This window comes from Alosa alosa, chromosome 15, assembly GCF_017589495.1.
Source record: "Alosa alosa isolate M-15738 ecotype Scorff River chromosome 15, AALO_Geno_1.1, whole genome shotgun sequence".
NCBI classification, from domain to species: Eukaryota; Metazoa; Chordata; class Actinopteri; order Clupeiformes; family Clupeidae; genus Alosa; species Alosa alosa.
The window spans coordinates 18178171-18242128 of NC_063203.1; the positions used below are offsets into that span (position 1 = coordinate 18178171).

Consider the following 63958-nt stretch of genomic DNA (forward strand, 5'->3'; position numbering starts at 1 on the left):
CCCACATGGATAGCATGGAACCTCCTGTTTTCGTTTTGATCTGTAGCCCCCCCGCTGGACTGGACCCCCCGAAAGGAGGGTAGGGCAGACACAGTTTTCTTTGAATATCTTGAGAACCGTAGGGCATAGGATGACCAATTTTTTCCGTATGTTTGCCTCCAGGGGTCATGTAAACCCATTGCATATGCACACATGTGCATAAACAGATACACACGCACACACATACATTCACAGTAATCCTACGTATGATACATACTCACACAGTAGACATATATACGCATGTATGCACATGCACACACACAGGCACATAAACAGGCAAACACACAAGCACATGCACATGCACGCACACACACCCACCCACACACACATAAACATAAACATGTACACACACACATGCACACAATTCAAGAATTTCTCAGAATTATGAACAGGCAAGATGGGGGTGGGGTTGTATAAAATGTATATTACATGTGAAATCTATGAACTAATCATGTTTTGGTACTTGTTGTCTAGCAGATACCAGATGCCTTTCAGCGTGACTTATTTTTGTGGAAAACATGTGCTGGACTGGGCGGCGGTCATATTTTACCGCTCTGCGGTACATCTAGTTCTAAATGTACAAAAGTTGAAGGGAGGTTTTTATTCTAATTTTTACATGTGCAAAAGTATGCAAAGCTGAGCTTGATAAACTAGAACGTCTAAAGAACCAGAACTTGAGTGTAGTTTTTTGCTGGGTCCCAGGCCATGTTGGTCTGAGGGGAAATGAGAAAGCGGACAGTGCTGCTAAGCAAGCCCTCAATGAATGTCAAATCCCTGCCCCAGACCTTAAACCTATACTAAACTCTTATATCATAGATAAATGGCAATCTGAATGGGATTAATGTACCAACAACAAGCAAGGAATGTGAATTTTGGCACATTTTCATGATCCACTGGGTCGTTATGGGCCACTCAAAATACGATGTTGCTAAAATTACTCCCATTGTGGCTATTAGAGACATATACATACATATACATATATGCGTTCATGAGTATTCAGCTACATTTAAGTAAAATGAGTGAGAAAAGAAAAAAAAAAAAAAAACATCACTTGATGTTGTGGACATTCCTTTATTCTGAGATACATCAATAGGCATAACAGACATAAGGGGCTCTATTTTGCACTCTAGCGCAATTGACTTTGTATACTCGCGCTTTTGTCTTTCCTATTTTGCAGTCAGCGCATATTGGAATTTTCCCCACGGGGGCGTTTCAGCGAAAAGTGGGGGCGTGTTCCGGCGCAAACGGTCCCACTTGATATTTTGCAGTTTCAGAAAACAATTCCGCCACAGACCAGGAACCTCCTGGTCTAAAGTCAGTGGCGCAAATTCAGATGCTATTTTAAGGGTGCATGCATGGCCACAGGCCTGCAGTAATGAATGCTATGCACACCGATCTACAGACACCCTGTGCACAGAAGGAAACATTCAAAGCCTTGATAATATTTGTCCGTTTCCCGGGTTTGTTCGTGCATTGGTCAACTAAAAATGTATTAGCCTATATAGTACATCTACATGCAATATCTTTACAACAACAACGCCTAATTACGACCTATTAATTTGGACAACTTTATACAGCCCTATAAAGGCTAAAGTCACCTTTAGTTTTGTTCCAATTTACCGTTGTGTATGGCTTTAAACATCGTGTGCGCTTTAACATCAGCCTAAGCATTATTCCAGCTGCGCTAAGGTTTTGACAAGCACCACAATTTTGCCTACCTTGTTGTAGCCCATCTGAAATAACTCCCAAGCTTTGCTATGTTCCCTCCATCCTTTCTTGTTTTCAAAAAACGTTTTATATCCATGATGGCCTTGAAGTCTGTTAACCAGCAACCATAGACAGTAAAAGAAAGCAGCAAGTAGCCTTGGCAACAATTTCTGTAGTTGCTGCGTCCATTCATTGTTATTCTCTCTCCTGCTCAAACAAAAGTTGTGCGTGCATTAAGTTGATGATGACGTGTTTACAAACTCTACTTTACATAAAATATTGTAAATAGCCTATTGTCATGCAGTTAATGGGATACTGTGCAGAGTTGGAAAGGTCAACTTGAAAACTGTTTCTGTTGCCTGATGGTTACACCTGCAGGAGCGCTTGCTTGGGCGCCTGTGTTGCGCAATGCACTTTGCTCCTCTCATCTATACGACGCAGTTCCCGTTTCTCCAAGCCATACATAATTACAAGGACAAATATTGCTACACGAGGGAAATCAGTGTGGTGTCCAATGTGAAAAAATAGGTATAAATCTAGCGTACACATTTTCACGAATCACGGATGTGTTGATGACATAAATTAGGAAATATTAGAGGACTTAATGAGACGTGATGTTGAACTGCATGCCAATGCCATTTAACCCAAATGCCCCAGCAGCAGCATGGGAGAGGAGAGCTTATCTGACAGATCTGCATTGTCTATACTCTATAGTGAGGTAAATTACATTGCAAAAATATCACCATGCATTCATAACCTTGTGATTCAGTGAGAGTGATCCCAAAACATCGGAAAGTGACATTTCTGTATTACATTTTGTCAAGAGGAAAAATCAATAGCAAACTGTTCCCAACTGACTATAGCGCTGTGAACCGTTCCTGGCTGCGCCTGGCAAATCCGCCATCATAATAGCAATCCGCTATGGAACAAGCGTGCCTGTTGTTAAAGGGAATGTGAGATGATGCTCTGATTGGTTTATTGCACGTTAGGCCCAAACCACACCCATGATTTATGTAGCTACTTCAGACCACCCCATTTTAGATTTGCGTCAGGCACAACAGTCATGATCCCGCCGGTAAAATAGAAACAGCGCCCAAGATCCGCCCACAAAGCGATTTGCGCGAAGTCAATTGCGCTAAAGTGCAAGATATAGCCCATGGTCTTTATAGAGCAAATCCATATAGATTATTTGTCAAATAAACCAGTAAAACAGAATTAGGGGATGGAATATATAACATTCACACTCATAGCTCATATTTTTTAAATAAATCAGTGAAAAAGTATCCTGACAAACAAGCAGCATTTTAATGCCTTGGTCATATTTCATAATTTCAATTCTTCTGTAGGTTACCTGATAGCCCAGTTTGAGAGGCGAAAGACACGTGACATTATTTATTTTTGCAGCCAACCACTGCTGTCGTTTTATTTTATTGATTTGATCTTCATAGAAGCTAAATTCGAAGGCAGGCCACAGGTAAAATCCAACGAACCACATTCACCCTGCAAGCTAATAGTTGAATAGCCCTCTCCTAGAGATTTTGAGATATTGCCACTGCTCCAACACTGAAAGGCACTGTTACAATGCTTGGATCTAGCCAGGTTCAGCATAGCGTATGCCACTGTCTGCTCACGTTGGTGACCGGACCAGGGAAAGCACACTTTCGCAGTTCCCACCGGAAATGCAGTCTAGTTAGCATCTGTTATTCAATGCTTAGCGTCATTGTAGCCTAAATTTAGCAACAGTTTACCAGCTTGTGCTCTCTCCCTCACACACACATTCACACCATGCATAGGCCGCATGCACACATGCGGACAATTAATAATGATTTATAGTATACTGTAGAGAGTCCTGTAAAAGTAGCCTATACTGTTTGTGAAGCTGTCCTACTGTAAAACTAAACATAGCCTTCTGATAAACTACTCAGAGATGTACATCAAACAATTCTTCCTGAACAGAGGCAGAGGGAGAGGAACAGTGAGGAGAGATGAGAGGACGAGGGAGGTATGATAATTGCCCACATTAACGGTAACATTAACATTTATGCTGGTAATAGCCAGTGCTGTGATTTGATCAATGGTTTAATGGCAAACTTAAGCTACAAAGAACTGCAGTATTACCAGGATGACTATAGAACCCTTGCCTGGGAGGGAAGTATATATCTCAATTTTGACTAAAAATAAGCTTCCCTTGTGTTAGCAGGAAAACCTATTAAATTCATGCAGTGAGTATAGGCCTACTTATGCCTATGTGTTTGGATGTTGCTGGATAGTGGCTGCTACAACAATTGAGGGAGAGAGTGCTGGAGGAGGAGGAGGAGAAGGTCAAAGAGGAGGAGAAGAGAGAGGAGAAAGAGCACAGGCTGGCCGTGCACATTAAAAAAAAAAAAAAGAAATTTTTTAATGTATTGTGAGTTGGGGGCCTGTGCCCCAGCAAAGCTCTAGCTAACTTTGCTCCTGCTGTCAGTATGGTCAGAAAAGAATGGGATGACAGTCGAAAGAGACGATTAAAGTGCTCTTATCAATTTGCTTGGTATAACTGCGTCCATGTTTTCACAAATTCACCAACAATCAAACTAGCCTCTATCACTCAACCAATGCTAACGGTAACATTATTTTATTTACTTCTAAATGAAGTTCGGGAGGAGCCTTAGGGATGATTGACAGCAATTAACTCACCTGCCTACTGCCGCAGGGTCATAGCCCAGTTACTCATCCTCCTTACACAGGGTGGTGCAAGCGGCCATCGCTCTATCGCGAACTCCGCTTCAGGCATTCCAGGACAACGGCCTACTGCTTTGCCAAATATGCGCTTAACTTACACTCAAGCATAGCAATCATACCGATGGAGAACTAGTGAACCTATGGATATAACATTAAGCTGGTGTAAGATTAATATGCATGCAGTAAAAACCAAGCCTGTCCGATAAACATTCTCAGGTTTATTTTGGCTTCAAGAAGAAATGGGAATTACATTTCATGTGAAAATCATCCTACCCTTATTAGAAATTCTCTGCCGTAAGCTACTTTTGTGTTGTCCTTGTAGGAAGTAAGTGAGGAACAAGTCTAGCAATGCATGTGTGTCTTGCAGCAAGACGCTGTGCCATCTAGTGGACAAATTACGTAACGCCAATACTGGAACTGCTACTGTGTTTTGCCCTCTGGCTGATACTGGAAATGCAGCCTAAATGAAAAAGCAATATATGGTTTTTCTTTATTGAATTTGTAATTATTTATCGCCCCTTATAATTGCCGATACTGATAGTATGTGCGTGCCTGTGTGGTCAAAATTAATGCAAGACAAGGGTGTGAGACTGCAGCTTTATTCACGACGCCGGGAGCATGTTACACACATGAAATGTCAAAGTAACAAGCCCACACATCTGTGGGTGAAGCCAACTCTTATACCTTAGCCCACACCCATGGAAAATCACAAGTTGTCACCCTCCATTAATCACTTAACCCTCTGGTATTTTAACAGAGATAAGAAATGTTTACAACCCCACTTAACCATCTGGTGTTTTGACAAAGATAAGAAATGTTTATGACCCCCCATCCTGAAGGTTACCCACAATTCGCTGACACAAGGGTTAATTTAACTAAACATTCTAACGTAGGAGTTTCAGAAAACACAAGGGTCAGAGTAAGGAGATGACAATTAGATTTCACTACATGTATATAAGGTATACTAAACATTCAATGAGAAAAATAAAAATTATCCCACACCTGTGTGTGTGTGTGTGCGTGCATGCATGTGTGTTCATGTGTGTCTGTGTGTGTGTGTGTGTGTATGTGTGTGTGTCTGTGCGCGTGTGTGTATTTGTGCGTGCGTACGTGTGTGTGCGTGTGTCTGTGCACGTGGATGTGTCTGTGTGCATGCGTGCGTGTGTGTATGCGTGCACATGTGTGTGTGCGTGTGTGTGCGTGTGTGTTTATATGTGTGTGTGTGTGTGTTTGCGTGAAAGAGTGTGTGTGAGAGTATCATTAAAGTCTTTTTAGGCAAGTCCCTCCACTCGGCGGCCATATTGTAATGCTTTTTGGGCACTTATCGGGCATCTATTTCAACAGAAATGCGTGTGTGCAAGGCTTCACGACACCAACATAACTCCAATGGCGAGATCCCAACACATAATTGGCACAATGTATTCACTAACACTATGCATTTCTAAGGAGGATTTTTTGAGTGCTGTGTCTCCTCATTAGAAAGTCTCAGGTATCATCCTCTTCCAGCAACCCTTCGCTCAACATCACCATCTACAGGCTGATGGGTGTACAGTCACTAAATGTACACATAAATGCATTTATTTTATAGCACGCCATGAATGAACACGAAACTTGGCATACCCCCAGAGGATGTCAGGTTAATCTTACACATGAAATTCGGTGCAGTTCAGAACATCTCATCTGAAGATAGGGGCGATAGTGTAACGGAGGCAGACTAAGCTAGTGTGCTAGTTGCCCATGTAAATCCTCACAGCCATAACCTTAAGAACGCTTCTAACTGCTGAGTTGGAAGCCTGGGCTTTTAGCTCAGTGGTTAGAGCTTTCATCTCCCATGCCGCTGTGTGTGTCAAGGGGACGGGTTCGAGGCCCGTGAGCGGCGAACGAACCGACCTTGTGACATTGGTGCCGTGACCCGGATGGGAGTGAGGATTTAGGGAGGTGAGTATAACGGAGGCAGACTAAGCTACTGTGCTAGTTGCCCATGTAAATCCTCACAGCCCTAACCTTAAGAACGCTTCTAACCGCTGAGTTGGAAGCCTGGGCTTTTAGCTCAGTGGTTAGAGCGTTCGTCTCCCATGCCGGTGTGTGTGTCAAGGTGGCGGGTTTGAGGCCCGTGAGCAGCGAACGAACCGACCTTGTGACATTGGTGCCGTGACCCGGATGGGAGTGAGGATTTAGGAAGGTGAGTGTAACGGAGGCAGGAGCAGCTTAACGAACCGACCTTGTGACATTGGTGCCGTGACCCGGATGGGAGTGAGGATTTAGGAAGGTGAGTGTAACGGAGGCAGACTAAGCTAGTGTGCTAGTTGCCCATGTAAATCCTCACAGCCCTAACCTTAAGAACACTTCTAACCGCTGAGTTGGAAGCCTGGGCTTTTAGCTCAGTGGTTAGAGCGTTCGTCTCCCATGCCGGTGTGTGTGTCAAGGTGGCGGGTTCGAGGCCTGTGAGCGGCGAACGAATCGACCTACCCGTGGGTGACATATCACAAATGACTGGTTATGGGCTAAGTTGATGCGGGCCCTTGAGACCAACATACCATAAAAAAATTGTCATCCTCGGTGCCACGGTTCAGGTAGTTATTTAGTATTAAGGAAAAACTGCAATTTTTGGACGAGGGGTAGTGGCCCCCGGGGACCAAACAAAATTTTTCCATAAAAGTCTATTGGGGCTACATGCCCCACCAAGTTTCATGTGCCCTGGTGTTTCGGTGTCCTGGGAATGGTTGATGGTTTTTTGAAAAAAAACTTTGACAATCCCTATATGACCATTACGCTGGCTATGCTAACGGCGGTCATAATGATCACTACAATGTTTTCATAATATTTGTGTAATTACTATATGGTATTATATGGAACCCTTGCAAGATATGTTTTGGTGTATATCCAGAAAATGTGTAGCCTGACGAGACAGACCCACATCAAGTTGCAAGGTCTGGCAACTCACCATTCGCAGTGCTCAATCCGAGGGGTGGGATAAACGGTTGCCTTTTTAAATTCCCTCTGCACGCAATAGAATAGCACTACAACTCATGAGTCCCATGCTTTTTCCCACCAGCAGAGTTGGCTGATCAACCTTTTGCCAACTTAAAAAAGCTTAACTCGTGTCGCGCTGTTCACCATCAGCAGCATCCATCTTCTTTGTTTTCAAATAGCAGGGAATTCACGCGAAACCGTCGCAACTCAGCCATGATGTTAAGCCTTCATGCGCACATTTTACTAAATAGTGTGCTCATTTTACTTTACATTTTACTCATTTTTCTAAAATGAGCGCACAATTTAGTAGCCTAAAACGTGCGCACGATTTAGTAAAATGTGCGCACGATTTACTAAATTGAGCGCACAATATAATAAAATGAGACAATTTACCACAATTTAGTATAATGAGAGCACTATGTAGTAGAGCAAGCACACAATATACTAAATTGTGCACACAATGTAGTAAAATGAGACCACAATTTAGTAAAATAGGTGCACAATTTACTAAAATAAGCACACACTCTCTCGATATACAAAAATATCTTGCAATGACACCTCCCGTAAGACTCTCTTCAGGAAGTAAAACAAAGTAATGTAACAAACTAACAGCAACCTCAACAGGTAACTGGTGAACGTTAGATTTTACGTTAGATTTCTATATTCAGGATTTGGGCGTATGGCCATGGACTTTGCAGTCAAATGTTTTTAGCAGGAGAGAAAAAAAACTGCTGTAACCTGGTTTACCCTGACATTGCCTGGAAATGTTTGAAAAGTATTATTCTGAGAAATCATAACATATTTGTTTATATTGGTAGGTACCATAGTAAAAGACCAAGAAAAATGCTGTGGCTCCTCTGCCTTCAACTCTAAGTCCGAAATTTGCTGTGGTGGTCACATCCAACCACGTGGTCCAGACATCAATTGCTGTGGAAATGGTGAGTGAATTTATTTAACTACTGGGCAATGCTTTGGTCTTTTAGCACATATAAGATATTGCAGTATCTGATATAGGTGATGACAGTTTATCATCCCTCAATCCTTCAGTCTTCCCTCCATCATTGTGTCAATACCGTCTAAATTTATGTTTGAAAAATTAAGGTTACAGAGGCAACTAAAGAAAGAAGTTTTCTCTCTTCACTGAGAGCTCTTCTGAAACCTTCTCTCAGAAACGAAACCTACAATACAGATCAACTTTGTTGAGGGCCTCTGAAAGACAAAAAGGTCTTGACAAAAGTTCTGACAGCAGAAGTATTCTGTGCCCATAAGTCATATATTGAAGCCAGCCAGTGTTGATGCTTTGATAATTTTGGGAAAAGTCAGGTGACAAATATTGGGTGGCCTGTATTGTAACCAGGACCATCTGCCAGACTCAAGTGACCCCACTTATAGGCCTAATCTCTTTAATAAGGAGCCATTTTGAAATTATTTGAACTCTAGAAAAAACCCATGGGAAAATATGTGTATAGAAGGTAGGTGCAAACACCCATTACATATTTGCCAAGGAATTTGCTGTGACATTCGTATCCACTCCAGAAATAGTCCGGACATTGAGTGCTGTGGAAATGATGCGTTAAGTGTTTACATAACGGCAGGGCAATGCATTGGTATTTTAGCACATATAAGATACTGCAGTATCTGGCTCATCCCCCAATCTTTCAATCTTTGCTTCTATTCGTCAATGCTGTCTTTGTCTTAATGATGAACGTTACAGATGCAAGATGTATTTTCTCTTTTCACTGAAAGGCCTCTTCTTTTCTCAGAAATCTACAACAAGTCCTCTCAACTTTGCTGTGGGCCTCTCACAGATAGAAGGGTCTTAACAAAAGTTACATCAGAAGAAATATGCTGTGGACATAAGTCGTATGTTAAATCCTGCCAGTGTTGCTGCTTTGATAATTCAAGTCGGGTGACATCCCGAGCATTGGGTGGCCCATGTTGTGACCAGGATCGTCTGTCAAACTCAAGTAGGTGACTCCACTTACCCTGTTTCTTCGGAAGGGTGAATCCATCATATTCTTGATGTTACAAGCTTAAGGTTTGTATTGCACAACACCCGTTATTAAGTCTCAGTTATTATGATTAATGAAGTATACTAAGGCCTTGCTTGGCATGAAGAAAATGTCAGTTCACTTTCTGCTTTGTTCTTTGCTATGGTGGATGATTGGAGCTTCATTCGTTAATAAAATGTAACAAGGCACACTCCAAACTTCCAAGGGCCAAGTATACTTAGCCATAAAACCTGAAACGTAATCATTAATACCATAGCACTTATACAACAATATTTGGCAAAAAAAGCCCAATTTGCAATGTCAATCATGATGGGTTCACCTGAAGTTTAACCAAGCATGTCACAAAAACAAAACTTCTAGATAGCATGATCTTGAAAGCAAAGATGTTGCCATGTATTGCAGCCATAGAGGAAGAGGATAACAAATCTAACATCATAATGCAACATGTTTTTTTAAACCTTTAATATTATAATGTCAAAATAAAAATATTTTATGTTATGACAAAAATGTAACACATTAAAATCAATAGGCCTTGTATATTGAGCTAGCAAGAAAGGTATTTTGGTAAAATATGCTAGACTTCTGTGGGATTGTAATGTATGTCATAAATTGATAGGTACCATTAAAAAAGGTCAAGAAAAGTGCTGTGGCTCCTCTGCCTCCAACTCTGAAACAGAAATCTGCTGTGGCGGTCGCATCCACCTGCGTGATCATCCAGAAACTGGTTGCTGTGGAAATGGTGCGTGAAATGTTTTTCCACTACGTTACAGCATTGGTATTTTAGCACATAGCCTATAGCCTACGATACTACAGTATCTGATAAAGGTGATGACAGTTTATCATCCCTCAATCTTTCAATCTGTGCTTCTATTTCGTCAATGCTGTCTTTGTCTTAACGATGAACGTTACAGATGCAAGATGTATTTTCTCTTTTCACTGAAAGGGCTCTTCTTTTCTCAGAAATCTACAACAAGTCCTCTCAACTTTGCTGTGGGCCTCTCACAGATAGAAGGGTCTTAACAAAAGTTACATCAGAAGAAATATGCTGTGGCCATAAGTCGTATGTTAAAACCTGCCAGTGTTGCTGCTTTGATAATTCAAGTCGGGTGACATCCCGAGCATTGGGTGGACCGTGTTGTGACCAAGATCGTCTGTCAAACTCAAGTAGGTGACCTCACTTACCCTGTTTCTTCAGAAGGGTGAATCCATCATATTCTTGATGTTACAAGCTGAAGGTTTGTATTGCACAACACCCATTATTAAGTCTCAGTTATTATGATTAATGAAGTATACTAAGGCCTTGCTTGGCATGAAGAAAATGTCAGTTCACCTTCAGCTATGTTCTTTGCTATGGTGGATGATTGGAGCTTGACAATACTGTAATGATCTGAGCCTAGCTGTTGATGACTGTGCTCCCATGATGCTGTTCAGTTGATGTGTTATGTTGAATGTTAATGTTAACCATGCAAGTTACCAATGTAACTGACTGTCGTGTTTATGTTTATATAGTTGATTACAGTGTTCATAACCGGGTCTAACTAGTGTGTGTTGTAGATACAGCCTCACATAGATGTTTAGTGCTGGAGCATAAGGGCCAGGTCTGGCCCGGCATTATGGTTCGTGTGTTTTGGTGCGTAACCAATAAAGACCTTTCTAAAACAACTTTGCAAGATTGTTACAATACGTTACTAAAATGTAACAAGGCACGTTCCAAACTTCCACAACAGCACAAAGAAGAAAATAGTTGAAGATGAATTAGTCAAGTCAAGTTGAGCTTTTATTGCCAATTTCTTTACATGCACTGGTCATACAAAGAATTGAAATTTCGTTTCTTACTTTCCCATGCAGACATAGACATGCTTTAAATACAGACATAGACATACTATAGACATAGCCATAGACAATAAACATTAAATTAAAGTGCAAGACTGAAATATAGAACATGTATGTATCAAAATAGAAATATAGGACATATATATAAAAAAAAAAAAAGAGGTAGTTGTGTTGTATATTTATATAGTCTTAACAGTTACATGAAGTTTAAACTTGTGCTTGTGTGACCTGTATATTTACATTGATATGCAGTATGCAGTAATTTCAAGTATATCAGGCTTGATGTGAAGCAGCAACACGTTAGGGCTCATGCGAGTCACAGTGCAGTTCCACAGGGGCGGTGTTGGGGGGGGGGGGGTTAGGGTAGACAGGATCCTAGTTTCCTAGGTTCCTGGCTGGCTGGTGGGTGGGGGCTGTCAGTGATGGGAGAGTGGGTAGAGTGTTCAGCATCCTGATTGCTTGGTGGATGAAGCTACTTGCCAGTCTGGTGGTGCGGGGAGCGGGGGCTCCTGTACCGCTTTCCAGAGGGCAGGAGGCTGAACAGTTTGTGTGCAGGGTGGGTTGTATCCTTGACAATCATTAGTGCTTTGCGGGTGAGGCGGGTGGTGTAAATGTCCGGCAGGGAGGGGAGTGGTGCTCCAATGATCCTCTTAGCTGTGTTAACAGTGCGCTGGAGGGTCTTCCTGTTCTGATCTGTGCAGCTTCCGCCCCACACTGTGATGCTGCTGGAGACGATGCTCTCGATGGTCCCTCTGTAGAATGTAGTCATGACAGGAGGCGTGGCACTTGCCTTCTTCAATTTGGCTTAAAGTAGAGGCGCTGCTGGGCTTTCTTAGCCAGTGATGCTGTGTTGGTGGTCCAGGAGAGGTCGTTAAGCTGATGTGCACCCCCAGAAATGTTGTGCTGCTCACTCTCTCCACAGCATCTCCGTCGATGGACAGTGGTGGCAGTTGTTTGTGGCCTCTCTGAAAGTTGACAACAATCTCCTTGGTCTTGCTGACATTTAGCAGGAGGTTGTTGTCTTTGCACCATTTAGCCAGCAGGTCTACTTCTTCTCTGTAGTGAGCCTCATCGCCCTTAGTGATGAGGCCCACCAGTGTTGTGTCGTCCATAAACTTCACCAGATGGTTGGAGCTGTGAGTGGTTGTACAGTCATGTGTTAGCAGTGTGAAGAGCAGGGGCTGAGCACACACCCTTGAGGGGCCCCCGTGCTCAGGGTCAGAGTGCTTGAAGTGTTGTCCCCGACACGTACTGCTTGTGGTCTCTGCAACAGGAAGTCCAGCAGCCAGTTGCAGAGGGAGGTACTGAATCTAGCTTGTCCAGTTTGCTGATGAGTTGTTGTGGTATTATGGTATTGAATGCTGAACTGAAGTCTATGAACAGCATTCTCACATATGAGTCTTTATTGTCTAAGTGGGTGAGGGCTGGATGGAGGGCAGAGCAGATTGCATCCTCCGTGGATCGTTTGGCTCGGTATGCAAACTGGAAGGGGTCCAGGGTGGGGGGTAGGGTGGCTTTGATGTGTGACATGACTAGCCGTTCGAAGCACTTCATGATTATGGGCGTGAGTGCTACAGGACGGTAGTCATTGAAGCATGATGGTGATGATTTCTTTGGCACGGGTATGATGGTGGCAGTTTTGAAAAGTGAAAATGTCTGTAAAGTGAAAGTGTTGAAAATGTCTGTAAAAACATCCTTCAGCTCTTCTGCACAGTCCTTCAACACTCGTCCTGGTATGTTGTCTGGGCCTGCTGCTTTGCGTGGGTTAATGGTGGCTAGTGTCCTCTTCACGCTGGCAGAGGACAGGTACAGGGGTTGGTCGTGGGGGGGAGGTGGGGTTTTCTGTGGGTGAGTGTCATTTTGTGCTTCAAAACGGGCGAAAAAACTGTTCAGGTCATTTAGCAGAGAGGTGTTGTTCTCACAGCTCCGTGGCGCAGGCTTGTAGTCAATTAACCTATTTTCCAAGCAAGGGCCAAGTATACTTAGCCATAAAACCTAAAATGTAATCATTAATACCATAGCACCTAAACAGCAATATTTTGCAAAATAAGCCCAATTTGTAATGTCAGTCATGATGGGTTCACCTGAAGTTTAACCAAGCATGTCACAAAAACAAAACTTCTAGATAGCATGATCTTGAAAGCAAAGATGTTGCCATGTATTGCAGCCATAGAGGAAGAGGATAACAAATCTAACATCATAATGCAACATGTTTTTTTAAACCTTTAATATTATAATGTCAAAATATTTTATGTTATGACAAAAATGTAACACATTAAAATCAATAGGCCTTGTATATTGAGCTAGCAAGAAAGGTATTTTGGTAAAATATGCTAGACTTCTGTGGGATTGTAATGTATGTCATAAATTGATAGGTACCATTAAAAAAGGTCAAGAAAAGTGCTGTGGCTCCTCTGCCTCCAACTCTGAAACAGAAATCTGCTGTGGCGGTCGCATCCACCTGCGTGATCATCCAGAAACTGGTTGCTGTGGAAATGGTGCGTGAAATGTTTTTCCACTACGTTACAGCATTGGTATTTTAGCACACACTGTAAAAAGTTTCTGTAAATTTACACCCAGATTCCAACATTATTCACCTGTTTCCTTCAATAAACAGGACTTTCCAGTCATTAGTAAGACAAATGTGTAAAATCAGGCTCCAACACTGTTATTTACCACGCCCGTAATGTTTATTCTGGAACACACGTACTTCCCGTTATCTATTAACGTTACCTTTGAGCTGGTGATGGGAAGCTGTCTGCTGAGAGAAGACGATACGTTGGAATCATACCCAAAACCATCAACACAATAAGGTGAGTTTATCTGTCATCTTTGACCAGAAATACAACGTTTGAAAGCACACTGGTCATGTTTATACAAGTTGTATAATACAACATCTCTGAATGTTACCCTGCTGAAACAAAGTTAGTAGCAGTGCTATTCAGCTAGCCAAAACCACGCTTTCGCCCTTAAGCCATGCGTTATCGTTATCACTTGTTGATCAAATTTTACGTTTCTCCATTGCAATCTGAAGCCATCTAAAAGTATTGGTATGAGTAGGGTATGCGTAGTTTTTTAAAGTTTAACTCGCGTGATTTACCTGCTATAACACTGTTTGCTAGCTAAGTCTGCTTAGCATCATCAGTTTAATAAACCAGTGGCCAAATAAACAATATGGCACAAACGGATGTAGTGTAGTGTGACTACTGCTTTCAGTGTTTACTTGTATGCATGGATTTCGCCCGTGCTGGTAATTACTAAAAGTTGTGTTAAGTCCTTCAGTTGACAGTTTAGAAAGCTAATGCTAGTTAGTAGCCTAGCTAGCTTTCCATAGCAGAGGTGGTTGCATGACACGTGTATGGTATTCCTCCTGAGTTCATTTGAGCTAGCGGCATGCAACAGGAAGATGTTTACATGTCATATATGTGGGCATCAGTCCACTGCGTCTATTTATGTGAGCCATACCTAAATTCATGACAATATACCCAATATATAGACCTTCCATGCTGTGTTCCAGATTGCCAAATTAAAGAGACATGCAGGTCTTGAATTTCCCCTGGGGATCAATAAAGTATCAATCTATCTATCTATCTATCTATCTATCTATCTATCTAGGTCTTTAGACACACATATATAGAAACCATAAACAATGTGGTTTTGATAAGACAGACAATTTCAAAAGCAAGCACCCTCACTTTGCACACACATACACACATTCCTCACACAAACATCTTATCACACCCGCCTCATCACTTTTAATCATTCAAAGGCAGACACACATACACACACACACACACACCTTTCATACTCACCTTGCAGACAACTCACATTCACTCACTCCTTACACACATACACACACACACACACACAACACACTCACAGAGATTACATTCACTTTCTCACTCACACACACACACACACACACATCATGAAGAGTTGTTCAGTGCCTTTCTTTTCTTTTGCTAAGGGATGTGCAACTGTAGCTGATGTTGAGTCTTCCAAGCCTACCTGTGGCCCTCCATGCCTGATATTACTAGGTATGTTTGTTTTCATTCACTAGAGTAATAATGATCAACATATACATATTTAAATCAACTTTTTGAACACTAAATGTTTTTTTTTTTTTCTGTATTGAATTTTGTTTGGACAAAATCCTAAAAGGAATCTAATCATAGTTGACATGTGGATCTATATCTTAAATTGAATATGATAAATTCTTTTTTTTTTTCAGTGAACGACAAGGTAATCATCAAAAGTGGATGGTCAGCATTGAATCCTTAATCGTTTGTGAAGGGTCCAACCTCGCCACATTTCTAACAGGGATTGCGACATGTTTCTCCACCTTCTATATTCTGAATCTGCAATATCAGGAGGAGGCAGCGTGCACCCTTGAATTCTTCCAGAGGTAAGTTCATGTCACACTTTCGAACCAGAGTTTGTTTTATGTGTGGTATGTATTGGGGGGGTTGTGTAGTAGTCTACTATGTAGTTATAAGCACTACTATGCAGGATTACACCCTCTGAAGAGAGCAATCATGCATAGTACTGCTGTAATAACCACATAACACTATACTTCTACTTTATACAACTGATTAAATCAAATATAAATGCAGTTACAGTAAGTAATAAATGTCAGTTCATTTCATTGTGAGAAAGTGTGTTAACGTTCACATCCGATTCATTCACTTTGGCACAATTTTCCTCTACATGAATCCTAGTGTGCCCTATCAGTTTTTGTAACTCTCTCTCTCTCTCTCTCTCTCTCTCTCTCTCTCACAGAAAAAGGCCCAGAAGAAGCCTAAGAACAATCACTAATAAGTAAAGTGAATGTTACTTGATTTCTCATGAATGTTACTTAATTCCCTCCCTGATTATCATTGATACTCATCTCTTACTTTAAATTCTTCTGGACATAATCTGTCAGTTTATTCATTCTCACATGTACACAAGGCCAATGCGATGCAATGATATTGATAATTGATAAATATATGTGATGATTATTCTGTATCTTATTTGATTTTGAAATAGTACTACTTTAGATAACATGTCTACATTTTACATACATATGTGATACACAAGCCTAATCACGATGTTTTTATTTTCCATGATAATTCTTTTGTACCTTATTTCCGATTTTTGAAATACAACTAGATCAATGTCTACATTTTACATTCATACGTGATACACGAGCCTAATCGCGATGTTTTTGTTTTCATGATAATTCTTCTGTACCTTATTCCTTGTTTTTTGAAATACGATTTTCAAAATACTACTAGATAGCGTGTCTACATTTTAAACGGGCCTAATGCAATGTATTTGTTTTCCATTGTAATTCCTCTGTATCCTATTACCTGTTCTTTGCAATCCGATTTTCAAAATACTACTATGTATCTACCTTTTACATTCATACATGATACACGAGCCTAATGCAATGTTTTTATTTTCCATGATAATTCTTCTGTGTCTTATTCCCTGATCCTGAAATACGATTATAGTCAGTCTACATGTTCCTGAATTACTATTTACTATTATCTTGCTTCATGTCCCTTCATCTTTCAAATATTATAAAGATTACTTTACTGTTAGATTGTCAAGTAAGTGCTGTGAAATAAAATATCTGTTAAACTACAAATAAGTAACTGATGTGAAAAAATGAATTTTTATCTTTAAAATGTTGATTTGAGAGTGGATGAACTCAATATATGGAACTTGTTTCCTGTAATTGTAAAAAAATAAAGACCTGTTGTGTAACTAACGTGAAGATCACATTTTTTTCTTGTTACCCAACATGAAAATGATGTTATATACTTAACAGGAATTTAATGTTATGGTAGTCTGCAGTTAAACAACGGGAAGCTCCTGGAAGTCCTGCCAGTTGTTTCCTGTTAATTTACAGGAAATTAATGTTGTTATTTTACATTAACTTAATGTTAAACCAGGGCACCGTTAAATAACAGGAACTTCCTGGAAACTTTGCTGCCAGTTGATTCCTGTTTTTTTACGGGAAATTTTCTTACAGTGCATAGCCTATAGCCTACGATACTACAGTATCTGATAAAGGTGATGACAGTTTATCATCCCTCAATCTTTCAATCTGTGCTTCTATTTCGTCAATGCTGTCTTTGTCTTAACGATGAACGTTACAGATGCAAGATGTATTTTCTCTTTTCACTGAAAGGGCTCTTCTTTTCTCAGAAATCTACAACAAGTCCTCTCAACTTTGCTGTGGGCCTCTCACAGATAGAAGGGTCTTAACAAAAGTTACATCAGAAGAAATATGCTGTGGCCATAAGTTAGTTATGTTAAAACCTGCCAGTGTTGCTGCTTTGATAATTCAAGTCGGGTGACATCCCGAGCATTGGGTGGCCCGTGTTGTGACCAAGATCGTCTGTCAAACTCAAGTAGGTGACCTCACTTACCCTGTTTCTTCTGAAGGGTGAATCCATCATATTCTTGATGTTACAAGCTGAAGGTTTGTATTGCACAACACCCATTATTAAGTCTCAGTTATTATGATTAATGAAGTATACTAAGGCCTTGCTTGGCATGAAGAAAATGTCAGTTCACCTTCAGCTATGTTCTTTGCTATGGTGGATGATTGGAGCTTGACAATACTGTAATGATCTGAGCCTAGCTGTTGATGACTGTGCTCCCATGATGCTGTTCAGTTGATGTGTTATGTTGAATGTTAATGTTAACCATGCAAGTTACCAATGTTGTGCGTCCTGACTGTCGTGTTTATGTTTATATAGTTGATTACAGTGTTCATAACCGGGTCTAACTAGTGTGTGTTGTAGATACAGCCTCACATAGATGTTTAGTGCTGGAGCATAAGGGCCAGGTCTGGCCCGGCATTATGGTTCGTGTGTTTTGGTGCGTAACCAATAAAGACCTTTCTAAAACAACTTTGCAAGATTGTTACAATACGTTACTAAAATGTAACAAGGCACGTTCCAAACTTCCACAACAGCACAAAGAAGAAAATAGTTGAAGATGAATTAACCTATTTTCCAAGCAAGGGCCAAGTATACTTAGCCATAAAACCTAAAATGTAATCATTAATACCATAGCACCTAAACAGCAATATTTTGCAAAATAAGCCCAATTTGTAATGTCAGTCATGATGGGTTCACCTGAAGTTTAACCATGCATGTCTCAAAAACAAAGCTTCAAGATAGCTTGATCTTGAAAGCAAAGATATTGCCTTGTATTGCAGCCATAGAGGAAGAGGATAACAAATCTAACATCATAATGCAACCTGTTTTTTTTCAAACCTTTAATATTATAATGTCAAATATTTTATGTTATGACAAAAATCTAACACATTAAAATCAATAGGCCTGTATATTGAGCTAGCAAGAAAGGTATTTTGGTAAAATATGCTAGACTTCTGTGGGATTGTAATGTATGTCATAAATTGATAGGTACCATTAAAAAAGGTCAAGAAAAGTGCTGTGGCTCCTCTGCCTCCAACTCTGAAACAGAAATCTGCTGTGGCGGTCGCATCCACCTACATGATCATCCAGAAACTGGTTGCTGTGGAAATGGTGCGTGAAATGTTTTTTGACTACGGATACTGCAGTATCTGGCTCATCCCCCAATCTTTCAATCTTTGCTTCTATTCGTCAATGCTGTCTTTGTCTTAATAATGAACGTTACAGATGCAAGATGTATTTTCTCTTTTCACTGAAAGGCCTCTTCTTTTCTCAGAAATCTACAACAAGTCCTCTCAACTTTGCTGTGGGCCTCTCACAGATAGAAGGGTCTTAACAAAAAATACATCAGAAGAAATATGCTGTGGCCATAAGTCGTATGTTAAAGCCCACCAGTGTTGCTGCTTTGATAATTCAAGTCAGGTGACATCCCGAGCATTGGGTGGCCCATGTTGTGACCAGGATCATCTGTCAAACTCAAGTAGGTGACCCCACTTACCCTGTTTCTTCTGAAGGGTGAATCGATTATCTATAATATATTCTTGATGTTACAAACTGTTCCATGACCAAACAATGAATTCAGCATGACTTCTGTTACTGGCCAATGCTGCCTGTCACTGGGGTCATTTGGATGGCATTGACAGGTCATAACCATAGACAGTAAAAGGTCATAACATGCTCTCTGGACCTTGATGCCGGGGATATTGCCCGATCACAATTGCCATGTCAGAGATGTCGACTGGTCACAAAACAGACTCTGGAGCTCCCTCTGAGGGACTAACCAGCATTACCACACAGCCACGGAAAAATACCAAGCTTTGTGTGTCATAATGGAACACTCCGAGACATCCAATCACTTGTCCGTCTTCATTCCTCCATGTAACTACTTCTCCTCACACCCCTGTCCTGTTTCACTCCGACAGACCAGCTGTTCCCAAGACCCAATGATGAGCCAAGAAAGGTCAGCATGCACTTACGGTCTGGATAAATGCTTGCCATATATAATATAATGATATTATATAATATTTTGTTGTACAACAGTTAGATCCGGTCAAACTATTTATTAATTTCTGATTGGACGAGAGGCATTCCATGAGTCATCATGAGTGGGGGTATCCCAGAACATCCCAGAACAAGACGTTTTACTGCTAGTAATCACTCTGCATATGACATTGAATTATCCAACAATCAAAGAGGGAATTATCCATTCACTCAAAGAGGGAAAGCAGTGATTTTATCAAGTCACCCTGGAGTCAGAAAAATGCAAAGTAGTAGTAATTTCTTGCTAGCTTTTACAAAATATAAGGGCACAAACCCTGAACTTATTTGTCAATACAGCAATACTGCTGTTTTAGAGTTAGCTCCACCATTTTTTTCAAGTTCACTTTCAAGCAACGTACATCGCTCGAGTGGTGTTACATTGCTTGGCAACGGGAAACAACAATCATAAGATCATAATTATTTTGTGGGTGGAGGATGAACGAAATTAGTTGGCAACGGAACTGTATAAAAGCAATATGACACTCGTGGTCGTGGGCATATTAGAAAGCTAGATACTGCATTGTTCGTTGAGTTCTATTAGGTGGCATACATGACCGCACCCACCATATTGCTGGGGGCAAACACCTTACTGCCTATGGGCAGTACTTTCCAACAATAGGAGACACCTGTCTGATTTCTAATCAGAGATACCTATTTCTCCATTGGCCTCCAGTGAATGTTGGCCCCACCTACGACGGAGTATTAGGGCCACACATGAAAAAAATATTTTTGCCAGGAAGAGATTAAACTCGACATGTCGACTTTAAAGCCATGATGTACGATGGGTACATCATGGCCTTCCCTGCAAGTATTCTTCTTGAACAGTCACTCAGTTTGTGGTAATGGCCTGTTAGATTTGCACAGTATCTGTGCACATCTTTACATTCCTTAATGATGGATTTCACTGAAATTCAAGGGATGTTCAGTGACTTGAATATTTTTTGTATCCATCCCCTCACTCATTTTCAATAACCTTTACTCTCTGTTTTTTGGTGTGTTCTTTTGTCTTCATGGTGGAATTGTAGCCAGGAATATGATTGACCAGTGACTGGACTTTCCAGACTTTATATTACTATACTATACACATTTAAAGCACCAGGCAATCTTCATTTCAGCAATTCTGAGACTACTAGCACCAATTGGCTAGAATGCTGTTGATTTAGGTCAGTCACTTTAAGGGGAGTGAATATTTATGTTGTTGATGATTTTGCATTATATATTTTTCATTAATTAACACTACTTTGTATAAATCTGTTTTCACTTTGACAATAAAAAGAGGGGATTTTTGTAAATCATTGTAAAAAAAAATGGGCAAATTAAATTGATCAAGATTTCATTTCTAAAAGTAGTAAAAGTGGAAATATCCGGGATCCGGGGTGAATACTTTTAGATGCACATAGTGTGTGCAGACTGTTCACATTGTGTTCATTTGCTTCAATCTGTTACTCTGTTTTCCTCGAGTGTTATATTGTATTACAGTTAGAGTTCTGTGAGCTATTTGGGTTTAGCAGAGGAGGGATTGGCACTGGCATCCGACTGAATTTGCAATATGCATATATACGTGTATTAAGCGTTAGGGTTGGGCCTTTCTCCCTCTCTCTCTCCTTCTCTCTCTCGGTCCTTTCCCTCCACCCTCTCCCTTTTTTCTCATCGCTCTTCCTTGCTCGTTGTTCAGTGCTATGAAGGAGTCCTTTTGGAGGCTGTGAACGGCTTTGCAGGCTGTCTGCAGGCATGCTCCAAGCCACTGGCCCAAACCAGAATGTATCGCAGTATAGGCATGGGATCTCAGCCTCGCATGCACTACTGCGGACACAAGAAGTACCACCCCATCAAGCAGATCTGCTGCCATGGACGCAGGTACTGTACCATGTTAAATTTCCACATGATGACCTTTGAACCTTCTGTTTGAAGGTCACAGAGATCTTTGTTTTTGCTGTGGTCTTTGTAATCGTTGGCATTAAAAAAGTTATTTGATCTTTGTTAGAAGCTTTTTGTGTCTATTTTTGAGTTTGAGGATGAAGAAGTGCTTAAGTAAATTTAGAATTTGAAATGTTCAAAATGTCCAACAGTAATCACAAAAGCACATAGAAAGAAGTCCAAATTGAAAAGTGTTCAAATCAAAAGCCATCAGATCAGTGAAAATATAAACTCTGGCATGTGGGAGTATCCTCTGAATTGCTTAAATACTCAGACATGAAGGAATGCTTCTGGAAGCAGCTCTATTGAGGTATCTCAATACCAAGCAAAAGGCCATCATGTGAGAGAGGGGAGAACATGTCCAGACTATTTCCTGTGCTCTGTAACAAATTAAAAAAATATATATAACCAGACGTTTTCACTGCTGGCTTGAATCCATTTTCCATTATTCATTTGATGGTTAACAAAGTGTCTCTGTAGACTGCCCATAACACGTGAAACAGTCTGGCATACTCCTCCCTTATTTCTGGGAAACACATTTTTTTTTTCGAGACTCAGTCTGAGTATTTGTGCATGTTAAGTTTCCAGCTCTTACCCTGAGCCAGACATCAGACATTACACAATTTTAGACATAACAGTGATGTCTCAACCCTGCTAACTTGTATAGCTAGTTTGTCTGCAGACATCTGATATTCTGGTAACGGGTGTCTGAAGAAGGAAAGAAATTAGCATAAATGGAATGTTTTTGTTGGTGTAGATAGTAGGTTAGACTAAGCCATTTGTCTCTCATGAGCCATAGGTTCCCCGACCCCCTAGTTTTTATTTTTTTCATTTTCTTGTTTTTGTGTGTCAAAGTCAAAGTCAAAGTCAAAGTCAGCTTTATTGTCAATTTCTTCACATGTTCCAGACATACAAAGAGATCGAAATTACGTTTCTCACTATCCCACGGTGAAGACAAGACATATTTGACCAATTTTAAGTCCACAGACAAACATAACATTCAAGTAAACAAAAAAAGTAAGTAAATAAGTAAATAAGAGGGCACATATAATAATAATGAAAAAATAAGAGCAGCAAAATTTTGTTGAAATTGTGCATAGACAGTCAATAAAATACTAGTGCAAATACTGTAAAATACTATAAAATACTGTTTGACCTAAGTAATAAAGAAAGTGGCATAGTGGTTACAAGTTATGTAAGAGCAGCAGAAGTGTTGTGTTTTCAGGACAACAACACCAAGTTGTAAAGTGTACAAGTGTGCAAGTGTGCAGGTGGAGTAGTCACTTGTGTGTGTGTATGTGTGTGTGTGTGTGTGTGTGTGTGTGTATGTGTGTGTGTGTGTGTGTGCCGTTTCTGTTGTTGTTGCATATTCAGACACATTAGGGTCCCTGAAATGTCCTGCTGTGGCACAGAGATGTACAACCCTTGGAGCGATGAGCCCTGCTCTGGAAGGTTCAAGAGTTCAAAGGGAATTTTTCTGGATGGCACGACTGCCAAAAACAAGGGGAAGGAAAGGGAGGTGGAAGGAACTTTCTCTCCTCTAGCCTCAGATCAGCATCTGAACTGTGACTCAGGTGGGTGAGATCAGCCTGCCTAGTGAAAGGCTTGAGTTAAGGAGTTGTGAGTGAGAGTGATTTGTCAGTGTGGTGGGGTGGGGGGAGTTGACAGCACACATCCACACACTGAAATTGCCTCATACAAGCAGTATTTTTTATTTTCTTTTATCACGATGCAAGCCTCAGGATAGAGCTATGACATCACAACTGACAAGACAAACATGCTTACAAACATGAAGCGGTAGTTGCACACTTACACACAGACAGTCTGATTTAAACAATTATCCTCCTCCAGAGATCCTCCTTGTGTTTCCTGGCACTTTTGATGAAAGTTCAAAACACTGAAAATCATTTAATTGTTGAAATACTTTTCCATACTATATTGACCTGCGTATAGACTGCCCAGTTTTCCAAACTAGGAAAATTAGGTATGATCCCCAACTGAATGTGTTCTCTGTCCTCTTTATAACCTACAGGAGGCAGGCAGCTGCGACGTTTGGCACAGTGGAAGAGACAGGACATTTGCTGCAGCCAGGGTAATGGCATGCCAGATCATGAGAAATGTTGGTTTGTTTGTTTAGAGAGGTGCAAAAGTCGAGCTTCCCAAAGTAAAAGTCCTACCTGTACTGTTGAACACAGGTGATTTCACTAATTAGCGTATGCACCTGGCTAAGGAGTTGGGCCAATTGAAATCAGTTTCTTAAGTGAATGGTTGGAGAAAAAATTGGACTTTTACTTTCTGAAGCCAGACTTTTACATGTCAGTTTGTTTTTGTTCAGAAAGATGTCCAGAATCAGAATGGGACAAGGCATGGGAAAAGCTGTTTGTCCACCCCTTTTTTGAACTTGTGCCTTTAACTTGTGATAATGCATGATGTAATCTGAGACAATGCGAGGCTGAGATTTTAGAACATTGGTAAGCATAACACTGAGCTTTATTTTAAATAGAAAGGTTATGACATACTGTACATCAGGCAAGATTTCATAAAATAAAAAATAACGCAACAAAGAATGAAGTTATTTATTATTAGCACCCATTTATACGGTCATTCGGATTGACTGCTGTATCAAGGAAAAGTAGGCAACCACGGCTATTCCAATCAAAGATTCTAAAGCTCTTGAGAACACCTGATCGGCATACATACATGTAAACAGACGGCACAATTCTTTCTGTCCATGTAAACGTGGCTATTGTAACTCAACAAAGCTTTCCTTGTTTCCTCGGTACTACCCCTGTGTAGTGTAATATCTAGATTGATTTTATCAGGAGGTTAGCAGTAATCCTGTTCCTCTCACAGCTGGAAGGATGCCTGCTGCAAACATTTTAAATTATGCCAATATATTTCCCTTTCTTATCAATATCTGTCTTGTTTGTGTGTGTGTGTGTGTGCATGCGTGTGTGATTTAGTGTTTCTGGGTTGGGTCGAGAGCGTGGCCCAGGCCCAGAAGCTGACCATGGTCATGACCGCTATCCTGAGGATCAATGGCACACAAGTGACCCCCGAGGCCCAGCCGCAACGCCTGCACATCTCCCTCAACTGTGTCCGCCCTCACACGCCGCACGGAGTAGCCTACCTGTGGACAGGGGTCAAGTGCCCAACATTGTTGATCTCTGACATCAGTGAGTTGACCGCTCCAGTGCACGCACTTCTTTCCCGCCGGCAAAAACTCAAGTGTGACGTTTACGAGAACTTATGGATCATGAAACCTTGAAAGCATGGTCCAGGCTGGTAAGGAAGTATGGAGGTGTGTCATGGAGTTATGATTGTTTTTTTGTTTTTTCATTTGCTAATTTTAAAGGGTGCTTTTAAGATCCAAGGGTGCTTTTTCGATCCAGTGTCTATGTTACGATCATTCATTTATAAGCTTGTATGTACTGTGGTTATGTAGTAGTAAGCTATGCTTTATTACCCCCAGAGAAGAAATACTCTTTTCTGATTGGCTGTAGGGTGGTTATTAATTTTGAATAACAGGACACCTATGACGTAGATTTAGTAAAAAAAAAAAGTTTAATCACCGTTCCATATCAATGCTCATTAAATGGTAAACGACAGTTGAGTCTGGAAGCAGGCTATAACTGTAAACAAGCTGACTGCCCACCGTCGTCACTGTCAGGACCAAAGAAAGTAGTAGGCCTACAACAAACTGAACAAGTCGGCTTCTTTTTAAAATGAACCATTTGTTTCCTTTTGCATGCTGGAAAGGCATATAGTGGCAACCCGGTGATAATCAGGATAACAGCCTTCAAGGTGTCCCGTTATATGGAATTTATGGGCTTGCCGGAGGAAACTCTACTGTGCATCAGGTAATTTTTTGTCTCCACCTCGTTCATTAATTTCGTATAACGGGACACCTCGGCAACCGTTATCTCTTACATAAAAGTCAGACTGTTGAACACAGAATATTTGTTTCTTGGCATAGTGCAATATTTCTAAGTAAGAATGCAGCACGTTTGTAGTATCAACTTAATCAGCTCAGGTTCACTGTGAGTCTACTTTCTATTTTTTTAATTGAGTGATCTTGCCAGTTCAATTTAAAATAGCAAATTACTGGAGACTCAGATGCAGTGATTTCAGATTTATCTATTTGATCAAATCCCCTTCATTCCTATCAGTGTACCTATTTTTATTCTATATTTATTTTAAATAATGAAATCTCAGGTCCGTATATTGGATGCCAACATTTGCTGTTTGCCAGGGTAAAACCTATTCAAGGGTAATATGTTTAGTGCTTAAATGACTATAGCCATTATCTCATGGAAAGTGAATCCTGTAGGTGAAGTGTGATAGGCCCTACTTTCAGACTGTAACACATAGCAAACTAGATGTACCGCATAGCGGTACAAAATATGACCGCCACTCAGTCCTGTACATCCGTTCCGCGAAAAATAAATCACACTTCAATTTGTCTCCATATTTTACTCCATCCCCCACTCTTGAAACTTTTGTGTATGCTTGTTTGGCATCCCTGAGTTTGTGTGTGCGGCTGCACAGAAAGTAGCCTACTGGTGCTGAAAAGGTGAATAGATTGTAGAATAGCCAAAGAAGATGTAGCATTGTTATAAAACCTTTAAAATCTCTAAACAATAATCAATGATCAATGATTCCCGGGACACTGAAAGACCGGGGTGCACGAAACTTGAAACTTGGTGGGCATGTAGCCCCACAAGGATAGCATGCAATTATTGTTTTTCGATTTGATCTGTCGCCCCCCCCGCCAGACTGGACCCCCCGAAAGGAGGGTAGGGCGGACACAGTTTTCTGTGAATATCTCGGATCTGTCTAGGAGGACCACCTTTTTTTGTATGTTGGTCTTAAGGGGCCATGTCAACCCATTTCATAACCACTCATTTCATGTATAGCGCCACCTTGTTAAACACAAAAAAGTAAAAATGAGGTGTTGTAATCGCAGGTATCTGTGACCTAACATAGTCAAAACTGCACGAAATTGGAAGTGTAGGATCATTATGACACCCTCTGAATGCACGCCAAGTTTCGTGGAATTCCGTTCATGGGGGGCCACACAATAAATTAATTTATGTTACTATACACCAACTGGCCTGTAGGTGGCCTGAGACAGTTTTCTGTGAATATCTTGAGAACCGTAGGGCCTAGGATGACCAATTTTTTGCGTATGTTTGCCTCCAGGGGTCATGTAAACCCATTCCATATGCACACATGTGCATAAACAGATACACACGCACACACATACATTCACAGTAATCCTACGTATGACACACACTCACACAGTAGACATATATACGCATACATGCACATGCACACACACAGGCACATAAACAGGCATGCACATGCACGCACACACACCCACCCACACACACACATAAACATGTACACGCACACAATTCAAGAATTTCTCAGAATTATGAACAGGCAAGATGGGGGTGGGGTTGTATAAAATGTATTTTACATGTGAAATCTATGAACTAATCATGTTTTGGTACTTGTTGTCTAGCAGATACCAGTGAGAGTTGAGTGTGCATAATGCAATTCAGTGAGACAGTTAGAATCATATATGCCTTTCAGCGTGACTTATTTTTGTGGAAAACATGTGCTGGACTGGGCGGCGGTCATATTTTGTACCGCTCTGCGGTACATCTAGTTTGTCTCATATTAGACCTGGCCTTGAGCTTTAAACTATAAGATCTTCAGCTTTTTGACATACATAACGTCACATTTGGTCATAGGCCTAAGTTATAAATGTTCATGTATAAAGAAGGAGTAGCCACAAACTCTTGACTATTCATTTGTCACTGACATTTTGGCAACAGCCTTCATCAGGGTTCTCTTTCTTTGTTTATGATATCTTTCTAGCTAGCACTTCTGTTTGGGTGTGCATCCCTTCACCACGATTATTCATAACAAATGTAGCCTACAAGCCCATTGCCCTCACATCTGTGCATGAATATGTGCGCACACACACATACACCCACACACGCACACACACACACACACACACACACACAAAGGAATGTCTTAATTACAGGAATGTCTGTCTGTTTGTCTGTCTGTTATTCTCTCTCTCTCTCTGCATATCTGTCAAGCCGTTCGTCTGGTTGATTTCAAACTTGGCCAGTGTCTTGCTACGGGCACGAGTAGGCCTAAGTGCAATGCCAAGTTTTAAGTTTGGATAAGAAATGCAAACAATATTAAATTTATCGGTAAAAGAAGCACACATTGGCTTTCGTAGCCATTCAATAATAAAGACCCCCTGTGTGCGGTTTGCTTGAATAAAATAATTCAGCGGATTTTGCAACAACACGCCAACAAACACAGGTATGCTGTGGCTATTCAAAACAACATAAAAAATGATGTGCAATAAACTGAGACTTTGAATAGCCCAGGCTACTTTGGACTCTCTTTAAACTTTGAATAAACTGCAAGGTCCCAAACTGAAAGGAGCGATAATGGTCCCAAATTTCAGACATGTGGACACATGACTTGGACTCGAGTAAGACTCGAGTCATGATTTTAATGACTTCATACTTGACTTGATAAAATTCGGCATGACTTGCGACTCGACTTGGACTTGAATACTATTCACTCAAGACTTGACTCGGACTTTGCCTCTTTGACTTGTGATGACTTGACATGTCTCGAATCAAAAACTAAATTTCCTGATCGTGTACCAGTCAACCCAGAGACGCTTTCCTGCGACTAAAAAAAAATAAAAAAAATAGCGGAGACAAGCGGCAGAGCACAGTTCAGTAGCCTACTGCCACTACCCTCACACGCGTTACGCACTGTGTGTAGGGCATCAAGAGACAGAGGAAGGATCAACATTTAGCCAATTACTAGTAGCTTTACTGCAAACTGATTTGCACTCTTGTTAGAGAACGTTTGTCAAAAAGCACCAACAGCATGTTACATAAAGATGATACTTTTCGAGTCCTCTCCATTAAGATCCAACTTAAACTTATGCTAGGCTACTGCATTTAATTGAGAACACATCTAAGCACGCACGAGAGGGAGAGAAAACGAGTAGGTTCCAGCTGGCTTGTCATTGTTGATGATGATTGATATCTTCTTTTAAATATAAGAAACATATAAAAAGAAATCGTGGAAGCAACAAGTACGAGATTAGAGGAGATTGTGAATTTATCCGGTTCTCACTAGTCTACTATACTGTTATAAACTATGAGATCCAGGTCACTATGACATAGCTGCACTCACTGTGATTTGGAAAGTGGACAAGAATATTATGAAGAGTTGTCTTTGCCTTGTGTAATGGAACTGGTGAGTCTTGAAGTATTCAATAATTTATTTACATGAAGCACATGATATGCCGATTGAAACGCATTCCACTCAGCTACTGTAGCTAGGTGGCTACTGGCTACCAGGCTCATAATTCACTTTTAATTGCAAACAGAAAATGTCAAGCAAGCATCATGTCATACATGCTTTTCTTTCTTTCCAAAGGAATGAAAGCTGTTTGTGCCAACTTAATGTCATGCTTATCATTGTTAATATTGTGCTATACATGTGGCACAAACAATTTTTGAGTTTGTGGACTAGCCATAGGCTATATTTGAACGGAGCTGGTAAAAAAAGATCATTATGAGAACGTGTGGACAGTGCACAATGGGCTTAAAGTGACAGTGCACCATTTACAAATTAGATAAACAGCATCAAATGTGTAGTATTTCTTAAGAAATGAATATTTAAAACACAATTACTGTCATTATTATCTTTTAAATAATATAAAAGTGTTGACCTTGGCTTCCCTTATGAGTCACCACTGGCAGACAGCCTAATAAATTGTTTGCAGGCAAATCTGTGGCCTAGCGCAGTGAAATACCATCAGTCAAATTATTACTCATCCTTACAGTGGGCTCCGCAATTTGGAAAAACATTATATATATTTGCAGCTGTGCTGAGTGTCATGTAGCTATCCGCTTTGTACAGATTACTCAGGTATGCACATGTGTATATTACACAGGTATGCACATGCATATGTCGTAAAAGATTACAAGACAGAAACATTGAACATATTTTAATCTGTAATAGTAAAAAAAATACTGTGGATTAGATGGAAGTGCTAAAATTATGATCGATAGTCTAATAATGGCATTATTAAGTGAAGAGTACCTGATGACTTGTTCAGGACTTGAAAAAGATTGGGACTTGGACTTGGACTCGACTTGGCTTTGATGTGACTTGGACTTGGACTCGACTTGCCCTTCTCTGTATTTACTTGGGACTTGACTTGGACTTGACTGCTAAGACTTGGGACTTACTTGTGACTTGCCAAACAGTGACTTGGTCCCACCTCTGCCAAATTTAAGGACGTGTCCGAATGTCACACATGCAATGCATAACCAGCTGCAGACAACGAGTGGCAGACGGAGCATGATGTCACTTATAGACTGTTTTTTGTTTGTTTTTGAGTCACATAGTTGCACATTTCAAAGCCTTAGGCTTATAAGTATAGCCACATAAATGTCATTTTGATCAGCTACAGACAACAAGTGGCAGACAGAGCGTGACGTCACTTACAGTATAGGCTACCAGAGATTGTTTTTAACAAGTCATTATGTCATTGCAAATTTCATATGATGATCATCAAGTTATTCAATAGGATAAACATATAGCCTTGACTCAAAACAGCTGTTACGACTTATGTCATTTTGATCTGTAAAAAATGTTACATGTAGCCATGCTTAAATTCTGCTCAATGCACATTTATTATATTATAATATAATATTCAGTATTTAAAGCAGGCCTACCTGCGCGGGCATGTAATTGGGCTACAGGTTTTATAGGCTACAGTAATACAGTAGCAAGTTTGAACAGGCACTGCACTAGTTCTCTTTAAATGTAGAAAAGCTATCCAAGCTACTAATAAGGAAGCCTTTCTGAAGCTATTGACTAGTTTTTATAGGATACATACTCACTATTACGCTGAACAGTGATTTCTTCTTATGACATATAAGCTTGGCCCTATAAGCTTTAACCTAGCCTATTTAGAAAGATTGTCATTATATTTATTGATGTTTAGTGTACTTGTATGCACAGAATGTAGTTGCTATTTCCATGTTGATATGCAGATGAGCGCAGATAAACTGTTAACTGTGCACCAGTAAGTGAATTACGTTTCATGAAGGGCTAAGGATTTGTGTTTACACATCATCCAATTAAACATTGGCATTCCTCACAATTAAACATGGTCTAAACTCATCATGTACTGGCCTTCGCAGTGATAAGTGGCCTTCTATAATGCTTTGGTAAGTAAACCACTGAATTTTCAGCCGGCCCAAACAGTGCCATATGCCTATGCCATATAACAATATTGGAGTGGATTTGGCCTCTGTTGAGAGCGTCTGGCTGAACTTGCCATACCCATGTGGCCATCTCTCTTTGTGGTGATGATGTGGAATGACTGAAAGTTGAATGACTGAAGGTTAAATTTCCTGTGACAGGCGGTTATTTTTTAAGATGCATTCTAATGTGAATAAATCTTGTATTGTAATGTTGGCATGTAATGTTTCAATGTTGTAGCCTAGGCTACTGTAACCTGTACGTTTTGGGAATGTTGGAAAAGTTGAATGTTGAATGAAATATGCTGTCATAATATATATCCATCTATAACTGTATATCTATCTATCTCTCTATGTATTAGCCTACAATAAACCATTCTCTTTTATATGTATTGTGTATGTGGTTCTCTGCAGTTGTTTTGTGTTGAGATAGAGCATAAAAGCATGCACTCAAACATGCACTTAAGTGAGGTAAAGTGAAAATATATCGGAGCATTGTCCCCTCTCCCTCAAGATTTTTCTATAAAGCTGACCCAAATACACTACCATGTGATAGCCTACTTGCTAAAGCATTAGTCTTCACCCATGTATCAGGCACCCTGATCAGTTCATGAGGCTACACCGACTGTAAAAAAAATAGGGCTACACAAAGGTAGGTACTTCGCTCAATTTGTGCATGTATGTGCGCCATGGTTTTAAGAATTTCATCATGAAACAGCGATTTTTATTTTTGTCTTCCATTTTTGGCTGAAAAGTGCCTTGCATTATCAGGTGTTTAGAAACTGTCACAACTGCCATTAAAGGTGATCTAAGCCAGTGTTTTTCAACCACTGTGCCGGGGCACACTAAATTACCCAAATGTCACTCACTGGTCCAGAAAAGCAACTGTTGCATCAAAGAATTTATAACCGCATGCTCTCATTGACTGTATGATTGCACTAGCAGCTATTTGTGGTATGCAGGCATTGTACAACGGGGGCCCCAGTAGCCTATTCACAGAATCATCACATAGCCTATCCAGTTCATAACAACAATTAAATTAGATATAGTCACCTACAAATGAAACAGAAGGCGCTTGTTTTATTGAGTAGGTCTAGCATAGAAGCCATAATGAGGCCATATCTGTGTATTATTTGACATTTTAGGCTATGGTATGTTTATTTTTTCTTCACACAGGATGTTAGTGTGCCGTGGGACGTTTTAAGTGTCAAAAGTGTGCCGCGGCACAAAAAAGGTTGAAAAACACTGATCTAAGCGATGTTACTCGGTTTCTAAGCTAAAATATTTTTGGTCACATACATCAAACATCACCTCACCATCTGCTAACTGCTTGCTGCCGTTGCCCTGAATCACTGTAAAAAACAGCAACAAACAACCTGGTCCAGCCCAGAGCCCAGCCTGGATTACTGTTTCTACGGGGATTGTAGTCATGGGAACGCAATAACAAAACAGTTCATTTGGTTGGTAAATTAGCATACTTCAAAGGCTTGCGAAATAAAATTGCCCCTTATCGTGAGGCGACCCACTCCTAATTCAGACGTAGGCTAGGTTAAGATGATGACCTTTCGAGTCATTGTATTTTGATACAGATAACCATCTTACATCTTTTGCGGTTTTTCACTTGCCTTCCTGATTCACCAGAACAACCATGGTAAGTCCCATTATAAATTAGCTTCTAGGCATATTTGTTTAACAACAAATTCCCCTCACACGAATGTAATAGTTAGGCTATAGCTTACTTAATATTATGTATACCTAATATTATGCATGTGGAAATTGTTTTGATATTGTATTAATGTTGTATTAATGGTAACGTTCAGTAACGTTTTCATAGCCTCGGAGTTTGATGTCATCATCGGCGCGGCTGTCTGGGAGCAGCTCGCATCGTCGCTATCGCTATCGTGCTCTGAAGTCCCAAGTTGACGAGACGCTCTTCGGTACTCCCAAACCCAAGGTCTATTTTGCATTCACGGCATGGTTACTGTTTGTACTACTTTACTGTGGACTATTAACTACTAATCACAGCCATGATTTAGCCTAGCACGCTGCAGTAAAGTTGTTTCGAAAATCTCATTCGGTTAGACTATAGGCCTCTGCTTTTGACTCTACAGGTAGCTTTTAGGCTACTCACGCTGAGTTGCCAGTCGGCAGTTTAATCATTGTAACTTTAGGTACAGTAGCCTATCGTAACACCCCCAATCATCACCACTTTTGTTCAGAAATTCTAAAACAACGATGTTTTTTAACACTTCAAAATAACATTTACTAAATGAATCTTACATTTTTCAGTAGCCATAGATGTGTAGATTTGAACAAAATCTGGTTTGGTTCTTAACGGGAGCATTTACTGCCTGAAATATCCGATTTTGTTTACCACGCTCGGAGTTATAGTGCTGGCCTGATGGGTCGCCTATTTACACCGTTTCAACGGCACATGGACGGTTAGACCGAGAATTCTCGTCGTGAAATTAAAATTCCACTGGAGCTCCAAGCGGTTGTGTACACGCAGCCTTACAACACTGTTTACAGCTCCTCGAGTCACGGTAAAATGTCATTTTTGGTACATAGCTAATTTAGATACACCTATGTTGTGCGTGGTTGCGTTTCTATAGGAGTCCGCTGTCTTGGTTTGTATAGAAATTGATATTAAGTGACACATACACGCAAGACGGTGGAAATACGGGACCGGTGGAAATAGGGGGAGTTACGATATATAATGTGGACACTGTATTTATATAGCCCAGGCTATATTTGTAACAATAAAAAGCAACTTCCTTCTAAACAAGTAGTCTAGCTGTTAAGCAGAATAGCCATGCATCTGTAACGTGTTTGTGTGTGCTTTACTTTCATTTAACTCCAAGAACTCCTTCAAGGACAGTGCAGATGCCAGAGCTCAGAGTGCTCCATCGGAAAAGGCACCCAAACCAGAGACCGTACGCATCATCACAAAGGACCTGATCCGTGATCTGAAGCAAGTGCCCCCCTTTTTCTCATTTACACAAATGGCTGTCTCCTTAACAGGGCTGTCAAACTCATTTTCATCCCAGGCCACGTCAGCATTAACGTGTACCTCAAAGGACTGGCTGTAACTGAAAGTCTATGTAAATGTATCATAATATTTATAATAGTAGGCCTAGCTATTGCACAATTGCCTCTGCATTCTATTATTATTGATTACCAATAAATTAGCTAGCTTTAAAAGTAGAATTACCATAACCAGTACAGCAAGCAGATATTCTAGTGTACAACTTGTAGGCCTACAGTTTAATAAAATAAAAAGTTTGGTAACAAAACAATACTGCATCAATGTCAAATATACTGTATGTGGTTACCCCCTCGCATATCAATTTATCAGATTAAGGAAACCCTCATCATTACTCATCCATCTATTTTTTTGTTACACACACATACACACACACACACACACACACACACACACACACATCAAGTCTCTTTCACTTTTGACAATGACAATGGCTGTCTGTCCATAGGAAAGCTAAATGTTTCCCTAAGAACCCATATGAGACATAAGGCAAGATAAATAGATACAACTAGGGTTGGAAACTGTTTGGTGTCCACCAAAAATACCATCTAGTCAGATGGCCAAAAAGCTCAGTTTTGGTGTCATCAGACCAACAAACCTTCCTCCATTTGACCTTGGCTTGTCTTCAAACAAACAAACTTCAATCAAGATCGCTTTTAACTTTTTCCCCTACCATTATTTTTCTTGAACCGACACTCAGTTTGTGATGACGGCCTGCTCTAGACAGATTTGCACATTTACCATATTCCTTACATTCCTTAATGATGGATTTCACTGAAATCTAGGCGATGTTCAGTGACTTGAATTTTGTACCCATCCCTGACTTAGGCCTATGCCTGGCAAAAATGAGGCATTGTTGTTACTTACTCCTAACAACAACAAAACAATGATCTGTCTTTAGAATACCAAGTAAAGACCCTTCTGGCCTGTCAATCATCCTCTGTCCATCTGAGATGGAGCGAATCACAGCCAAGTCACGAGTAGCCTCCAAGGAAGACAAAGAGGCTATCTTGGAATCCCAGCGCAGGGAGAAAGAGGCAGTGGTGGTGAGTAGCCCCATTAAAGTCGCAGTTTTTGTAACTCAGCAACATACCTGTAGGAGCTATGCTTTCTTTAAGGTGGTTTTGCTTCAGTGTACAGTGTAGTTCAGTTTGACATGTTTCTACTCAGTAGACCTACAGCTGAAGCTAGTTTAGTTGATGTTTTATGAGATGTGATTAACTGTGAGCTGTCTCTGGGCATCCTTGCAGGACGCTGCCGAGGAGAGGAGGGCACGCATGCGGCAAGCTGACCTCTCGCGCCAGAGGAACCAGACACTCAGTGACTTGGAGCTGGAGGCACGGGACCGTGCCCAGTACCTACTGGAGAGGGCCAACGCCATGCGCATGGAGCAGGAAGACGAGGTCAAGAAGCTCAACGAGGTACAGTCATCTGGCCCGACTGCGGCACACATCACCCGCCAATGCTTCACACACAAATGCCCCGCAGGCGGAGGCAGCTCGCTCTGGGTAGAAATTAGTCACAGCAGATTGCGCTTGTGACGGGACGTGTACTGAACTATGAAGGCAGTAAGAGGATGTGTGAGCGGTAATTGTTATACTGTACGTAGTTCTGCAAAATCCCATGAGAACCATACATGTGTTCTTCCACAGTCTAAGAATGTGCATGATTTAGTCTCTTCCTGTCTTATGTGGTTTAATGGAATTAGACTGAAGCCTTCCTCTTGACGGAGGAAGGCTCACCCTTTTGACGTGAGCGGGTCAAGAGGACACAAAAGAAACAGAATCCGGCATCATAGCTTTCCTGTAAATAACACCATTACAGGATGTTTGCTAGTACATAGCCTTTTTATGTGGTTTATTTCAAAGTAAGCAGATTGGTTGTCCCCTGTCATATGCTCCCATTATTGTTGTTCCCAATGGTCATTGTTCTGTTTTAGAAAAGGGTTTAAGGATCATTTTCCGTTTGAAGGAAGGGATATTTCAGGCCCGGTAAAAAATCTAAACAAGAGAAGATGGGCAGGAAGGTAACAAAAAAGAAACGGAATTGACTCACTAAAACAAACAAACAAACAAAAATAAATGAGTACACTATAATCGCAGCGAGGGCACATGTAAATTATGCCATACACAGTAGCCCCTTTGTATCACTTAAGGTTGAGGATATGTAATTTTTGAAAACCTTCTATGTGTTTCTGTGATTTTATGTGTGAAACATTATGTACCCATTTTGTATGTTTTTGCCTGTGTGTGTGTGTGTGTGTGTGTGTGCGGGTGTGTGTGTGTGTGTGGACACACTATGCAGCTGATCCTAGGAGCACAGTGTCACGCAGTGCGCGATCGCCAGATCCAGGAGAAGCAGCAGATTTTGTCGGAGTTGCAGGAGGAGGAGCGGCGGCTGGATGCCATGATGGAGGTGGACCGCTGCCGGGCACTGGAAACCCAGGACAAGATCGATCAGCTGCGCAAACAGCAGAGGATCCAGTGAGAGGACACACGACAGACACACACATACACACACACACACACACACATTCAACATATACAATGTATTAGGGATACTACAGTTAATCAATTAATTGATTAGTTGTCAATTATTAAATTAATCGACAACTATTTCGGTGATTAATTAATGTTGTTGTAGCTGTTTATTACAAACAAACAAAGCAAAAAGCAAAGATGGGGCCGGCTGGTTCTGCCTCTGACTCAGATGCGTGGGTGGCTGGCAGGGTTACTGGCCTGGCAATGGTAGGACGGTGCCATCAACAGCTTCCTCCTTGCAAGATTATAACACTGATAATCATTATAAAGCTGATAAAACAGCAGTTCTGGTCACTGGTTCCAGTCTGATTTCAGTCTAAGGCCACCAATATTGTGTGTGTGCCTGTGTGTTTGTGTGTGTGTGGCCTCAGGGGTAAGATGTGTATTCTGAAGCAAATCGAAGAGCGCATGGAGGACCGCCTGTTGCAGGATGAGTTGCGTGAGCAGGAGGGCCAGCAGATGCTGGAGAGCCTGGAGAGGATGCAGATGGAGGAGCTGGAGGTGCTCACAGCCATACACATACACTCACATGCATGTGCACGCACGCGCACACACACACACACACAGGCACAGACTCGTATATACTCATTTGTACATATACACAGGATGCGATTTCTGGTCTTGAGTCTTGATACCCCCAACCGTACCGTGTGTGTGTGTGTGGGGGGGGTTCCTCACTTCTGGTCTTATACACCCCACCCCACCCCTTCAATGATTCCCGGGACACTGAAAGACCGGGGTGCACGAAACTTGAAACTTGGTGGGCATGTAGCCCCACAAGGATAGCAACAATTATTGTTTTTCGATTTGATCTGTCGCCCCCCCGCCAGACTGGACCCCCCGAAAGGAGGGTAGGGCGGACACAGTTTTCTGTGAATATCTCGGATCTGTCTAGGAGGACCACCTTTTTTTGTATGTTGGTCTTAAGGGGCCATGTCAACCCATTTCATAACCACTCATTTCATGTATAGCGCCACCTAGTTAAAAATGAAAAAGCAAAAATGAGATGTTGTAATTGCAGGTATCTCTGACCTGACATGTCAAAACTGCACGAAATTGGAAGTTTAGGATCATTATAACACCCTCTGAATGCACGGCAAGTTTTTTGGAATTCCGTTCATGGGGGGCCATACAATAAATTAATTTATGTTACTGTACACCAAGTGGCCTGTAGGTGTCCGGACACAGTTTTCCACCTAGTTAAAAATGAAAAAGCAAAAATTAAGTGTAATCACAATATCTCTGGCTGACATGGTCAAAACTGCACGGAATTGAAAGTGTAGGATCATTATGACACCCTCTGAATGCATGCCAATTTTCGTTGACTTCCGTTAATGGGGGGCCATAAAATAAATAAATTTATATGTACATTTAGCGACTGTACACCAACAGAGTTTTCTGTGAATATCTTGAGACCGTAGGGCCTAGGATGACCAATTGTTTGCGTATGTTTGCCTCCAGGGGCCATGTTAACCCATTCCATATGTGCATAAACAGATACACACGCACACACATACATTCACAGTAATCATACATATGACACATACACTCTCAGTAGACATATGTACGTATGCATAATGCACACACACACACACACACACACCAGGGTTGTGCACAATTCGAATTGCAATTCTGCTTCCTGTGAAATGTGCAAGTGAAATTCAAGAATTGAATTGGAATTTAAGAGCCAGTTTCAATTAAATTCTGGAATTTTGCACAAGCCTGACACACACACAAACACACACACACACATAAAAATAAACATGCACACAATTCAAGAATTTCTCAGAATTATGAACAGGCAAGATGGGGGTGGGGTTGTATAAAATGTATTTTACATGTGAAATCTATGAACTAATCATGTTTTGGTACCAGTGAGAATTGAGTGAGCATAATGCAATTCAGTGAGACAGTTAGAATCATATATGCCTTTCACCTTTTGTTTTTAGCCAACAGCCAGCAGCTGTTAACAAGCACATGTCTATGCTTGTTGATATCTGTGTGGAGGTTGTCTGTTTTTTATCTTGATATGATTCATTGATATGGCAGGTGGAAAAAAAACAGTGTTCCTGAAAATGTGAGCCAGACACCGGCAAAACCAACAACACACACACATCTTCTCACCCTGTGAAGCCTGGGACATACCCCTGATTTACCTAACCACCTTTAGGTGACACCGCCCTCTCACCCCTGCCTTGTAGGCCCTGGAGAGGAAGCGAGACGATCAGATGCGGCTTCAGCTGGAGATCATACGCATCAATGAGGAGAGCCTGTTGGCGAAGGAGCACAAGCAGGAAGAGGAGAGGCTGGCCGACCTGAGGGCCATGGAGTACACCCGACAGAAGATGGTGAGCAGCAGCACCACAACACACCGCTACCACAACATAGCACCACCACCACCCCAACAAACAAACCAAACTAGATTCTTTTAGGTTAAACTTTGTGGGTGTGAGACAGTAGTATAATATATATATATTTAATTAAATACAGTCACTTCTTTATCTTAAGAAAAGACAGAAGGAGAATCAATAACAGCACATTCCACAGGCCCAAGTAACAGAGGGGGAAGAACCAGCCAGTATGCAGCAGCAACTTGCAGAGATATGTGAGGGGGTGGGGTCCCACCATGATTGGTGTCAGCACCAGGGCAAACGACAAACAGCAGAGACAGGCACACTGGGCAGAGAGAGAGAGATAAACTAAACTGTCTGGGGGCGTAGGGGAAAGAAGCATCACGAAGACAGCACAGCAAAGTGCACAGCAAACTGTCACATCAATCAGTGTCACGTAGTACAATATAGCTTGACAGTGCACCCAACACACAGTGTGAGAATTAAGATGCCAATGAATTCATTTGAACAACGCCGAATATTTGTTTAAATGTCCAAACTCTATGCAGCTGCCAGACCCAGACAGCAGTAAACTGTCAATCCGCTCTCAATTATCATGGTCCAAACCCAGATTGAGGAAAAATGCTCATGGACGCACCAGTAGACATAACAAACACAAACAAACAAGCCACTTCCAGACATACACTGGAATCCAGACGGTATGTATGAACACAAATGTCTGAATTTTTTGACCTAGACATTTTGGTCTTACCTACCAGCCCCCTGGTAGACTTTCCAGACATCTTTAACCAAGCCCCCATCATGTTTCAAAGCTGATCATCATCTTCATCATGAAGTGCATTGAGCTTTCAACACATAAAATCCATTCTTCCCCCACCCTGGAAGCATAGCCACAGAGGATGCAATCCCTGCCCTCCACCCAACCCTCACCCACCTGGAAAAAAGAGACTCATATGTCAGTGTTTATAGACAACACCATAATACCACAACAACTCATCTGCAAACTTGACAAACATCAGTACCTACCTCTGCAACTGGCTACTGGACTTCCAGAGGCCTCATCATGAATATCTCAAGCAGCATCACACTGAGCACGGGGCTTTGAGTCCGCTGCTTTCACCCTGCATGTCACAGCAACAATCAAAAATTTGCCATTCTCCTGGGTCCCACCAAGGGCTTATTTGTGACCAATACAGGTTGGAGGTCAACCTTCTGACCACGTGGTGCAGGGACAACAACCTCCTGACTGTTTTTACATACAAGTTCAATATTGCAAACAACTCATCTATATTATATTTTACAACGCCTGCTCAAGGACTACTGGGATAGCTTGCGACCACCAGTGATCCCCGACCACACTTTTGAGAAACACTGGTCTACGAATATGACAGTGGTCCAGTCAAATCTTTTACTGTCTATGGTTAAATCCCAGCCGAGCTATAACTGTAGCTCGACTTACCTGTGCATGTAAACATACTGACTGACAAAAAATCTGAATGAGTAATTATAATAGACGAGTAGCCCTGTGGACACACAATATTGTTTGAAAATTGAGATGTGTGAAACACTATTTGACTCAAATGGTAATCAGAAATAATTTGTTATAAAAAAACTTCTTTTGACTAAAACTAGACTAAAATGACGAGACTTTTAGTCGACTAAAACTTGACTAACAAAAAAATGATATTTGAATGATTAAATATGACAAAGACTAAAAAGGACATTTCGTCACAAGACTAAGACTAAGACTAAATTAAAAATAGGTGACAAAATTAACCCTATTCACTCCCCTCCCTGAAAGACATTTACACCACCCACCTCACCCGCAAGGCGACCACAATTGTGAGTGATGCAAGTCACCCCGCTCACAATTTGTTTGATCTACTGCCCTCCGGGAAGAGGTACAGAAGCCGGCGCTCCCGCACCACCAGACTCACCAACAGCTTCATACACCAGGCTGTTAGGATGCTGAACTCTCTCCCCCCTTCCCCTCCTCCACCCTCAGCTACATAACATCCTGGACTTTGGACCCACAATGGTTGCCTTGTACTACTTCACTTGCACTACTCCACTTGTACACTTGCACACTTTGCAACTTGTTGTTGTTGTCCTGTTGTCCTGAAAACACAACACACTTCTGCTGCTCTTACATAACTTGCACCACTATGCCACTTGCTTACTTAGGTCAAACAGAACTACCTCAGCCATTTATTGGCCTGACTTTGCACTATTATATTGACTGTCTATGCACAATTGCACAATTTCAACCCAATTTTGCTGCTCTTATTTCTTCATTGTATGTGCCTTCTTGTTTACTTTTTTATTGTTTACTTGAATGTTATGTTTGTCTGTGGACTTAAATTGGTAGAATATGTCTTGTCTCCACCGTGGGATAGTGAGAAACGTAATTTCGATCTCTTTGTATGTCTTGGCATGTGAAGAAATTGACAATAAAGCAGACTTTGACTTTGACTTTGACAATCATCCTGTACATAAATGCTGGGTCATGGCATGACAGTGGTGGTGATGGAGGGCAGTCTGGGGTGGGCCTTCAGTGTGTGTTTACGCCACAGAAACAGCTGTTCAGAGGTGACCAGACCAGAAACCCAAAATGAGAGAGAAAGTGATTAAAAACCCGTTCTCCATGTCTATAGCACCTTTCATGTGACCATATGTTTCTGCACCCAACCCCCCCCCCCCCCCCCCCCACACACACACACACCACACCACACCACCACTTCCTTCCTCCCACCCCTTTGCAGCAACGGGAGGCGGAGTACGAGGCAGAGCAGCGGCGCATCAAGCGGGAGAAGGAGAAGGAGGTAGCCCGTCTCCGCGCCCTGCAGGAGAGAGACCGGGACTACAAAGCAGAACAGGTGAGCATCTGTCCAGCATCGAGCCCTGCGGTCCCTACTTGTTTATGTGTGTGTGTGTGTGTGTGTGTGTGTGTGTGTGTGCATGTGTGTGTGTAAGTGTACTGGGAGTGGGGTTGGGGAGGGGGATTATGGGGCCAGGAGTTGGGGAGGTGTGTGTGAGTGGAGTTTGGTGATCAAGATGTGAACTGAAGAGGTTCCTGGTCATGGTTGGTACCTATGGTTGCCTCCAGTTTTTACCTGTTGTAGTATAGCTCATGCACATCCCAGGATTCTGTTGAGGGGCAATTCCACGCAAAACTATCACGTCCATAACGCCAACACAATGCCATGGTATGGTATGATGTGAATGATGATTACTTGAAATTTGAGCATTCACTCTTCTTGGTTGTAGAATGTACATGAAAAACTTTTCACATAATCATTTGCATCATACAAATACCATGGCATTAAGTTGGCGTTATGGACGTGACAGCTGCCCTGAGCCTTAGCTTTGTAAAATTACTGTTTTACTTAGCCTACTGTTGTGTAACTGAGCTAACATCCACCTCAGTCATATGTTATAGTATTGCTACATGTATGCTCTGAGCCTCTGTCAGATCGGTAATTTGTAGCTCTGATGCAAAGTGAAGGGTTATTTCACAAGTTTGGCAAATTAATATACAAATGTAATGTGTCCAAAAAACGAAAAACTTTTAGTTTTAGGTATGCAAATCTGAAATAGTTGACACTCTAAAGAGCATTGGTATACTGAATGATTTTATTTTAGGAAAACAATGCTAAACATAGTACAACAGTACAGCTCCATAGTAAAAGAGTCTGCAGTCCAGACCTGTCAAATTGGCAGAAGGCGAGGTTCTTCTTTGTTTTCACTACACTTTGTGAACTACCTGTTGGCAGTACATCGGAGATCTTTCATCAGAGCCTAGAGGCAACAAGAGAAGACTGTTTTCCAGACATCTTTCTGGAGTCAGATGGGTGGCCTTGGGTAATCAGTGACAGGAAATTTTTTTTTTGGCCATCTCCTTAAGCAATTTAAATGTGTTTTTTTTGTGGAGTCAGATGGGGGTGACAGGACAAGTTAATCAGTGACAGGAAAGACCTTTTTTGGTCATCTCCTTAAAGGTATACTATACAGGTACTTTTAAGTACCTTTTTAATCTAAATGTATTTTGTGGGAAGAGCAATTAATTCTTAAACACACAAATACTCTCACACACACACACTCTTACTCACTCTCACTCACTCACACACGCACACACACACACACATACTGTATATCCACATGTGCACACACACACACACACACACACACACACACAATGACAATCACACAAACAGATACACTGTGCCCTCCAAATGTATTGCCCCCCCCTGGTAAAACTGGTAAAAGTTCCCTGAACAAATCACTCTTTGTTCAGGGCATCTCATAAATGTCATCCTGATGAGAGATGAGCACTTACTGCATGTTTACACTTGCCCTGTTGGTGCAATAGTTGCGGTCAGGTGCTTCTGTTAAGAATCTGGCAGGTTGCTCTGAACCTCTTTGTTGCCATTGTGTGTGATGTTAAATTACATCATTTCTTTTGGCAATACATCGGTGATCTTGTGATCCTAGAGACAACAAGAGAAAACTGTTCTTCACAGGTACCTGTCTGTGACAGGAAACCCTGTGACAGGAAATCCTTTTTTTGGTCATCTCCTTAAGTAGCAATTCATTAGCAAGGTTAAGTGATAAATTGCATTGTATACACTTTTAATATTATTATATTGTTTTGGAATACGTCATTTTAAATTTCCTTCATTTAGTTTACTAGTTTTTTTCATTTTTAATATATACAATCAGTGTTTTTGTGCACAGAAGACACTGATGCATGTAGATAAGTTGGCGTTTTAATGTATGAACATACTCAATTGAACAAAATAAACTTTTTTTAAAGAATTTTTTTTTTTATAAATAAAAATGAAAACTCCATCTTACGGTGTTGACACACAACTAACGGTGTTGACACACAATTGACGATGTTGACAAACTAATTGAGAATTAAACTGATTAAAGATATTTACCTAGTTTTTACATGGCAAAGGGAGAGAGTATCAAGGGGAAGGGTATCAAGCTTCAAACAAAGAGTACCTGGTAACAGGATCTTTAAGGCACACATGAAAATGTAAAAATGTTATGCAAATGTATCTGGAGGTCCTCTATTGGTCATCTATATTTGAACCAAACTGTAAATCTAACAACTGATTTGCAAGAGGACACAATAGACTGAGAACTAACTAAGAAAGTTATGTAACAGTGTTAGCCAAAAATAGCAAATGCTCAAATTTCATGTAATCATTCACGTCATACCATACCATCACATTTTATTGGCGTTATGGGTGTTACAAAAAACATAATTTTCCATGGAATTGCCCAATAATAATAATAATAACTAGATGTACCACAAAGTACAAAGTAAAAGTTGACAATCCGTATATGACCGTTGCACTAGCTATGCTAGCGGCAGTCATAATGATTTCTCTCTGGGTCTTAGGGCAAATAATTAGGACTTCTGTCTTATCATTGTTCAGTTGCAGAAAATTATTTTGCATACTGTACTTAGATGAAAGAGAGATTTTAAAGGCCGCTTTGAAAATTACCGTGCCAGAATTATTTATATTTTGGGGCAGCAGTGGCTCAGGAGGTAGAGGAGTCGTCCAGCAACTGGAAGACTGGAAGGTTGCCGGTTTGAGCCCAACTCCTCCTGACCCTGTTGAAGTGTCCCTGAGCAAGACACCTAACCCTACTGCTCCTGATGAGCAGGTGGGCGCCTTGCACGGCAGCCTCCGCAATCGGTGTGTGAATGGGTGAATGTGAGGCTTGTGAGGCACTTTAGGTGCTTGGACGAGTCAATTAAAGCACTATATAAATGCAATCCATTTTACCACCTCTTACTATCATTTCAGCATTTGATTGTCTATTTGTAGTTTATTTTGTGACCATGAGTTTCATCTTAGCTGCCTCTGAAAGACAATGACACAATATGTTTTTTTTTTTTTTTTTCCATTGTATTCATTTTCTCTAATTAATCATGTGTGCTTGCATGGTTTTTGCAACAAATGTTTATAGAAACTGAAAGAGATCAGACATCATGTGTAGAGCATCAGACTGACATTCCCTGAAGCTTGTTTGCTAGTTGGTGACTGAGCAGTTTTGGCCCTACCTGTGTCAGGATGAGATCCGGGCCCGGCGCAACCAGGAAGCAGCAGAACGGGAGTGGCGTAAGAAGGAGAAGGAGCAAATCCAGAAGAAGATGGAGGAGGAGGAGAGGCTGCGCGTAGCTCGCCTTGAGCAGGTCACACACAAGGAGCACCTGCTCTCCATCGAAGCTGGCCGGGAGAGAGCTGAGTTTGAGAGGGTGCTGAGGTGGGCAAGCTCACACACACACAAAGGCACACACACACTCACACTCACTCACTCATTCACTCCTCTGAGTAAAAAGAGGTATAAAAATAACTTTTTGCCCTTAGTTTCACACTGAAAACAGCAAGAAAAATCCAACCTCCAACCAATTCAACCTTTCATGGTTTTCATGATTCACTATGACCCTAATGAGGTTCTCAGGGCCTATGGATTACAGTTTTTCACAATTGCTAAAACACTAAACCCTATTCTCTGAACCAAATGCTTAGTTGCCTGAACACATTTCTTGAATAGCTAACTGGTTAGGTTTTGCTATAAGAGTATTCACCTAGTAAAACACAATTTGCATATCTCATTCAGTATGTACGTTTACATGCACAGTTGAGTCGAGTTACAATTATAGCTTTATTGACCGAAGTATGCATGTTTCACTACGCTACGCAAGATGCCGATTTGCCCCCCATCCTGTTCATAAACACCAAAACATTCCATATTAGCTTTATTAGTTTGCTAACTTGCGATTTTTGCATCATCAGTATAACTAGTTAAATACTTGACATTACTTGTTGATTCTTTTTCATATGGACATTCTAGGGGATGTTAACTCATTGAATGCCAAGCTGTTTTCGGAAGCTTTGTCCTAGAGTGCCAGAAATCGAGACCATTGTTGATGATTTTTGTACAGCCACAGCATATTCTGTGTTATAGCTATGAACACATACAGCGAACCTGGTGAGACTGCCACCTAGTGATAGACCCACGAAAAGGGCCTGGTTTTGACCTGATGTGCATGCGTCACTGATTCGACCCAAAGCGGCAACCGAGTTATGATAAAATGTCCAGATTGTGCGTTTTCATGAGTTTTCGATCGTCATATATTTCATTTCCATTCATCACAGAGTTCCCAAAATCACATATAAGGTGTGTTAGAGTGTCTAGTTTCGTAATTTAAAAAAAAAAAGCTGAAAACGTAATATTACATTTTTGGCACTCAACGCATGGGAAGGAAAAACGTAATATTACGTTTTTGGCACTCAATGAGTTAAAATGTATGTGTGAAAGAAGGTGCAACTTCTTATTATGAGTATGTAGCGTTGCGGCATAAGGCCTAAGTCAGTGATGCCAGGGTTACGGCCCGCGTGCGCCCGACTGTATGTCACATCCGGCCCGCGGGTGATAAGGGGAGAAAATATTTGTATTTTGTTTGTATTTAATTTTCGGTGGAATCCGTCAGTTGGTCTGTTGCTGCTGCTTGCCTCAGCTGCAGCAGCGTGCTGGCGAGTCAGGACCAGATTTCAGGATTCTGTAACCCTTTAGGCATTTTTTAGGAAAAGTTGTTATACATGTACAGCATTTTTAGATAGTTCAAATTGTCTTAATACAAATCCACCATATAACATTTTTTTAGGTCCCCAGTTTCTCAGAATTTTCATTCAAAAATAGATGCCTTGCACTCAGGTGAGAAAAATATTGGTAGATAGGGTAACATTTTAAACTTTTTATGTATCACCACAAAACTTTCACAGTTTGTCACTTACATTAAGACAAGTATTTTTTGTATTACAAGTTTTCTGAAATGTAATGTTTAAATATGCAAATGAGGCTTAATCTACTGAAATATGCGCTAATATGCACAAATTTCCAAATTTGACTTGTACACATTGGATGAAGCCATTTGAGGGGAAAAGTTGTTATACATGATATTTTGAAGGTTCAATGTCTCCTGAATATAAATCCACTATATAACATATTCATTAGGGTACCAGTTCTTAATATTTTGATCTGAAACAATATGCGTCTCTCACACTTTCAAAACACCACCGTATGAATGGGGCAAAAAAAACAGATATCACCGTAAAACTCACTCCCCCACACACACACACACACACACACCTACAAGACTTTAGCACTTTTACATCCCTCTCCCTATGCTACAGACCTTTTATTTATTTTCTTATTTCATCACACGCCAAAACACACACACACACACACACACACATATCTGACTTTCTCCAACTTTTGCACATCTCCATAGAACTTTTTTTTTTTTTTTTTGATTTCTCCTCCATCTACCCATGTCCTTGATTGCCTAGCCTTTCTGCCCCCCCCCCCCCCCCCCCCCAACCCCCCCCCCCCCCAACACACACACTTACATCATCACTGTCATCACTTCACATACATACAGCACACTGCTTGCTACAGTAAGCCTCCTACATACTTGCTGCACACTGCCCCCTACATACACAGCACATTGTCTTCAGGATCTTCTCCAACACACATCCTCTACATACTTACAGCACACACACACAGTCACTGCTCCACTCCCTCCCGCCCACACACACATCTTCACTGTCATCACTACATACATCATACATACAGTACTCTGCTTGCAATAGTAAGTCCCTGCCCCCAATACACAGCACATTGTCTCATGAGGAAGCTTCCCCAACACACATATTGCACACTGCCCTCTCCCCACATACACAGCACACTATCCCATCTCCCTGTCATCCCCCAACACACACACCAAGACCCTGGCAGTTGGGTTAGCCCCTTGAGCCGTGGATCTGCCCAAGGTTTCTTCCTTGGTAAGGGAGTTTTTCCTTGCCCCTGTTGCTCTTGGGAGCTCCTTGTTGGTGCCCCCACCCAATCCCAATCCTCCCCACCTTTTTTATGCAGCCCTTGCCACTTAATCTACTAAACCCCTCTTCTACTGCACTCTTTACCCCCCATTAATGTACAAATAGGCTGACACCAGACATAATTTCACTGCATTTCTTACTTCCAGTAACTATATGCATGTGACAATAAACTTCCTTGTATCCTTGTATCCTTGTATGTGGAAATGGGCAATCGGCAGTACCAAGATGTCGGTGTCTCTCGCTGAGACAACAATGTTTGATGCGTTGCTTCTAATGCAGTGAAGAACAATTTATGTGTCTGCTTCTTCATGCTTGGTTTCCAAGCAGTCAGTGTTAAAGGTTGAATTAGAGGCTTCAACTCTCTCTTCATCACTGAAGCCACCTGCAGCAACTATGATCTTATTTGCTGGAGCTCCAACAATCAGCTGTTGGGATAAAAAGTGTGCAAGATCAGCCTTGTTGTCTGCATGAGCAATGAAGTTCTCCCACTTTGCAGGAAGAGGCAAATATCTGCTCTCAATTGGTCTTCTGGACATCTTCTGCATATCTTCTGCACTTTTGATAGAATGTGTGTGGTAGCGATCAAACAAAACATCAATTCGCTGGAATTGTGCTCCACTTCTGAGAACAGATTCCACAAAAACATCAGCAAGGTCCCCAAAACTCTTTGCTGCTTGTGGCTTTCCAATGGCAATGACCAGAGCTTGACCATAAATTATGAGCATTGGTTCATCCAATCTAGAATCTTAGTAAAAACACTGCCTTTGAACCTGAATGAAGCTGTCCATTTACATCTGCCAGAGACAAGGGCACAACAAATAGTTCATGCATCATAATGCTGTCAAGATTGGCAGTGATTTTGTGAAAGTGATTTTGAATCTTGAAAATGTCAGATATGGACTCAGCATCTCCAGTAACCCCTAAAAACATACTAACATGGTCCATTTTGGCCAAGCAGCTCTTATAATATGATCAATATAGGTGATGCTAATTTATGCTAATTAGCTCAATTACACAAATTGCCCAACATATGCAAATTAGCATCCGGCAGTTTCTGCATGCTGGGAACCCATACTATATATTTCCATCATAAAACTTTGGTGTACTCAACATTTACGGGTTCACCTTTCTGTCCACTAGACTAATATCAATTATTACCAAAAAAAGAAGTCCGATAACCGGTATGTAAAACCAATATGTCAGTTGTCAAAAAAGGGGGGTAGATAGTAAAGGCGATATGCGGCAGAAAATTAATTCAAAAGCATTTAATTATGCTTATTAATGCTTATTCTTGAATTATTCTATCTATCTATCTATCTATGCAAACTTTATTCTTTTGCATCACAAGTGTAAATCATGTGTATCATGTTAATCCAAGAGCTGAGTGATATTTTCATAGACTACACAATGGGCTGTGTGGTTGTTAAAGGTTATATCAGCGATGGTGGGGTAACGTCACTTCTGTTGATGAACAATGAAACAATGAACATTTATCCTGGAGCTATATGCCCTGCCCTGAACACTGTCAGATAAAATGCAAAAAGATGTGTAGACAAGAGTACCACGCCATGACAATGACAATGACAACTAGATGTACAGCAGAACGGTACAAAATATGACCGCCGCCCAGTCCAGCACATTTTTTCCACAAAAATAAATCAACTAGCTGTACAGAAAGGCCTATATGATTCTAACTGTCTCACTAAATTGCATTATCCACACTCAATTCTCACTGGTATCTGCTAGACAACAAGTACCAAAACATGATTAGTTCATAGATTTCACATGTAAAATTCATTTTATACAACCCCACCCCCATCTTGCCTGTTCATAATTCTGAGAAATTCTTGAATTGTGTGCATGTGTGCGTGTACACGTTTATGTTAATGTGTGTGTGTGTGTGTGTGTTTGTGTGTTTGCCTCATGTGATGTGTGTTTGTGCATGTGCATGCATGCGTATTATATGTCTACTGTGTGAGTATGTGTCATAATGATGATTACTGTGAATGTATGTGTGTGCGTGTGTATCTGTTTATGCACATTTGTGCACATGGAATGGGTTAACATGACCTCTGGAGGCAAACATACGGAAAACATTGGTCATCCTAGGCCCTACGGTTCTCAAGATATTCACAGAAAACTGTCTGCCCTACCCTCCTTTCGGGGGGGCCAGTCCAGCGGGGGGGCTACAGATCAAAACGAAAAAAATCGATGGTTCCATGCTATCCATGTGGGTTACATGCCCACCGAAGTTTCGTGGTACCCGGTCTTTCAGTGTCCCGGAATCCTTGTTGGTGTACGGTCACTAAATGTACACATAAATTATTTTATTGTAAGGCCCCCCCATGAACGAAAGTTCACAAAACTTGGCATGCATTCGGAGGGTGTTATAATGATCCTATACTTTCAATTTCGTGCAGTTTTGACCATGTCAGCCAGAGATATTGTGATGAAAACACCTAATTTTTTGCCTTTTAATTTTTAACTAGGTGGCGCTATACATGAAATAAGTGGTAATGGGATGGGTTGACATAGATAGATAGATAGATAGGTCTCAGCAGCATACATACAAGACAAACACATTCTTTAACAGCAGAAGAGTAATTAAAGTATATAATATAAAAACACAACTAAGCAGTAAGGACAGTAGAAGATAAAGAATATGCTAAATATACTAATATACAAATTATACTAACAATATATAAAAATATACTAAAATACAAATAACAAAATTACTAATTATACTAACACTTAATCTAAATCAATTCTAAAAACAGTATCCACATAGTGGTGATTAATAAATCAGAGGCGCTTGCAATGACTGAGGCAGGGACTGAGCCTGTGATTCTCTGTGCATAGTAAGGTATGGTAAGGTGCTCTAAGGTGCTCTGTGTGAATGAGTGTCATGGTGGTAGTGCAATGGTGATAGTGGTCATGGTGATAGTGCAAATGAGTAAGTCAACAGTGCAACAATGCAGAAATAAAGTAAAGGAAAGTCTATATATCTATATATTTAACTATTTAAGAAAATGTATAAGTGTGGCCACAGTTCGGCTGTGGCATGGAGGGGGTTATGCATATGTGCTAATGTGCTAATATAGCACGCAAAACAGTGAGGCATAAAGACAGTGGTACAAGTGGCTAGTGGACCTGACAGTACCAAACATGGAGGGATGAAGAGGCAGACAGACTATGCAGAGAAGTCTATCTCTCCTCTCCCTTAAGTGAGGCATTAAACAGTTCTATGGCCCTGGGGACAAATGACTTTCTCAGTCTGTCAGTTGTGCAAGGCAGTGAGCGAAGTCTCCAGCTGATCAGGCTCTTCTGTTTAACAATAGTGCTGTGGAGTGGGTGACACTCATTGTCCAAGATGTTGATCAGTTTGTTCAGGGTCCTTTTGTCAGATAGTGAAGTGATACACTCCAGTTCAGCTCCCACTACAGAGCCAGCTTTCCTTACCAGCCTGTCAATTCGCCCCATATCCTTCTTCCTTGTGCTTCCACCCCAGCATACTACTGCATAGAAGAGGACGCTGGCAACAACAGACTGGTAGAACATCCTGAGGATCTTACGGGCACACATTGAAGGACCGCAGAGCCTCCTCAGGAAGTACAGCCTGCTCTGCCCTTTCTTGTAGAGTGCATCAGTGTTGGCTGACCAGTCCAGTTTATTGTCCAGGTGGAGACCCAGATACTTGTAGGTGCTAACCACCTCCACATTGACCCCATCAATGTGAACTGGTAGCAGAGGGGCTTAGACCTGCGGAAATCCACCACCATCTCCTTGGTCTTTGAAGTGTTAAGTTGAAGATGATTGAGTTTGCACCATTGCACAAAGTCCTCCACCAGGCTCCTGTACTCCTCCTCCTGCCCGCTCCTGATACACCCCACAATTGCAGTATCATCAGAAAACTTCTGCATGTGGCATGACTCGGTGTTGTAGCAGAAGTCAGATGTGTACAGGGTGAACAGGACTGGAGAGAGCACAGTTCCTGTGGCGCCCGGTACTGCAGATCACAGTGTCAGAGAGACAGTTCTTCAGTCTGACGAACTGTGGTCGCCGGGTCAGGTAATCTGTAATCCAGGTTACCAGGTGAGCGTCCACACCCATCTGCAAAAGCTTGTCTCCCAATCTGAGGGGCTGGATGGTGTTAAAAGCACTTGAGAAATCAAAGAACATGATTCTCACAGCACTTTTCCCCTTGTCCAGGTGGGAATGTGTCCTGTGTAGAAGATAAGTGATGGCATCGCCCACGCCCACTTTCTCCTGGTAAGCAAACTGTAACGGGTCTAGTGCATGGCGTGCATCTGAGTCTGAGCATGCCTAAGACCAATCGCCCATTGTCTTCATCACATGTGATGTAAGAGCCGACAGGTCTGTAGTCATTAAGCTCACTAGGGTGTGGCTTCTTAGGGACAGGGGTGAGACATGATGTCTTCCACAGTGTTGGAACTTGTCCAAGGCGTAGGCTCAAATTGAAGATGTGCTTCAGTGGTTCCCCAGTTCAGCAGCACAGGCCTTGAGTAGCCTTGGGCACAGTCTGTCAGGCCTAGCTGCTTTATTGCTGCCCATTTCTTAAGTTGGACTGTCACTTGATCCTTTGTAATGGTGAGGGGTGTAAGGGGAGGGAGGGGAGGGGTGCATCTGGGATCTGTGTGTCTGATGGCTGTTGACTGAGGTCGTTGTCACCTCATTGTTCGTGATCACCATGTGGGGAGGGGTGCAAAATCCAGTGATGGTGGGGGGGGCACGATAGCCTGTGATGATGGAGGTGAGTGTTGGCGCTGGTATTGAGGGGGTGTGAGGGTGGGGGCTGGGGGATGGTGGACAGACCACCGCCATTGGAGCTGGAGCAGGGAGTCAAACCTGTTGTAGAAGTGGTTCAACTGGTTCGCCCTGTGCAGGTCCCCCTCCACAGAGCTGCTGTTCTTCTTCAGGCCAGTGATAACCTTCATGCAGTCCCATGTCTCCCTTCAAGTTGTTTTCCTGCAGCTTCTGTTCCACCTTCTTTCTGTAATCCTCCTTAGCTTCCTTCAGCTTGAATTTGAGTTCCCTTTGCACGCGCCTCAGCTCTGCCATGTCCCCTCTCTGAACGCCATCTTTTTTTCCTGTTGAGAAGGGTCTTGACATTGCTGGTTATCCAAGGCTTGTTGTTGGGAAAGCAGCTGCATAGTTCTGTGGGAACAACAATGTCCATGCAGAAGTTCAGGTAGTCAGTTGTGCACTGTGTGACCTCCTCCAAGTCCTCTCCATTCTGTAACACACTCCAGTCAGTACACTCGAAGCAGTCTCTCAGAGCCTCATCCACTTACACAAGGGGGCATGTGTGTGAACACACACTCACACACATGCCCCCTTAATACCAACATACAAAAAAAAGGTGGACCTCCTAGGCCAGTGGTCTCCAACACGGTGCCCGCGGGCACCAGGTAGCCCGCGGAGCGGCTATGAGGCGCCCCCAGCGCACCTTCTAAAAATAACCAACAGGTCGCCTGAAAACACGCTCCATTGTAAAGTTTTCAATAGATATTTAAGTCTATACTAGTGTTAATTTTGTCACCTATTTTTAATTTAGTCTTAGTCTTGTGACGAAATGTCCTTTTTAGTCTTTGTCATATTTAGTCATTCAAATATCATTTTTGTTAGTCAAGTTTTAGTCGACTAAAAGTCTCGTCATTTTAGTCTAGTTTTAGTCAAAAGAAGTTTTTTTATAACAAATTATTTCTGATTACCATTTGAGTCAAATAGTGTTTCACACATCTCAATTTTCAAACAATATTGTGTGTCCACAGGGCTACTCGTCTGTTATAATTACTCATTCAGATTTTTTGTCAGTCAGTATGTTTACATGCACAGGTAAGTCGAGCTACAGTTATAGCTCGGCTGGGATTTGACCATAGACAGTAAAAGATTTGACTGGACCACAGTCATATTCGTAGACCAGTGTTTCTCAAAGTGTGGTCCGGGGATCACTGGTGGTCCGCAAGCTATCCCAAGTAGTCCGCGAGCAGACGTGGTAAAATATAATATAGATGAGTTGTTTGCAATATTGAACCAACTTGTATGTAAAAACAGTTCTGCAACACTGTCTATAAGCAAAGTGCAAAGACAATAAGCAAGGTGGTTCAGTGAGTAGGCCTACTGTGTAGACTAATTATAGGCTATTGTTGAAGTACGTCTAATCTTTTTTTTTTTTTTTTTAGCTAGGGTTAGTTAAGTGGTCCTGAAACTGAAAAAGTTTGAGAAACACCGTCATAGGCCAAAGTATTAATGTTTTACTCCACCTCGCTAGATGGCGATATGCGCCCAAACACAACACATTCCCCAAACAGACTCTCCATCTTAGCCATAGCTAACTCGCTAGCTTTAACTTTCCATATTAGCTTACTTGCTAGCAAACTTTGCATCATCAGTCTAACTAGTTAAATAGTTGACATTACATGATGAACATTTTCATGGACATTCTGGGGATGTTAATTTGTATGAGAGAAGCTTCCACTTCTGGGTATGTAGCATTGTGGCATAAAGCTTAGGTAGTTAGCTTGCTAACTCTGGCAGAAATTGCAGTGTTCTTGTTCCATGTAGTTTCGTGTTGCAGCCATAGGGTTGCAGCAACAGCACGTAGACTAGCCTACAGGAAAGCTGAACGTATGAACTCATTCGGAATATTTAGAAAACATAACAGCTAGATATTCTGTCTTATCATTTTGTAGACGAAAATGAAGAGAGATTTTATCTTAGTTTTTATTTTATGCAAAACATTTTAGTCTCGCCTTTTTTATCGCCAACAATAATGCATCTTAAGATAGTCTTAGTCAGTGTTTCAGGACATTACTGCCGCCTCGGCCATCAGTCTCGCCTTTAGTCAGGAAAAAAAAAAAGCTGGATCTAATATATTTCCTCTCGCCTCGCCTGGACCTAAATTAACACTAGTCTATATCAGAACCATTTTAAGAATGTATGTAGCCATACATCTGTAACATTAAATTGATATTGGTGATGCCTTACAAATTGTAGCTATAAGTAAATTTTAGCCTTTGGCTCCAAATCCTTTTCCCATTCAATCTTTAAACAACAACGGAAGCGAGCGATACACGCTGCTTGCACGCATAGACAGTAAAGGGGAAAAAAAAACTTGCTCGCCTGGTGTAGCCAATGGAAGCATATCTTTGCAAAAGTTCTGTGGCCATTCCATGTTCGCCAAATACGGTTCTTGCATGATTGTTCAAGGACTGAAAACAATTGCTTTAGCTCACAGGCCTTTTCTCCCCAGTAGGCTACTGCCGTGATAATAGCTTGAAAATGTTGTGGCATGCATGACTGAGCAGGACTGTGCATTACCTTTTTTGTCAGATCATGGAGAGATTTCAGGTGTGCAATAACTTTAAAAGGAGTTTTCATATGTTAGGGTGGCGTGGGCGATTACTATTGAAATGTTAAAACCGAATTGTCCACTGAAATCAGAACTTAAACAGAATTCATAATGGTGGGTGGGTATAAATTGGGTACAAATTGTAACCCAAATTATTAATGGCAAAAAGATTGTTGTTTTTTGTAAAAAAAAAAAAAAAAAAAGATTAGATTCCCCATGCAAACTTTGAAATGAACAAACTGAACAAAAATGTTGGTAGTGTTGCATAGGTTATTGATATTAAAGTTGAAAATACAGTTGCTTAATATTTAAAGACTTATAGGCCTACACAATATTGATAATTTAAAAGTAAATATCACATAGGCCTATTATTTAGGAGGACTACCCTCGCAAAAAAGGGGTGAGGGTATGTTTGTTTTAAATGAGTAGCCCTCCATACGATTTCGGGTCTTCAGGTAGCCCTCATTCCCAAAAAGGTTGGAGACCCCTGTCCTAGGCCCTACGGTTCTCGAGATATTCACAGAAAACTGTCTCCGGCCACCTACAGGCCAGTTGGTGTATAGTAACATAAATTAATTTATTGTGTGGCCCCCCATGAACGGAATTCCACCTAAACTTGGGCGGCATTCAGAGGGGTGTCATAATGATCCTACACTTCCAATTTTGTGCAGTTTTGACTATGTTAGGTCACAGATACCTCATGACACAACACCTCATTTTTACTTTTTTGTGTTTAACTAGGTGGCTTATACATGAAATGAGTGGTTATGGAATGGGTTGACATGGCCCCTTGAGATCAACATACAAAAAAAAAAATGGTCCTCCTAAACCCCACGGTTCTCGAGATATTGACAGAAAACTGTGTTCGCCCCTACCCTCCTTTCAGGGGGTCCAGTCCAGCCGGGGGGCTACAGATCAAAATGAAAAACGATGGTTCCATGCTATCCTTTGTGGGGTTACATGCCCACCAAGTTTCGTGTACCCCGGTCTTTCAGTGTCCCGGGAATCCTTGACGGAAATTTGGACATGCGAAAAAGAAAAACAAAAAAAGAAAAAAATAATAATCTGACTAAACCTATATGACCGCCGCTTCGCTGCCCGGCGGTCATAATAACAAACGTAATACCAAAAAAAAATTTGCCCTCATATCCCGTTCTCCCCCACTTTTCAGGGTTCAACTGGAGGCGATTGAGCGGGAGAAGGGGCGTGAGGAGAAGCACAGACAGCGAGTTCTGCGGCATGCGGACGGCGTGCGGCAGCAGGTACGGGAGCGCGAGATGGCCACCGTGGCACAGCGCCGCGAGCTCTTCCGTGAGGGCCACCGTCTGGACGAGGAAGCCCGCCAACGCCGCCAGCGCCTTGACGTGATTAAAGAGAAGAAACTTCAGGAGCTCAGGTCAGCCTCAAGACACTGGTGTCTGTGTGTGTGTGTGTGTGTTGGGGGGCGGGGGTTATGTGTGTGTGTATGTGTGTGTTTGTGTTTTGGTGGGCATGTGTAGATATGTATGTGTGTGTGTTGGGGAGGGGCGGGGGGCGGGTTGTAATTGTGGAACAGATTAACAGATTGATATATCATAATTATTGGTCTTCTTACAAATAATGTAATGTAATTTGTAATGGTTTTGGTCCAGTTTTGTGGAGATCGTCTCTCCACAGCGCATCTGACTGTAATTATTTTCCCATCTTTACAGGGCTGCTGGCCTGCCAGAAAAATACTGTAACGAGGTGGAGCGCAAGCTACATGCCATTCCCACTCTTGCACAGTGACGCTAGCCAAAGAGGGAAATGAGGTGTTTTTTGTTGTTGCTCAGATCAGTAAAATTAAAATTTCAGAAAGATATACTTTAATTTATTTGTTAAAACATGTTGTCTCATCTATACTCTCCATCATTTCATGTAGTTGCTGGTACTGCTATTAAAACGGTACGGCTATTAAAATGCTTTTGCAGTTATTGGAGCACTCAGCCCAAAGGGTATGTCATCTAGTGATCTGTTATTTAAAAAAAAGACAAAAAGTCCTGCCAGAAAAATACTGTAATGTTCAGGGCAAGCTACATCATTCTCACTCTTCAAGAGGCTGATAGGTATGAGGAGATATGAAGCACAATAAGCAACAATATGATATTACCCCTCCACCCCCAAGAATAATAATAATAATATCAATGTTGAGATGACATTAATAATAATATAATTGTGTTAAACAGCTTTTCTTGTCCAACGACTTGAAGTTTATATAGTTGCTGCCTGCACATAACTATAATTTATTTCAAAACCCTGCTACCATGATAACTGAATCTTTCATGTTATAATTTGTTCTCCAGGACAACTTGGCTGCTTTGGGCATGGATTTGACATACTACTGTCTTAATCCTTAATCCTTGACCATGAAAACATAGGAGTAGACAGGGATGGGCAAAAATATATCAAAATGTATAAAAATTATAATATAATATAAAATATGGGCATTTTGTATATATGGGGATCCATGAGGCAATTTTTTGAGCAATGTTGCTAGAACCACATAATGGTTTCCATGTATTCTGCTGATTCAAGAAACTGATGGTTACAGTTCTCAAGAAACTGATGGTTAAAATTCTGAAGAAACTGTTACAGTTCTCAAGAAACTGATGGTTACAGTTCTCAAGAAACTGATGGTTACAGTTCTCAAGAAACTGATGGTTACAGTTCTCAAGAAACTGATGGTTACAGTTCTCAAGAAACTGATGGTTACAGTTCTCAAGAAACTGATGGTTACAGTTCTCAAGAAACTGATGGTTACAGTTCTCAAGAAACTGATGGTTACAGTTCTCAAGAAACTGATGGTTACAGTTCTCAAGAAACTGATGGTTACAGTTCTCAAGAAACTGATGGTTACAGTTCTCAAGAAACTGATGGTTACAGTTCTCAAGAAACTGATGGTTACAGTTCTCAAGAAACTGATGGTTACAGTTCTCAAGAAACTGATGGTTACAGTTCTCAAGAAACTGATGGTTACAGTTCTCAAGAAACTGATGGTTACAGTTCTCAAGAAACTGATGGTTACAGTTCTCAAGAAACTGATGGTTACAGTTCTCAAGAAACTGATGGTTACAGTTCTCAAGAAACTGATGGTTACAGTTCTCAAGAAACTGATGGTTACAGTTCTCAAGAAACTGATGGTTACAGTTCTCAAGAAACTGATGGTTACAGTTCTCAAGAAACTGATGGTTACAGTTCTCAAGAAACTGATGGTTACAGTTCTCAAGAAACTGATGGTTACAGTTCTCAAGAAACTGATGGTTACAGTTCTCAAGAAACTGATGGTTACAGTTCTCAAGAAACTGATGGTTACAGTTCTCAAGAAACTGATGGTTACAGTTCTCAAGAAACTGATGGTTACAGTTCTCAAGAAACTGATGGTTACAGTTCTCAAGAAACTGATGGTTACAGTTCTCAAGAAACTGATGGTTACAGTTCTCAAGAAACTGATGGTTACAGTTCTCAAGAAACTGATGGTTACAGTTCTCAAGAAACTGATGGTTACAGTTCTCAAGAAACTGATGGTTACAGTTCTCAAGAAACTGATGGTTACAGTTCTCAAGAAACTGATGGTTACAGTTCTCAAGAAACTGATGGTTACAGTTCTCAAGAAACTGATGGTTACAGTTCTCAAGAAACTGATGGTTACAGTTCTCAAGAAACTGATGGTTACAGTTCTCAAGAAACTGATGGTTACAGTTCTCAAGAAACTGATGGTTACAGTTCTCAAGAAACTGATGGTTACAGTTCTCAAGAAACTGATGGTTACAGTTCTCAAGAAACTGATGGTTACAGTTCTCAAGAAACTGATGGTTACAGTTCTCAAGAAACTGATGGTTACAGTTCTCAAGAAACTGATGGTTACAGTTCTCAAGAAACTGATGGTTACAGTTCTCAAGAAACTGATGGTTACAGTTCTCAAGAAACTGATGGTTACAGTTCTCAAGAAACTGATGGTTACAGTTCTCAAGAAACTGATGGTTACAGTTCTCAAGAAACTGATGGTTACAGTTCTCAAGAAACTGATGGTTACAGTTCTCAAGAAACTGATGGTTACAGTTCTCAAGAAACTGATGGTTACAGTTCTCGGTTTACTAAATCGTGTGCACAATTTATATATTGTGCTCTCGTTTTACTATAGTGTGAGCTCATTTTACTAAATTGAGCTCTCATTTTAAGCATAGTAAAACGAGGGCACAATTTATTAAACGAGTGCACTATTTACTAAACGAAGCCGCGATTTACTAAAACGAGGGTACGATTTATTAAAACGAGAGCACAATTTGTGAACATGGTTATAGAACATTGTGTGCACGATCTATTTAAACGTGGCCACAATTTGTAAAACGTGCACTCAATATTGTCTTGACACATGTAAACATGAGCACGTTATAGTATATTCGAGATCTCGATCTACTAAAAACGCACCTAATAATAATTAAAAACGTGGGCTCGAAGAAATTAAATTGTGTGCACAAAACATAGTGTGGTGTCAAGGGGTATCCCCGGAATGACGCCGGGAGGTGTGTCGCTTGTAGTGACGTAAGGGGAATCTCATTGATTGCAGTGCACCTGGTTATAGCCCCGTTAGGTAGGCTGTAGGTGGGAGAGCAGATGATTGTGTGTGTTTGTACAGGCCCCTTGCCAACATCGTCCAGCTGAATGTTTGGCGAAGTTTTGAGTGTTTGTTGAGGTCCAAGTGTATGCAGAGCTGTGGTGTTTATCGCGAACGGTGTGAGCTGGGCTACATAGCCTGAGAAGCTGAGCATCGTGGAACGACACTGTTTATGTCTCCCGCTTCATAGTCCGTATCAAAGCTTACCTCGTTGTGTGCATCATTGGTGTCTTGCGTGGGTTATATGGTGAGGCCCATCGGGCCTAGAGGGAACCTTATTGTATTGGGTGGGTATTAGGCGATACTACTAATACGCGGTAGCCTATTTTGTACCAACAGTAGGTCTACGTGTTGTAATTGTTTGGGAGCTTGTTGCTGTGATGTGCTTCGATTGACTTCTAGACCTCACAGTTAAGTCAACAATCCAGGAGATAGTGGAAACCGGTCATTAGGCTACAACAGAGCCCGCGAGTAGCCTTTGTAGTAGAATTTCCCCATTATGGGTCTCCATAGCTGGCGGTTGACACCACAGTGCCCCTGCTACAAAGAGTAGAAGTCCGCTATAAAACATGACCACCTAAAGTCTTTAATTAGCTGCTTACGGTTATCATCACATTACCAATATGAACTGTTACAGACAGCTGTAGGCCTAGTCCATGTCAAGGTAACATGAAGTTGCCACCACAGCACAGCGAGCAGTGAGAAAATGTCGGGAATTACTAAATGTGAGCACGAAATACATATTTCGAGAGCTCAATTTAGCCCTACAACGGGTCACGCTTGTATTAATTCGAGGGCTCAATTAAAGAAAAACGCGTGCTCACGTTTTATTAATTCGAGGGGGCTAATTAAAGGAAAACGTGCTCACAAATTATCACGACCAGAAAAAATATCACTTAAAGTGAGCTCCGGGCTCCGTAGTAAACTAAGGAAACCAAAGTTAAATTTAGCTTTTTTAGGGCTGGATAAAGTTGACCAAATGGATATAGGCTGTTAGGCGTGAATAAAGTAGGCTACTTTGTTGCTCAAACCCTTCCAACGGGGACGGATGTTGACATTTTCCGTTATTTTTATGTGAGAAACCGGAAATCTCCCTTATTTTTCATTGTTCAATGTTGACAGAGCTATGGGATGAAAGAGAACGTTATATGGCGACAGAAATCAACAATCAAACAAGCCACTTTGATTTTTTGCTGTTTTCATTAATACAAAAGAAGGGTGACCCCCCCTCCTAGACAAAATAAAGTTAGGTGACCCTCCCCTCAACAAAGAATAAAAAGACATGACCCTCCCCTATTTTCCTCCGGTGGCCCCGTTTATAAATAACGAACGGTCCCTAATTGTAACATATGGTTTGATAAATTGGACAGCACTGACTTTTCTTTTTTTGCAGTGTGAGAGAACAGCAGGACAATCCTGGAGACACACAGAGAATCTAATCAGGACCCATTCACAAAGCATTTTATCTTACTGCTTAGAGTACCGCTAAATCACACAAAATGTTATTTAACTTCACAATTCACAAAGCTGCTGAGACAAACTTTTAGAAAGGAAAAATGACAGTCAATCTAGCTAAAAAAAATGCCTCAATCTAAATGTGCCAAGTGGTATGGTTGTTAGGGGCTTTGAGCCCAAATATATTTGCTGACTACGCCACGATGGGACTTGCACCCCAAGATATAACTCACACATCAGTAACCTTAACCCAATAAGGCACTCAGGTTCGTGAACTGAATTGGAGACGTGGTTCCATAAAGGAAATCAAGCTTTTATTGACAATGAACAAACATGTTGCACCAACACACATGGATGCGTATACACTGGAAGGGGAGAAGGATAGGCAGGGCTGAGGCTTACCAGTGGGAGGCCAGCGAGCCTCCAGGGGGTCACCCACTCACACGTGCGCAATCACTCACACACACGGGAAAAATATGCACAACAAGTGAAAAAGAAGGCACGGCACACAAAGACAGGGGGTATCCCACCACCGGAAGGGACGCTACACCTCCACCTTGGGCCTCAGCTCCTGGGAAACAGAGAGGAAAGCAACACAGGGTTAAGGGGACCACACACACACACACACACACACACACACACACATAACTGAACAGGTTAACACAAAATACAGTACAGGCCAGGGACCTTGATGGCCCTGGCACTAGAGATCCACAGCTATAAAAGGCCTCCGGCTATGGGTCATATGAAAACAGGACAAACACAAAATAAAAATACTTCTCAAAACGAGGCTGCAGACACTGAGGATCAGCAGCACTATGGAGGGCCTCTGTCAGTGGTACAATGAGATGAGATGTAAAATAAAAGGAGTACAATCAATTAAAAGGAGCCAAACGCGGTCACACTGGGTATCAGCAGCGCTACACAAATGGCCTCCTTCCAGTAGCAAACATAAAAAGATAACTGACAAATTCATAAACAAAAACGCTCAGTTGCGTCAATCAGGATATTCAGACACTCAATGCATACTCACAGTCACAATATATTCAGTCGTTCGTTCATTCATTCATTCATTCATTGGACGCTGCGGCTGCACACACAAAGACGGAGGACACAACAACTAGTGTTAATTTTGTCACCTATTTTTAATTTAGTCTTAGTCTTAGTCTTGTGACGAAATGTCCTTTTTAGTCTTTGTCATATTTAGTCATTCAAATATCATTTTTGTTAGTCAAGTTTTAGTCGACTAAAAGTCTCGTCATTTTAGTCTAGTTTTAGTCAAAAGAAGTTTTTTTATAACAAATTATTTCTGATTACCATTTGAGTCAAATAGTGTTTCACACATCTCAATTTTCAAACAATATTGTGTGTCCACAGGGCTACTCGTCTGTTATAATTACTCATTCAGATTTTTTGTCAGTCAGTATGTTTACATGCACAGGTAAGTCGAGCTACAGTTATAGCTCGGGCTGGGATTTGACCATAGACAGTAAAGATTTGACTGGACCACAGTCATATTCAGTAGACCAGTGTTTCTCAAAGTGTGGTCCGGGGATCACTGGTGGTCCATAAGTTATCCCAAGTAGTCCCATGAGCAGACGCGTGGTAAAATATAATATAGATGAGTTGTTTGCAATATTGAACCAACTTGTATGTAAAAACAGTTCTGCAACACTGTCTATAAGCAAAGTGCAAAGACAATAAGCAAGGTGGTTCAGTGAGTAGGCCTACTGTGTAGACTAATTATAGGCTATTGTTGAAGTACGTCTAATCTTTTTTTTTTTTTTTTTTTTTTTAGCTAGGATTAGTTAAGTGGTCCTGAAACTGAAAAAGTTTGAGAAACACCGTCATAGGCCAAAGTATTAATGTTTTACTCCACCTCGCTAGATGGCGATATGCGCCCAAACACAACACATTCCCCAAACAGACTCTCCATCTTAGCCATAGCTAACTCGCTAGCGAACTTTCCATATTAGCTTACTTGCTAGCAAACTTTGCATCATCAGTCTAACTAGTTAAATAGTTGACATTACATGATGAACATTTTCGTATGGACATTCTGGGGAATGTTAATTTGTATGAGAGAAGCTTCCACTTCTGGGTATGTAGCATTGTGGCATAAAGCTTAGGTAGTTTGCTTGCTAACTCTGGCAGAAATTGCAGTGTTCTTGTTCCATGTAGTTTCGTGTTGCAGCCACAGGGTTGCAGCAACAGCACGTAGACTAGCCTACAGGAAAGCTGAACGTATGAACTCATTCGGAATATTTAGAAAACATAACAGCTAGATATTCTGTCTTATCATTTTGTAGACGAAAATGAAGAGAGATTTTATCTTAGTTTTTATTTCATGCAAAACATTTTAGTCTCGTCTTTTATCGTCAACAATAATGCATCTTAAGATAGTCTTAGTCAGTGTTTCAGGACATTACTGCCGTCTCTTCATCAGTCTCGTCTTAGTCATGAAAAAAAAAGGTCGTTGATGAACATATTTCCTCTCGTCTCGTCTGACGAAATTAACACTACACAACACTAAACACAGTTCAATCCAGCTGGCAAGCGTATCACGCTAGCTAGCCGCAGACGTTGTGGAATGTTGGTGGAACAGCGGTCGGCAAAGCAGCAGTTTGTTCAGGTGTTA

The 63958-nt window shown here is 41.2% G+C and overlaps 1 protein-coding gene across 3 annotated transcripts; it reads left to right on the forward strand.

Moving 5' to 3' along the window:
- Window positions 1-32426: 32426 nt before the first annotated feature.
- On the forward strand, window positions 32427-57170 carry cfap45 (cilia and flagella associated protein 45). 3 transcript variants are annotated; one of them, XM_048264681.1, is made up of 12 exons: window positions 32427-32656; window positions 32826-32959; window positions 33867-33976; window positions 34950-35094; window positions 35299-35469; window positions 36353-36531; window positions 36960-37089; window positions 38790-38936; window positions 41702-41815; window positions 45028-45221; window positions 56404-56628; window positions 56924-57170. In XM_048264681.1, the coding sequence occupies exons 2-12, from the start codon at window positions 32852-32854 to the stop codon at window positions 56997-56999; spliced, it is 1599 nt and encodes a 532-aa protein (XP_048120638.1). In that variant the 5' UTR covers window positions 32427-32656; window positions 32826-32851; the 3' UTR covers window positions 57000-57170. The 3 variants fall into 3 exon arrangements, with proteins under 3 accessions (XP_048120638.1, XP_048120637.1, XP_048120639.1); XM_048264680.1 differs by having other exon boundaries at window positions 32840-32959; XM_048264682.1 differs by lacking the exon at window positions 32826-32959.
- The last annotated feature ends 6788 nt before the right edge of the window (window positions 57171-63958 follow it).

Excerpts from the sequence above, each read along its gene's own strand:
- cfap45 (XM_048264680.1), top strand. Across the intron at positions 45,222-56,403 it reads GAGTTTGAGAGGGTGCTGAG|GGTTCAACTGGAGGCGATTG; the intron begins GTGGGCAAGCTC and ends CCCACTTTTCAG. Across the intron at positions 56,629-56,923 it reads AAGAAACTTCAGGAGCTCAG|GGCTGCTGGCCTGCCAGAAA; the intron begins GTCAGCCTCAAG and ends CCATCTTTACAG.